Source organism: Schistocerca americana, chromosome 3 (assembly GCF_021461395.2).
Source record: "Schistocerca americana isolate TAMUIC-IGC-003095 chromosome 3, iqSchAmer2.1, whole genome shotgun sequence".
In the NCBI taxonomy this organism is placed as follows: Eukaryota; Metazoa; Arthropoda; class Insecta; order Orthoptera; family Acrididae; genus Schistocerca; species Schistocerca americana.
Window position 1 is genome coordinate 904,955,759 of NC_060121.1, and position 68,282 is coordinate 905,024,040.

At 38.7% G+C, this 68,282-nt stretch overlaps 1 protein-coding gene across 1 annotated transcript; it reads right to left on the reverse strand.

Moving 5' to 3' along the window:
• Positions 1–4,429: 4,429 nt before the first annotated feature.
• On the reverse strand, positions 4,430–52,692 carry LOC124606493. Its single transcript, XM_047138475.1, has 3 exons — positions 52,321–52,692; positions 10,309–10,383; positions 4,430–4,498 (listed from the first exon to the last, which is right to left on the reverse strand). Exons 1-3 carry the CDS (start codon positions 52,690–52,692, stop codon positions 4,430–4,432), a joined length of 516 nt encoding a protein of 171 aa, XP_046994431.1.
• Positions 52,693–68,282: the final 15,590 nt, after the last annotated feature.

A 68,282-nucleotide genomic window follows, 5' to 3' on the forward strand; every position in this document is an offset into this window, starting at 1 on the left:
GTGAGCATATTTTCTGATTAATTCCACAGTCCATGGTATGTACTAAACCAGTTGTGTTGTCTACAGTCGAAAACGGTGTCTTTACGGAGTGCACATAGCTTACAATTCTGCAAATCAAAGTTTTATGGTTAATGTGTCAAAACACTGTTTTGGCAAATGAGCAATGCGACTCATAAAGTTATTAGGTCTGTAACTGCGGTACACGACGAGGACATAAATGTAGCACTATGCAAACACCCACAGTTTTCACCGGTCACAAACCCAATGTATAGCAATACAAACGCGTGGCACAACAACACCTCCACTCTCTTCTTCTCATTCCTGACTCTTTTTTAATACTTTTCTTTCGACCTCTCGATTTGATTCTACATCGCTCAAATACCTTGCTTCTGATTACACCGTTTAACAGTTTTATACGAAATCACAGATTCCTACATCTAAACTCCATACACCCCAACATCAAATTCACTATGGAGACTGAAACGGAGGGTAAATTACCTTTCCTTGACGTCTTGGTCAAGAGAAGGGCTGACGGCACCCTAGGTCATGGGGTGTATCGGAAGACAACGCACGCTGATCTGTATTTGCACGCAGACAGCTGCCACCACCCTTCACAGAGGAATGGGGTACTTAAAACTCTAGTACATAGGGCGCGCATTATCTCTGACGCAGAGAGTCTACCCCAGGAATTGGAACATCTGAGAACTGTATTTCGAAAAAAAATGGGTACTCAGAGTGGCAGATTCAACGTACTCTCCGCCCAACCACTGCAGCACAACCTGTTGAGATGGATGAAGTCACGAGGGAGGAGGTAGGCACTGCATTTATTCCATACACAGTCGCACTCTCGGGGAAAATTGCCCGCATTCTGAAGAAACACCGCGTCGGAACTGTGTTTTGTCCTCCAAATAAAACTCGTGCACTGGTGGGGAGCGCCAAAGATGACCTCGGTTTGAGGAAGGCCGGCGTGTACCAGATTCCGTGTCAATGTGGCAAGTCGTATATTGGTCAGACGATGCGTACCGTCGAGGATCGATGCCGTGAACACCAGAGACACACTCGACTGATGTATCCGAGCAAGTCGGCGGTCGCTGAACATTGTTTGTCGGAAAATCACGCCATGGAGTATGATCGCACGAGGATTCTGGTACAGACGTCGAGATACTGGGACAGCGTTGTTAGAGAGGCCATCGAAATTCGCACCAATGACGACTTCATAAACCGTGACTGTGGCTGTAATCTTAGCAAGGCTTGGGAACCAGCGATTGGGTTAATCAAGAGTAAATCGAGCAAACGTATAGTTGTGACGACCACGGCGGACAGAGCCATCACACCGACGTCATCTCAGACGCCGTCGCAGTCTGTTCCATCGCGCGACCGTGGCGCGGGGCGCGGACGGCGGAGGGAGCGCGCCGCGGGCGGAGGGTATTTAAATCGGCCGCCGCCGCGACCGAACCCAGTTCCCTCTGAGCAGCCATAGCGTACGGATCTCCGTGCCGGCACGTTCACAGGAGCTCAGTCCGTCAGTTCACCTGATGATGGCGACATGTATGATGGCCGAAATATTGTGCCCGTTGGACACTATAGACCGGCAGCACACCCGTGGATATTTTGATTATCAAATACGCCGGGAGAAACTCAAGAATCACGATTTATTGACACTTTGTCAGCACGGATTCAGAAAATATCGTTCTTGTCAAACACAACTAGCTCTTTATACTCATGAAGTAATAAATGGTATCGACAGGAGATGTCAAATTGATTCCATATTTTTAGATTTCCAGTAGGCTTTGGACACCGTTCCTCATAAGCGTCTTCTAACCAAACTGCGTGCCTACGGAGTATCGCCTCAGTTGTGCAACTGGATTCGTGATTTCCTGTCAGAAAGGTCAGAGTTCGTAGTAATAGACGGAAAGTCATCGAGTAAAACAGAAGTAATATCCGGCGTTCCCCAAGAAAGTGTTATAAGCCCTCTATTGTTCCTGATCTATATTAACAACATAGGAAACAATTTGAGTAGCCGTCTTAGATTGTTTGCAGATGATGCTGCCATTTACTGTCTCGTAAAGTCATCAGATGATCAAAACGACTTGCAAAATGATTTAGATAAGATATCTGTATAGTGCGAAAAGTGGCAATTGACCCCGAATAAAGAAAAGTGCGAAGTTATTCACATGAGTACTAAAAGAAATCAGCTAAATTTCGATTACGCGATAAGTCACACAAATCTGAGGGCTGTAAATTCAACTAAATACTTAGGGATTACAATTACAAATAACCTAAATTGGAACGATCACATAGATAATATTGTGGATAGAACAAACCAAAGACTGCTATTCATTGGAAGAACACTTCGAAGGTGCAACAGGTCTACCAAAGAGACTGCTTACACTACGCTTGTCCGCCCTATTGTGGAGCACTGCTGTGCAGTATGGGATCCGCAGGACGGATGACATCGAAAAAGTACAAAGAAGAGCAGCTCGTTTTGTATGACATCGAAATAGGGGAGATAGTGTCACAGACATGATACGTGAATTGGAGTAGCAATCATTAAAACAAAGGCGTTTTTCGTTGCGACGGGATCACCAGTTTTCTCGTCCTATTGCGAAAACATTCTGTTGGCACCCACCTACATAGGGAGAAATGATCATCACGATAAAATAAGAGAAGTCAGGGCTCGCACGTAAAAGTTTAAGTGCTCGTTTTTCCCGCGTGCCGTTCGAGAGTGGAACGGTAGAGAGACAGCATGAAGGTGGTTCATTGAACCCTCTGCCAGGCACTTTATTGTGTATAGCAGAGTAATCACGTAGATGTAGATGTTTAGAAATGTCTAGCTCAACATCATTAGGTCAGTAAACATTGTGCTTACAGGTTTTAGAATCTAAATCATTCAGTATATCATTACACTATATTTCTTTTTTTGTAGTCATGTCGGACGAAGCATTCGAATTTTGTGTTTTTTGCGTACATGTGACATTTTTAAATTTCACATATCTTTAGAAATAGAATTACTGGTACGGGTAGAAGTTCTCGCTTATGTTGTATGGATTGTCTGTTCAGTCTTAAGTCGTCTGACAGTGGCCTAGAGTGCTGAAACCGGCGAAAATACGCTCGTGAGTACAACGGTGGGCTCTTTTCTTTGCTCTGGGAGGAGACCGACATAACACATAAAATAGTAGTTTATTTTATTACAACATAGATAAGAAGAATTACTTAACTTTGTAAAATCCATTTCCACAGGAATGTGATGAATATTCAGTACTGTCTCTGAACATTAACGTACCACTTGATACAGACACATTACGAGTCTCTTACTCAGAGTACATGTAACAATAATTTTCACGTAGTGGTCTGACTGATAACACGGATCACACAGCTGGCCTACTAGAAGACGTCGCTGCCGTCTTAATTGGTGATCGTGGGCTGTGCTCGGCTGTGAGCAGAACATCCGTTGTGGCGTCGTAGCAAAACGTTTCTGGGTGTGTCTACGCTGTGTAGCTCTTTCGTTCATGCGGCTTGCAGCGACTATCTTTTCTTGTGGTTGCATTGCGAGGTACGAACCTTGATTTGGCACTCCGCTCTTTGGATGACACCACAGAGAAAGCCAAAAATCGGTTGACAACAAAATATAAAATAAATTTCATTGTGGAACGTTAGTACTGTGCACATTCCGTTTTTAAATATGTTTGTTGCGGCTAGCACCGATGTAATAGTGCATAAATGATTTAGAGCTATTGGCAGATGATGTTGAGCTAGCTGAAAGTGAATGTCTTTAGGTGGCTACATAAACAGGCGGTACGTAAAAAAGTGTAATTGTATTTTTGTTGAACATGCAGTTCTTAGTGTCTTCAGAGTGCAAAAAAAGAAGTACGTATTGACAAATGGTAATCAACGTTTGTCTACGTATGACCTGATCATGAGCTTGTTGACATATGAGAATCATAAGAAAACCCCAACACTGATTTGGCGATGGATATTTTCACCAAAAACTCATAATTTTTTTTAACAATGAAAAAACCCTATTTGGACATGGAAATGTGAGTGAAGTGAAATTGTTATTTTTTATAGTTTAGGCCCTGTATTAAAAAGAATATTTCCATCATTCTGCGTGTCTAGGTGGTGCATTAGCAGTTAACAAATGTATTCATTGTCAATAAACTGGGTGAAAGTGTAAAGAAATTCCGGTTGTGAGAAAAGTATTTTATTGACGCTGTATTACAATTTTAAAAAAAATTAATTTGCTATTGATCAGTAGCAACATTTGAGAAATGTACAAAACAGCTGACAATCTCAATCTATAATACTATCATTTTGTATTTTTTTCTGACTTGCAAGGATGAGCTAACTCCTTTGCACTTTTTATTTAGTCTTTTTTGTTTGCTAGATTAGTGCATGGTATGACAAAATATTATATCAATTTTATCTGAAGTCACAACGTTCCATTTACACAGTCAGATGAACCTTTTATTTGGTTAACACCTATCTTCTCCTGGAGCACCTGTTACAAAAAAACAAAGACATAAAGTCTGTTACTAAACAATGATACGGTATTATAATATGTTTTAATTTATATCGTTTACAAATTTGAACTCTGTTGGTAGACGAGAATGTACCGCCATAAGTTTTATGTACTGCGCCCCCGCCCCAATATATTGTGCTGTTATTTAGTGTTTTAGTAGGTCCAATGTGATAAGTAAGAACTTCATATTTATTTATGTACTACTCGTAAATCTTCACTGTACATTCTCTCATGTGTAAGTGTTGGTGATTGTTATATGAATGTCTCTTGCATTGTTATTTGGCGTAAGACAACCTCTATATATTTATTGGGGAGGATCAGTATTATAAGGTATTCAATTTATGGATAAAATATGAACAAGAAAAGTATGTAGTTAAATTGCAAGCCCTTTAGACCTCAAAAAAAAAAAAAAAAAAAGAAAAAAAAAGGATTACAGAGATAGCTTAAAGTAAAGCTACTATCAAGTGGAAGGTTGTTTTGAACACGATATTGTTTTTCTAGGCAAGGTCTTACTGGATGTGGTATGTCATTGCCTTCCTCCTACCTTTGAACTGACTAATACAGTCAGTAAGTCAGAGAGAGACCTACGATTTAATGCAGGATCACGGTGTAGTTCTGTATTTTTCAAATTAACGAACGTAGTCGGAGGTGTAAGGAGTAATATGTGATAGATTAAAATTCTTGGGGTGATCTGTATCGACTCATGACGTTTGGTTTGTATACTGACACTTTATCACTACTCTGTTATCAAAAACCTCCAAAAATTGGCAATGTTTTCAATATCTAATCATTACATATGCCACTGAGTCATCGATGTACACTTACTGATGGTAAAGTTTAATCGATGATAATTTATGTGAAGGATCCTGTGTAGCAGATTTCTTTTTTTGAAAAGTACCAAATCAAGGCCTGTGAAACTGTTAAAGCTGTAGAAAAAACTAATTCTTTAGCTTATATTGTATTCCTTATTTGACTACCTGAGTGTATCTGTTGTATCTTAATGCTTTTGTACAGTTTTCTATAAGGTTGTAATTGTTAGTTATAGTTATAGTAATAGTAAATATAATCGTTTTGCCTTGTTTTCGACTTCCTCTTACTACAATATAGTGTATTTCATTCTTTGTTTATCTTTAGAACACTTTTAAACTAGTCTAAAATCTGGTTCATGTGGACACTATAAACCATCCCACGAATAATAAGTAATGAACATACATCCCAGAGAGAAATGGCACAGTGTCCATATCACATGACTATATTTCAGTGATACTTATTTATATTTCCCGAAACTATTTCACATAAGACATAAATTCTTGAGTAGTTGTTGCGTTTTATTTCTCTGTAGATAGGTTTATTACGGCACTCCATGTTACTCTATACTGTGCAAGTAATTTCATCTGTGCATAATTACTACAGCCTATACCCATGTGAAGCAGGTTACTGTAGCTTAACTATTTCTTCTATTCTCAGGACACTTTTTAGTATGCTAACTCTTCTTTTAGTCGATTTGTGCAATAACAATTTGCTTCAACTATAGAACTATAATTAGTCTTAGCGTTGAATACATGATAAAATAAAGTTCTCAAATACTTTCTCTAACAGTTAATCATGCAATTATTAGCCTCCGATTCGATTCAACAGCTGTTTACTGTGTATTCGATCTACCTACCTAATCTTCGGCATTCTGGTGTTGCATAACGTTTCGAAAGGTATACTGTTCTTGTCTGTACCATATATTCACATTCACATTCATTTTAGACTGAACACCAGACAACTACATTCAGAAAAGACTTACCAATAATTAAATTTATAATAAAAGTTAGCATACCTTTCTTTTTTTGCTATTGCAGTTCTCCATTTTATATATTGTTTATTTATGCTAAAATCAGTTTTTTACTTGAGGAGAAACAATTTATCATCAAAGAACATACCTGTAAAACCTTTACAATGACTGGTTTTGGTCAGATCTTTAAAATATTTCATAATATAATGCAATTGCAATTTCTTTGGTTTTAGCTCTTTTCGTTAGGATTCGCAGATAATATTTTTTAAAAAATATAATTCAATGCTGTGGCCTTTTATGCTGTAGCCTTCTTAGCGGCTCTTTCGATTTTCAAGTGATAGCACACAGACGAAGAGCCCTGGATTGCATTGTATACTGGGCGTTTGACATTATCTAAGGGCTGAACCTCACCTTGTTTTACCTGCCTTAATCTGGGCTATGCATGGAGTAATCGTTTTGGTGTGACTTTTATACACCTACATCGTATACTTTGTCCATTTTTATAGCCACAGGCAATAAATCGAGTTATTACACCTCATACTTATGATTATATTCCAATTTTATCAAAATCCTTTAATGTATGGGTGAATTTTCTTTCTTACTGCTGCCGTATTATCATCTTTGTTTTGAGATTTTAATGTTTTCCCTTTGTAACGATTGTTAATGGTCCAAAACCGTATGTAGACTTCCGGCTACATACCATGTTTTTCGCACAGATAACCTCCTACAATGCGTTCACCACTACATATATATAGCGAAGATAGTGATGCCGAATTTACTGAATGAAAGATTGCCTCTTTGTCATCTACATAAAGAGCTCTCTTCCTCTATTAGGTTTCTGCTGTGATAGCAAATTGTCAATAAATATTACTGTGCGATCATTTTGTCTTCTATCTGACTGTGAACATTGATAGCATTTTCAAAAGGGTCTTAGGTCGCAGTCCTAACGACATTCTGTCTTTTTCGACTTATTATTTACATCTACATGATTACGTATGTTTTCCTGTGTGTAGAAAATATTTTAACTTAGATCAGCTAAAAAAATTATATTTGTGTACCAGATACTACTTTTTATTATCATTACATATTTATATTTACAGTTGATAATGACATGAATACGCAAGCGACCTTCAGCGCAATAAATGTCAACATGTTCTTTAGTAACTTCCGCTGTGAGTTAGTTCAGGAGTGCTCTTGTATTTAGGATTTACTCTGTGACTTGTAAAATGGGGCAGTTGCACTTGGCGAAACATATTGTGAATACTGGTTTTAACTTCAACATGTCAAAGCAACTTATGTCAACTATCCAGCTAATTAAGATGTGGAGTGCCTTACAGCTTGAATTGGGCACTGCATTATCGAGATATGTGTAATAATAATTCATTCTGTGTATTATATTTATGACACTGTATGCTATTTTGCACAATTTAATACGATTTACACTTTATGTACATTATTCACAGGTCACATGATGGTAATTATGTTTGACCAAAACCTGTCATCATAAATTAAGGTTTTACAAATGCGATCTTGGCTGGAAGTTGAGTATTTAAAGATCGACCCTTGTTTCTCAGCATTAGCCAGTTAACTAAGTCGTTTTACCACAGGCTTAGCAAAACGTTTCTACAGCTTTTACGGTCTCATTCCCAATACAATTTACTCGGTATCCCCTGATTGTCTTTATTTTAATTTTGTTCGAGTTTGCTTTATAACAAACATGCGAAATTTGTTTCACAGGTGCAGAAACATGTTTAAGCGTAAAGACGGCCTTCAGGATACATTTTGGTACTTCACTTAGTACAATGTCTGATACAATACTGTTCAGTCCTATTCTGTAATTCCTGTCGTAATTGTACTTCACACAGCTTATGACGTTTCCCATTACACTATAATTCTTTTTCCTTGCTTGTACTTCCGAACGATAAATGTTTCCGCAAAGGTGCTATCGCCAGTCCTGAAGCACAGGACTGAATGGCACCAGCAGTGCTCAGATAATTACGTTAAGGAGACGACTCTGAACGACAGAGCCGCAGCTACACCACACGTTGCCAGATTGAGTAAAACACACTAAAACTGTAACTACGATTAACATCATCTCTTTCAAGTAAACTGGTGTAGTGAGGGATTATTGGGCAGATCTAGGTGCAAAGTGATCAAATTTTCAACTAAGATCGGTGTCGGTTAACGTTCTATGTGAGCTGTAGGGGCATGGATGCATTAGCCAAAAAGACCATACGGTATATGAAAAAAATTAAACCACTCACAGAAATGAGGAACTGTTTTTCGTAGCGTATTAATGCATTACAGTTTTTCGAGTATGAACTGTGTCTTTTAGGCTGTGACAAGTTTCATCAAAATTGAACAATTTAATGATTGCCGATGAGCCTTCTTATACTCTATCACAAAATGTTAAACATGAGGTGTCACACTTACGTGAACTTAGTAATGTATTTGATTGCTGGTGAAGAGTTTCACAGAAAGATCCTTTTGTTCACACGTGACTCCATTCCTTCCTTCCACTGCTCAAAGCAATTGGGTAGTTTCCATTGAAGCAGCGTGGCCTCTGCCGCTGTATTGACCGTTTCTGATGAAACTTGTCACGTCGAAGAGACACAGTTGAAGGTAAAAGAAATTACGCACTTTTGTGCCACGCAAACGGTCTCTCAACGATGTGAGGAGTCATATCTTCTACATCGAAGTATGTATGCTCAACGTTACTGGAAAAAATGGACAACGTTGAGGCATCTTCAATTAATAGTTGTTTTAAAATGGTATTCGAAGCGTTAGTGGAAATCATCAGCCACTATGATTTCAACTAATGAAGAGCCCATGAATGGATGCGTTACATAGTACAGGGACACCACTAACACCAGTGGGAAAGTGGTAGACACATGAACTGCCTGCAGCTACCTGAGTACCGACTAATGTTGGTGAGTTATACAGTGGCTGCGCACCCAGTGACCAGTACCCCATCCTTCTCAACGGTTCTTAGCTTCCGTCGTCAAAGCGTGAGTTGCTGCTGTGAGTGAACTTGGATATGTACGTAAACAAAAAACTACTTCAAAGTAGAACTGCAACATTCGTTTCCACGCTCAGTTCTCAAAATACACGAAGACATAATGAAACGTAACAACTCCGAACTTTTTATGTGAAAACTTAGCTTTTTAAGTAAAACAAACTGTATTAACATTTTAAGTCTTTATTCTTCATGTTGACTATTTATTTCTCAAGACATCACTCTGGAGATGAACACACGTCTCCCAACTAGAGACCAGTTTGTTGATACCGACGCTGTAGAATTTTGACTTTGTTGAGGAAGCCACAAGCTGACCTCGGCTTGCACCGCTTCATCACTCTCAGAGTAAATTCCTCGAAGGTGTTCTTTAAGTTCTGGGAACAGATGAAAATCGGATGGACCAAATCGGCAGTATATGGAAAATGGTCGATAAACAGTGAACCTAAGGCGTCAGAATATTGCACATGTCGCATCGCTCGTATCTGGTGCAGCTTTGTCCTGCTAAAGTGGGGCTGTGTGCGTCATGTGTGGACGACCTCTACGAATTCGAAACTCGATTACAGCACGCTGTTTCCCACGTACCGACATGGTTAAGTTACATACCGCAATGTTACACGCTACAATTCGGAGCCCTCTAGTGGCAGATGGCTGCAACTATGTAGATTTGGAAAATAAAGATGTAGAACGTTAATAACATTTGTTTTATTTAAAAAGCTTTACGGCTTTTCACATAGGAAATTCTGAGGCATTATTCTTCAGCACGCCCTCGACCCACGTCTCAGTATTGGAGTGAATAAAATGTAAATATTGGCTTTACGCACAGTCCTGTTACTTAAATTCATAAAATGTTTAGGTACCAATCTTACCAACAACTAGAAATTGTAAAATGTTTTTCCCCGTAACAGTTTATTGAGAAAGCTACAATAGTAGTTTAAAGAATTTAAGAAGCTATAAATTGTGTTCCATTGCACAGAGACCAAACAGTGCACTCACCTTCATCAGTTCTCTTGCAGTTTGGTTGCGTAAAGCTTCAGCGTTTGCAACCGTTATTACTTTTGTCTTCACCATCTGCAATAAGAAACGACTTTTTACCAGTGTTAGAAGTGTATTGCAGATGTACACATATCAGAGTGAGAACGCAGACAATTTATTAGAATAAAGGTCACTGTCAGGTAAAGGAGTTTAAAATTCTTAAATACATATTTATGCGATATTTATAGAGCATTTGTTTTGAAAAGCACTGTGAAGTGAGACCAAATTATTTTGCGTTATTTTGAGAAGTAATCAGAAATGTAGGATAAATTGCTATGAACAGCATAGTAATTACATCGTCATAGCCAGGCTAGATACAAAACCAAGACCCTCCACAAGAGCACAAATGCATACGCCTAGTGGCTTGGAACATAATCAAAGACTGAAAAAATATACTATGAAACAAAAGGAATTATCAGAGTGTTGAGGGAAATGAAAAATTAGTTGTGCTGGTGGACTTGGATTGGATAGTAAGAAAACAAGAGGAAGTGAAATTAGCAGGAGAACATGCATTGAGAAACACCTAGGCAAACGTACATGAAAATAAAGAAACTTGTGGAGAAAGGAAAAGCAGGCGTATGAACGTCAACATCCCGTATAAGAAGCAAAGAATGGAAGGTTCAAAAGTGAAAGGTATATATGGTAGGATTGCATAAAGGGAAGAAACGCGAGGAAATCATTAAGGAAAGCGAACAGGAAGACGATGAAGATGACCCTGGGGATACGATACTGCGAGAAGAGTCTTACACAGAACTGAAAGACCTTAATCTTATAAAAGCACCTGGAGTAGATGAAACTACCTAAGAATCATAAAAATCCTTGAGAGGACCACCCATCACAAAACTGTCCCACCCAGTATACATGGTGGTCCATTGATAGTGACCGGGCCAAATATCTCACGAAATAAGCATCAAACGGATATCAACTGCGTTTTTTAAAAGTCGGACCCCCATTTTTATTAGATATTCGTGTAGAACGTAAAGAAATATGAATGTTTTAGTTGGACCACTGTTTTTCGCTTTGTGACAGATGGTGCTGTAATAGTCACAAACGTATAAGTACGTCGTATCACGTAACATTCCGCCAGTGCAGACGGTATTTGGTTCGTGATACATTACCCGTGTTAAAATGTACCGTTTACCAACGGGGGTGTGCCATGTATGCTGCTCGGTATCCTGGACGACATCATCCAAGTGTCTGGACCGTTCGCCGGATAGTTACGTTATTTAAGGAAACAGGAAGTGTTCAGCTACATGTGAAACGTCAGCCACGACCTGCAACAAATGATGATGCCCAAATAGGTGTTTTAGCTGCTGTCGCGGCTAAACGGCGCGAGAACCGGGAATCTCAAAAACATCGGTGTTGAGAATGCTACATCAACATCGATTGCGCCCGTACCATATCTCTATGCACCAGGAATTGCATGGCGACGACTTTGAACGTCGTGTACAGTTCTGGCACTGGGCACAAGAGAATTTTCGGGACGATGACAGATTTTTTGCACGCGTTCTATTTAGCGACGAAGCGTCATTCACCAGCAGCGGTAACCTAAACCGGCATAATATGCACTATTGGGCAACGGAAAATGCACGATGGCTGCGACAAGTGGAATATCAGAGACCTTGGCGGGTTAATGTATGGTGCGGCATTGTGGGAGGAAGGATAACTGGCCCTCATTTTATCTATGGCAGTCTAAATGGTGCAATGTATGCTGATTCCCTACGTAATGTTCTACCGATGTTACTACAAGATGTTTCACTGCATGACAGAATGGCGATGTACTTCCAACATGGTGGATGTCCGGCACATAGCTCGCGTGCAGTTGAAGCGCTATTGAATAGCATATTTCATGACAGGTGGATTGATCGTCGAAGCACCATACCATGGCCCGCACGTTCACCGAATCTGACGTCCCAGGATTTCTTTCTGTGTGGAAAGTTGAAGGATATTTGCTATCGTGATCCACCGACAACGCCTGACAACATGCGTCAGCGCATTGTCAATGCATGTGCGAACATTACGGAAGGAGAACTACTCGCTGTTGAGACGAATGTCGTTACACGTACTGCCAAATGCATTGAGGTTGACGGACATCATTTTGAGCATTTATTGCATTAATGTGGTATTTACAGGCAATCACGCTGTAACAGCATGCGTTCTCAGAAATGATAAGTTCACAAAGGTACATGTATCACATTGAAACAACCGAAATAAAATGTTCAAACGTACCTACGTTCTGTATTTTAATTTAAAAAACCTACCTGTTACCAACTGTTCGTCTAAAATTGTGAGCCGTTTGTTTGTGTCTATTACAGCGCTATCTGTCACAAAGCGAAAAAAGTGGTACATTCGTATTTCTTTACGTACTACACGAATATGTAATAAAAAATGGGGGCTCCTATTTTAAAAAAACGCAGTTGATATCCGTTTGACCTACGGCAGCGCCATCTAGCGGGCCAACCATAGCGTCATCTGGTTTCCCCCTTCAAGCTAGACAAGTTTCGTCTTTGTACTTTTTTCGTTTGACGCTTATTTCGTGAGATATTTGGCCCGGTCACGATCAATGGACCACCCTGTATGCAGGATGTATGAGACAGGACAAATAACCTCAGCTTTCAAAAAAACAGTAATTATCTCAGAGCCAAAGAAGACAATTGTTGAAACGAGTTAATTCACTGAAGAATCAGATTAGTAAGTCATGGTCACAAAATGCTAACACTTATTAACTGCAGAAGACAGAAGCCGAACTGGGGAAATGCAGGAGCCAACAAAGCGCTACTGACTCTACGACCTCTGAGTGTCGAGAGGCATGTAAGAGAGGCAGTCACTGAGAAGTGAGTAGGTCGGTGTTGTAGTTGTCCCACATGCTTTCAGTCTGTACACTCTGCAGGAAGTAAAGGATACATTTGGAATGGATATTATAACTGAGGTATCAGAAGTAAAAACTTCAAATATGGCAAAGACTTTTTAATTGTGGCAGGGATGGCAAAGAACTTCATTAAATGAATGGAACGGATAGTATTTGGAAAGAGGTTTAAGGTGAGTCTTAATAAAATTGAAAAATGGTGATGGGTGTAGTCCAATTAAATCAGGTGATGCTGAAGGAAAAAATATAGGAAATGAGACACTAAAGATAGGAACAAAATTTTGCTACTGCACAGTAAAATAACTAAAATGACAAGAGTAGATAGTACATGACATACAGACCAGGAAAGGAGGTTATTTAATAAAGAAAAATATGTTACCATTGAATATAAACTCATGTCTTCACCAGTCTTTTCTGAAAGTACTTGTCGGAGATGTAGCGTTAAGTGGTAAATACAGACAACAAGTTTGTCAATTGCTGTATTACAGAAGGATGATGAAGCTAAGGTGGTTGGATAGGATAAGCAGTGAAGAGGTACTGAGTCCAGCCATACAGAAGCTATGGAATGCAATGTTCGACTACAGTAAGCAGGTTCCAATGCATGCATGCTGTAGTAGTTATGCAGGGATGAAGTAGTCGTACAACTATGGACAGCTGCATCACATGAGTCTTCAGACTGTGGATCACAACATCAGCAGGATCTTTTCTCGAAAATATTGGATCTACAAAAAAACTATTATTAACAAATACGAAAATGTAAACTTACGTACGTCTGTGTTATGCTGTTGGAAACTGCGGTAATGTTGTGGACACAGTTTTAGTGGGCATTAGATTGTAGTATAATCTGTCCTGTACTCACGTTCGTTGTTCGTCTTGTAGTTGTTCTAGAAACACATAACGGAACGTCTTGGAACTAACTGAAAACATTACGCTACCTGACTGTTCACATATGTCACGAGATGTATCGCGTATCGCGAGAATGTTTGAAAGCTCGAATTACTTTTTAGCCTTCCACTATAGCCTTTCTTACGTAACAGTTGTCTTCTAATGTTAGTTTTCGGCGTTATTGAGCTTGCTTATGGTGTCTGTTTTGTATTTATTTTCAGCAAAGCTTGTTTGATTATATTTAGTTTGTGAGTGTAGTTTACAGGTTTAAGAGGTGTTCTGTCTATTCTGTGGAGCATGTGTGTGAATCTGGCATACGTACGAACTGCCAAGTGGTTGGATGAGCTATGGATAATAGCGTTTTTTTTCTGTAGATGGAAAATTAATGATGGTTGTTGATTCTTACTATTGTAAGGTTCAGGAAATTTAGTTTCTTGTTTCCTACAATTCCCATTGCAAAGTGTATTTCGCTGTGCTGATGTTACTGTGTACCTCTTCTACTTTGTTTCATCTGTGAGACTGATTATGTTATCCGTATATCACTATTAGTATATTATTTTATACCCTTCCTGTTTCACAGTGTTATTAGATACTGTTTTCTATGTAACCAGTAAAAAGTTGGCTAATATGCCACTGATGGAGGACCGCATCAGTAGCCCCTTTTGTTGCAAATAGAAATGGTTGTTGAAAGTGAAATAATTTTGTTCTGTGATTAGGTTTATGATGGATAATCTTTCATTTACTTGTATATCTGGGAGTTTCTTGACTTTCAGCTGTTGTTCTATGGTGTTCATAGTTTCTTCTGAGGGTACATGTGAGTAAATGAATGTAACGTCTAAAGATACCAGTGTTAATGTTAGGGGGATGTGGATGTTCTTGTGTTCCACTATTATGTCTCCTGTGTTTTTGAGGCTTCTGTTGTTTATGTGCATGTTTTCTGTGCGTCTCTCTCCATAGTCAATAAGGTAGGGCTTTTCTAAAGTCAACAACTGATCTGACTGAAATATTATGTATGTAGATCTTTGTAGGGCTTTTTAAAATTGGAGCCTTAGGATTATTTTGTACCATTCTTTTTTGTCTGTTTTTTCGTGTGAGAGTATGTGTGATGGTTTTTAAGAGTCTCCTCAGGTTCCTTTGACATTTTTGTGTCGGGTCATTGGTTAGATTGGTTATTTTATTTTCTTCCAAGAATTTTTCTGTTATCTCAGTATTATTAAGACCAACAAGTAACTTTTATTTGCCTCAGTGATGAGATCATTATATTGGTTCAGTTTTTTTGTATACTATTTATGGTTTAATCATCAGATGTCTGTGTATTTGTATATATGAATTATTTGTTCTTTCTGATTATTTGTTCCATTTCCTCTGCCACTATTTCTCTCCTTAGATCTAAGTTGAAGTCTGATGTGTTAAAAATCTTGAATGCTTGGTGCTCCACAGTTTTCAGACATTTAACAAAAGACATCTTCTATACACCAAGAGCTGCACTAGAAATGTTTTATTTGTCAAACATAGTTTTCGGATTTATAACCGATCATCAATGCTACCTGATACAGAGGAACAGACAATAAAATGATAATTGTACATATATTGCAATAATTTAATTCTACTTACATTATGCACTTCCATAGCAATGACATGCTTGTCAGTTAGTATAACAGGATCTGAAGTATGTCCTTTAACATAGTACACTGTTTATCAAGTATATTACTGTTGTAAAATTTTAGACAGTGACAATTTTTGATAATGTTTGACATAACTGTCATGTAGAGTAAGTATGGAACTGCTGTATATCGAAAAAAAGCAACAAAAGTAGAAAATATGTCGTAAAAATGGCTACAGACATGTAAACCATGCAGTGGCTCAGAAGTAAAAATGTGCTATAAAACTATTCATATAAAAATATGCACATAATACAGTATCTGGAACCAGACATACACACATAATAACATTTTTGTAATGTTTTGTACGCTGCCAATTTTTTATGTATTAGAGTAAAGAAATCCAATGATCATGGCCATATTTTCGCTGAAATATTTGGGCAAGAAATTAAACAAATGTGTTTTGCATATTGTTTTATGCAAACATGGACCAACAGTTGAGTTTTAGAGTTACAATGACTGTTCATATCTACGTATTCCACACTACTAGAGTCCTTGGTTCATTTGATTGTATTGCTCTCTCTCCTAGTGATTCCGAGGACACTTCTTTACGTCGCTTTCAAGACAAGAAAGCCACCAACAAGAACTGCAACAGAGAAAATGTTCCCGAAAAATAACAACAACAAAGCGAGATCTCGAGACCGAATAAAACGAAATATGAAAAGTTATTTGGCTATCGTAAGCGAGCTCCATCTCCGGAAAATTCATATTAGTCATAGTAGTAATAGTCATCGTAGCCATAGTAATAGCAGTGTAGATTTATGCATCGGAAGATCACTTTTACAAGGATACTGGACATGACGTGGTGTTACAATTTCAGAATAAATAAAACGTAAATCATATATATGTACAGCATTTACATCATAAGGTCTAGGTTTACAGATATGGGATATGTAGTCGTTTGAGTTCTTATAGCGGGAACCATCCAGACATTTAGAGAAACAATGGAAAATGTAAATCGTGATGGGTGGATGGAGACTGGAGCATTGAATACAAGGTCACTCTCATTAAGCGGCGCAGTTTCATTCGGTTTACTCGTATTGTCAAAACATATTATTACACATTTATGCAGATAAGTTATTTAATGATGTTCTTTCATTGCTTAATGCCCATCACCGCACGCACTACACGGACAGTAGTTCATCATGCAACACTACGCACTGTCAGCTAACATAAGGATCATGGCAACAACGTTTCTGTTTTGTGTATCGCAACTTCCCGTTTGTCTACCTGAAAAACTGAGTCAACTTCCGTAAGACTTACATGACGAGTTCAGAAAGTGGATAAGATATTAATATTGTGCGTTGCAGAGCTTTGGAATAAAGATAGAAATCCCGATGAACAGCAGTCAGTGTGGATGCAGGGACCAGACTGCAGAGACCCATACACAGCAACGTTCGCCGAATGGTCGTCGAGGAGACGTAGTTGGTAACCCTTTCGTTCATGTGGGCGGTCCGTTGCTCAGCACTTGCACCTCTGTTCACTCGTACACATCTCCGCAGCTGTTGTTCACCCTTCTCATTGTGGTCGTGGTGTACCAGACTTGCTTCGGCAGCTGTTGGATAGCCCCATTTTGCGGCACGCAAACAGTTTACAAACTTAGCCATCTCGGAAATGCTTCCCCTTTGACCCAAAATCCAGTGCTCATGTCCTTTTGGACGTCAGATAAATCGCTCTGTTTCCGCGTTACGACAACGACTGCACTGCTTTCCGCGCCACGCCAAACGCGCTTAATGTACCCTCCACTGCTAGTGCTGCAGCTCGCCGTCTATCGGTGGTTACTGCACGTTGGCGTCGAACATAGGCTGTGGTCACATTAATGTGACAGGGCCGTATCCGAGATGACGTCGAACATAGGCTGTGACGACATTAATGTGACTGGGCCGTATCAGAGATGAATTCCAATCTCTGACTTCCCCTGCAGTTTTTACCCATTACAGCTTGACAGCCCTACAGAAGGTATTGCCTGTGATGTACTGTCATCCTGTCCGTTCTTGTATCCTGCGTTTTCCACACAACGCTTTCGACGGCGATTCTACAGACCACCACCTCATTTTCATCTTACCACTTCACTTAATTTTCAATATCCTTCTTTAACACCTCATTCCAATGCTTACAAGGGAACCTCCCCATCGCCCCCCCCCCCCCTCAGATTTAGTTATAAGTTGGCACAGTGGATAGGCCTTGAAAAACTGAACACAGATCAATTGAGAAAACAGGAAGAAGTTGTGTGGAACAGAAAAAATAAGGAAAATATACAAACTGAGTAGTTCATGGAAAGATAGGTAACATCAAGGACGCTCGGACAGCAGGTGCTCTGTGGTCTCGTGGTAACGTGAGCAGCTGCGGAACGAAAGGTCCTTGGTTCAAGTCTTCAATCGAGTGAGGATTTTAATTTTTTATTTCCAGTTTATGTGACAAACTCTTATGTTTTCATCACTTTTTTGGGAGTAATTATCACATCCACAAGAAAACCTAAATCGGGCAAGGTAGAAAAGTCTTTTTACCCATTCGCCAAGTGTACAAGTTAGGTCGGTCGACAACATATTCCTGTCATGTGACGCACATGCCGTCACCAGTGTCGTATAGAATATATCAGATGTGTTTTCCTGTGGAGGAATCGGTTGACCTATGACCTTGCGATCAAATGTTTTCCGTTCCCATTGGAGAAGCACGTCCTTTCGTCTACTAATCGCACGGATTTGCGATGCGGTCGCAAAACACAGACACTAAACTTATTACAGTGAACAGAGACGTCAATGAACGAACGGACAGATAATAACTACGCAAAAATAAAGAAACTAAAATTTTCACTTGTGGGAAGACTTGAACCAGGGATCTCTGACCTCTTCATCTGCAGCTGCTCACGCTACCACGAGACCACGGCGCTCCTGAACCTACGATCTCCGTAATGTTGCATATGTGGCCCATGGACTACTCAGTTTGTATATTTTGCTTATTTTTTCACAGTTCCACACAACTTCTTCCTGTTTTCTCAATTGATCTGTGTTCGGTTTATCAAGGCCTATCCACTGTGCCAAGTTATAACTAAATCTGAGGGGGGTGCGATGGGGAGGTTCCCTTGCTAGATAATATTTCTTTTCCGGTTTATCCGTAGCCCAAGTGTCACGTCCGTACACTGGTGTGGTCTAAACATGTATTTTTAGGAATTTATTCCTCAAATTAAAGCCGATCTTTGATACTAGTAGACTTGTTTTGGCCAGGAGTGATCCCTTTACCCGTGCTTTTCGTGTCCACCTTGCTTCATCCATCATGTCTTATTTTGCTCAGAAGTTAGTAGGACTCCTTCACTTCGTGGTTTATAATTTTAATCTTAAATTCATCCCTAATCTCACTTCAGCTACTTTTTATCATTTTCGTCTTTCTTTGTTTTACTTTCCATCCACATTCCGCGCTCATCAGACAATATATTCAATTCAACAGGTTCTGTAAACCTTCCGTACTTTTATTGAGAATAGCAACGTCGCCAGTGAATCTGTCATTGATATTCTTTCATCCTGATTTTTGATACCGGTGCTGAAACTTTCTTTAGTTTCCGTCATCGCTTCTTGGATGTATTAATTGAAGAATAGGAATGAAAGATTTCATTCCTGTCTTACACCCTATTTAATCCGAGAACTTTGTTCTTGCTCTTCCATTCTTATTGTTCTCTCGTGGTCCTTGTACATACTGCATATTACTCTATAGCTTACACACGTATTTCTGAGAATTTTAAAAAATTTTCACAGTTTTGCATTATCAAACTCTCTTTGTTGGCTGACAAATCCTGTGAACGTGCCTTAATTTTGTTCGGTCTTGCTTCCATTATCAAACGCAACGTCGGATCTGGTTCTCTCATACCTTTGTCTTTCCTATAGCCCAACCGATCAATGTTTAATAAATCCTCAACTTTCTTCTGCTGCGTGGTCCTAAATTTTCGTGCTATGTTTATTCCTAATCTCGTTTCTTGTACTTGGAGAAATGCATAATACACACTGTGCTGTCTTACAATATATTTATTCACACCCGGTTTCGATAACTGATCATCTTCACAGTGGATCTATTGTGACAATTCACATGTCATACATACTCTTTAACCAGAAAAGTATACGCCATAGCTGACTTGCAAATGTCAGAAAAAGATACTTACTGCCATAATATGGAAACATGTAACAGTAGTAAGTGCACAGCACCGTAGCTCAGGCATAAACAGGAGGCTGTTACATGTTTCCACGTTTTCAATGTTTTCTTCTTGCTTAAGTCGGTATTGCGGCGTTAAGTATCTTTTCCGACGTTTGTACGTCAGCTGTGGCGTGCACTTTTGTAGTTAAAGAGCGTGTATGACATGTGAAGTTCTTACAATAGATATTTTTCCACTGTGGAGATGATCAATGCTCGAAGCCGGTTGTGAATAACTATATTGTAAGAAGCAGTGTATATCACGCATTTCTTCAAGTGTATCGATGGTGTTGACAGTCACATGAAAAAAAAGTTATTTGTCTTTTCCGCTAGTCCATGTTACTCCATCTATATTCTATACTGATTCGATTGCTGATTCCATTCAACAGGTCCTGCGATTCTTACCCACTTTCACTGAGGTTAGCAATGCCATAAGTGAATCTAATCATTGAGATTCTTATACAGGGCGCTCAGGAACAGTCTGAGTAGCTTGTAAGGCCATTGCGCCGTTTGCGAGATACTTAGCATTGATGATAGTCAATAAGTCCGTTGCGAGCCAAATACAAGTAGTGTCCGTTGTTCTCTTAGCGTAGATGGCAGCAAACAAGACTACTCAGTCTCTGGCTCGGATTTAATGCTTACTACCGCCCCATGTCCAAATTTCGTATCGCTGCCTTGCCCGATTTTAGAAGAACGAAATGATGATCTTACTTTGCGACAACGTCTCTGGTGGGACACTTGAAATTGCGTTCGCAACGGCCTGATTAGCTAACTCCAGTGCTAATTAACTCGGAAATGCCGCAACGCATCAAATTTTTGGTTCGTCAGCTATTTCTCAGCACAACCTACCCTTCAACAGCCATACAAGCTTTTCAGACTGTTTCTGATTACCCTGTATAAGAACACTTATTATATCATCTGAATTGATTGATTGGACACATTGATGTTGGACGAATAGTCCAAGTGTCCTGTTAGAAGTAAGAACTGAAAGTGGAGCAACTTTTGCTTTGAAATGTTATCTGCAATAATATTAATGTTAGTCCATAGATATAGGACTGCTACTACTGGTTTCAGTTTGCGAAAAGAAAAAAACAAGAAATAATTCAACCCCGCCTCCCTCCCTATATGATTCGAACACTGCCAAAAGCCAAATATCTGAGCATTCCACAACTGGCAGAAGTTTCCATTTGAACTTTACTAAAGCGTAGGTGTACCAGTTGCAGAGCTCTCTTCTGAAGGCAGAAGAATGTAGAAAATCTGTGCTGTTACGGCGTAAGCTTCACAAAATCTATTGCAAATGATCTGACACAATGATTCAAGGTTCAACAAGGTAGCATTGCAGTGCACTGGCGTACAAAGATCTGTGAATATCTGTAATGGTACATGCCAGAGCACTAGATTCGATGAAAACTCAGCGAGACACCTTGTATAAATCCCCTCTTTGTACACCTAACACAACGATCCTCCACGAAGACCGTATGAATGCACGTGCGTAAAACTTCTAACGAAGAGAGAGAGAGAGACAAATACCATCAATAATAAACAATCCGTCAATCTAATTACAGATTTTGCACCCTTACATAATGAGCAACCCATGTGTAATCATTTTAAAGCAGTTAATTTTATTTCGGGCTTACTTGTCCTTAAATTGCAAATTAAACCCTCAATATAATTCCAACAGAGTGGAGATTAGAATAAATATTTGGGTACTATTTAAGTTGGTAGCGTTTTTGTTTTGCATGTAGGTATTCCGGTTGTCAATGGTTTATTTATAGATTGTCATTTTATATTCGCAGTTCACTGTCGCTGGTTGAGTTTATATATTGTCATTTTGCCATTTGGAGATGGTGGGTGGAGCTATGGACGCTAGAAAATGCAGTGCCAAATGGAGAAATTGGAACATTTCCGACGTTTTCTTCTTTTTGAGTTCAGTGGAGGGGTGACAGCAGCGCAGGTTGCCAGAAATACGTATTTGTGCTGTGTATGGGGATAATGCCATTGCGCAGTGCACAGTAAGAAAATGGTTTTCTCGTTTAAGGAGGATCGGTTTGACATTAAAGACTCTCCAGGTTGAGGGAGACTTTCGGAATTTGATGAAGATCGTTTAAACGCATTAATCCACAGTGATCCACGTCAGTGTACTCGAGAATTGGCATATGTGATGAACTGTGATCATTCCATCATCGTACGACATTGACATGCAATAGGGTTGGGTACCGCATGTTCTAAGCCAAAATCACAAACATCAGCGGGTGGTGATATTTACATCTCTGCTTGCTCGTTATCAATTGGTTCGTGAACAACACCGACAATTCCTATCCTGTATCAGTACCGGCGACGAGAAACGACGTTTTTATGCTAATGTAAGGAAAATAAACTCCCTGTACAAAGATGTGCGCGCATCCACAAAATATAATGTTACGCATCTGGTGGAACAGCGACGGTACGGTGTACTACGAATTGCTTCCCCGAGGTTTGACCATCACTGTTGACATTTTTATCAACAACTGAGACATCATGCAGACGCAGTGCAAGAACAAAGACCAGGAAAAGTGCGTGAAGTGATGTTACTCCACAACAACGCATTCTGCTAGACTGACAAAAAAAAAAAAAAAAAAAAAAACCTATACAGGAGTTTGGTTGGGAAGTCATTCCTCACCACCTCATTCACTCGATATTGCCCCCTCACATTTTTCACATTTTTTGCTGTCTATCGAACAAACTTCATGGAACTTACTTTCCGGATGAAAATGCTCTCCGAACATGGCTCGACGAATTCTCACTTCAAAACCGTGTGATTTCTACAGCCACGGAACCGAGACGTTACCCAGCGTTTGCAGACTGCTATAAATAGTGATAAAGTCTCTGTTATGTGTGGAAAAACGCTAAGAACTTATGCACCAAACCATTAGATCCCTGAAGTATTGAGCAAATGAAATTAAGAAACGAATTTTAACTGCAGTCATTCGCAGAGAAATTGATAAATTTCTCAGAAATCCTGCAACCGTAAAATTTCAAAAGGCTTCTTCTTGTCCCCATGGGGGTCCAAAGGTACCACTGCTGACCGTCTTTCGACGATAGGTACTGAGGCAGAATGCAACATCTCTGTTACTGGAAAACGTGGTCAGTATTCTGTGCCACAGCAGGTAGCCCATGGACTCTACCTCCTCCCATGGTTGTCAACGACCTTGCCTTTTAGGGTCAGAATCTGATTGAAGTGGAGAGACCCTGAGGCCGCGAAAACCCTGAGCACAGCCGCCGTCAGTCTTATGGACTTATTCCTCCCAGCTGGGCTGATGAGTGAAGCCGTGAATGCGCTTTGCTCTAGCCACGTGGCACCTTGCAGCTACTTATGGTTTGTCTGTTTATTACTTTGAGCATAACGTCATAATGTCGTTCGAGTACAGACGTCACCGTTTTTATTGGGGGTTATGTTTCAACGGCACGCCACGACTTCCTTTTTCACTTCGATCGCAATCTCATGAGTTCACTACTCTCTCTCTCTCTCTCTCACACACCCACCCACCCACACACACACACACACGTAAGACAGAATCTATTAATGCATACTTCCCGAGTTCACCACCAGTGTAAGATTGGTTTAAACAACTCTGTATGTTTTCGTGTAGATACTATTAATCTCGTTTTTAGGTATCTATCGATGTAACCTGGGTTTCTTTGTTTGATATAACGCAGTGAGGCTCATTTTTGTTGCACTCTGTTATAAGAATTTAGGGTGTCTATAGTTAAAGTTCCAGTTGCAAAACACTACAAAAAGAAAACCACTGCACAGAATGACGTCAAGTCTGAACAGCACATTATCGCCGTAGGGGGAAACGTCATGTGGAAAAAACAAAAATTTGACCAATAGATGGCGCTGTGAATGTCAGCTGTAACCGTCAGAATATACGCACCGGCCGACGCGCGACACACGGATGTTCCTCAATTTGCATCTGAGACATGATTGTCTCCATGAACAATAGTGCGCTGCTGGTAAAGCTCTTTCACAGGAACGGTGACTGAGAGCCAGTAGCTTTGTAGAATTTCCGGACAATCAGGGAATGAAAAAAGGCACTAGCCCTGTGTCTGCTAAATATGTAGAGAAAATCATTACACAGTCCAAAAATACAGGTTCTTTTGAAGAGCAATGTGGGAGAGGGAGGAAATTAGTTGATCCGACGTCTGTCGAAAATGTGGCCACAGTACTGCAGGAGGGGTCAGGCGGTGGTGTGGAAACATACAGCGCATGGGGCATTGCCCTAACGTTGGACATGCCTGCGAGTACCATGCATACAATCCTACGAAACAGCTTAAATTGCAACCCGTACAAAATCAACCATGTTCAGGAGATGCTTCCTGCTGACCTGCCAGCAACACAAACGAATTTCTCGCTCCCATGGAAGTGGACAATGAATGGTCATGGAATATTCTATGGACAGCCGAAGCCCATTTCCATCTCCAAAGATATGTCAAGGACATTGCAGAATGTCGACAACATAAAATCCGCTCGCGCATCAACCGGTACTTCATTCTGCAAAGATGACTGCCAGGAGCGGGTTGACGGCATCGTTTATCATACGACCGTATTTTTTTTCGAGGAGATGATTCCTGTGGTCCCTGTTACCTGTACCGCCAGTTTACCATACAGTGGTAAATGCTGTGAAACTCTTCTGCGCCCCAACGTCATTCCAATTGTTAAACAGCGTGGATGTGTGGATAGGATCATTTCTACCCAAGCAGGCGCTCCTCCGCATTTTGCTCAGCCAGTGAAGCGACTGCTGCAGAGGCATTTCATAAATGATGGAATTATCAACCGTTATTTACTTACAGCCTGGCCACCAAGATGATCTTAATCCATGTTACTGTAAACGTTTTAAAAATTAAAAATTTAATTTTTTGTACAAATAAAAAGAGAAAAATGTATTATAAAACTGATTTATTGCAAGACTTAAGAAACAATTGTAAGGAAAAATGTGGATTTAATCACAGTTAGTTAGAAAATTATTCTAAAAAACAGGTTATTTAAATGTAGTTAGGCCAGATCTCTTAGAATTTATTGTATATTTTAATAACTACAAAATGAATTAGAGTGAACTAAAAAAGAATTTCGAACAATCTGTTAATTAGAGATAATATTAACTTTTTAAATATCTTCAGAGAAGATGAGACAAGAATAAAGTTGTGATTTTGTTGTGTGCTGACGTGAAACTTCCTGGAACATGAAAACTTTGTGCCAGTCTGAGACTCTAATGTAGTTAGGCCAGATCTCTTAGAATGTATTGTATATTTTGATAACTACAAAATGAATAAGAGTGAACCAAAAAAGAATTTCGAACAATCTGTTAATTAGAGATAATATTAATTTTTTAAATATCTTCAAAGAAGATGAGACAAGAATAAAATTGTGATTTTGTTGTGTGCTGACATGAAACTTCCTGGAACATGAGAACTTTGTGCCAGTCTGAGACTCAAACTCAGGAGTTGTGGGCAAGTACTCTACCAACTGAGCCACCTAAATACAACTCAAAACCCATCCTCACAGCTTTACTTCCACCAGTACTTTGTTTCCTGCCTCCCAAACTGTGCAGAAGCTCTCCTGCAAAACTTGTGGAACTAGCACATCTGGAAGATAGGGTATTGCAGAGACATGGCTTCTCCAAAGTGTAGGAGAACTTTCCAGAATGAAATTTTCACTCTGCAGTGGAGTGTGCATTGATATGAAAGTAAAGCTGTGAGGACAGGTTGCGAGTAGCACTTGGATAGCTCGGTTGGTAGAGCACTTGCCCATGAAAGACAAAGGTCCTGAGTTCAAGTCTTTGTCCAGCACACAGTTTTAATCTGAGAGGAAGTTTCATATTTATCACGATTCTATTGGAGGCGATTTTGAATTTTATGACTTTCAAAAACTTGTAGTAATTTTGTAATAATGATGAATTTGGTTTTATTATGAGAGATATGATCAAAAAAATTAACAATGGTAAATACAGAGAAGAGATTAAGAGTGTTTTTGAACATTTAGCATAAATGTTGACTCTAAATGTTGAACATAAATGTTCAGTGTGAATGTTGAAAAGAAACTTTGAATGTAAACATTGAATATAAAAGTTGAATGTAAAGATTGAACACAAATGTTGCACATAAATTTTGATCATCAACATTGAAAATAAACAATTGACATAAATGATGAACTAAACAATGAATGTAAAACATAACTGATTATGGTTTTTGTCAGTAGCAAATGTTCACAAAATATGATCCAGGAGTTTTTCAAAAAGCTACACAAAATAGAAAACTAAAAGGACAAAATAAGTGCTTAAAAACGGAAAAAGCAACCAAGAACAGTATATGAAAAATTTAAAAAAGCTCAACCAGTTATCTATGCAATTGAATGAGTTAAACAATGAATTAGAGAATTAGGTGATAAAATGGTGAAAATGATTGAAGAAATCAGAGAAGTTTGAAAACAAATGTTCCCTTATCATCAATATTATTTAGAACAATTTAACGCTAATGCATCAATTAAAGAATATGAAAGTTCACTGAGGGGTTTTACGTTAAGTGAATTGATAAAGACAAGATTTACTGAAAAAATATCAGGAAGAAATTAAAGATAAGGAAGTTAAAAAATGAAGGAGAATCATCGAATACTGAAAAAATAAATGCTAGAAGTGAAAAAATGTTAGAATTTATCAACCATAGTGAAGATAGTTTTTGGATTAAGAGCAGTTGGAGCATTGAAATGTACTGGCAGATTACCAGAAAATCTGATGGTTATAACTTAAATATTGGATAAAGAACATACAAAGGAACTAATGAACTGATAAATATTTTAACAAAAAAAACTGTTAAAGATGTGAGTGAAAAATTTGATTCTAATGCTTTAACAAATTATTCTGACATGTTATTCAATTCAGCAGCATTATATCCCCATAATAATCCGAATAAAACAAAATCAAGTAAGGTAATGAATACAAATATGTAAGTGATAAAAGAAACTGTCCATGTTTATTTTTCCAAAAAATACCAGTAGATTTAGATTCTAGTTTACATGCACGTTTAGATGAAAAAATGGGTTAAGGATTAATTTTAAAATATACAGAAAAACCAACTAGATGAATGATGTATGTCAGTTAAGTCATAGATTATTAGTAATTCATACTGAAGAATTATCTGGAAATAAAAATTTTCATAATGAAAAAGTTGGAATATCTCGAATGTTAACTAATAAAATTTAGTGATTTCATCACCAACAATGCAAAAGGAAATCCGTTTTTGGTTAGATTTTGAATAATCTTCCTCTCATTTTGGAAGTCACACAAACATGGCAAAGGTTTAATTTATACATTAACTAATAAATTATCTTTAGAATTACACATTCCTGGTTGTAATTGCTATGGTTCTCAAACAAAACTGGAAGGAAGAGTATCTAGAGGTGAGCAAGGAAAAGTTAAATTTCTTGGTAGAAGAATACTAAAGGTAAAAGATCCAATCGATAAAATATGTGTTGTTAATAAACAGTGCTTAGGAAAAGAATAAAAAATCTAGTATACAATGAAAATACAGGATTATTTAAAACAATTCAATAATTAAGTCAATAAGATGTATATTAATGAAAAAATTAATCAACTTAGTAAAGTAGTGTAACTTATTACTTTACAGAAAAGGAAGCGGAAAAAGCTTTTTCAGATTACTTTGTAAAGGCTGATTAAACACCATGTGTAAATAAAATAACTAATCTCCAAATAAAATCTGTGATAAACAAATAATAGAAAATTCGTTTATAAATGAAAATGAACAAAAAATGCATTATTTCAACGACTGATGGTATTATTCTTAAAAGTTTACATTGGTGAAAATATAAATAAAAAATAATCTTTTATCATTTTTGATATTTTTAGTGTTTTTTATAAACTTAAGCAAATAACTACAACTACTGATCAGTCAATAGAAATCGTTCATCAATTAAAGTTTCTAGTTGTAAGATTAAAAAATTGTGTTTAACTATAGCAGTAGATTTATAGTTAATTTTATTTGGTGAATTGTTGAATGAAGACAATAGATGAGATAATGTTATCTTCAAATTTTTTCCTGTATAAATGGACAACCATCGATTCTCCAGAATTACCGCATATCCTGTTCGAAATATACAAAATTTACTGAAACAAATAATCCTCAAAGAATAACAACTGAAAGTGGTGGCCCAGAAACAAGAGCTTTGTTCAATTTGTAAAACTAAAAATAGTCATTATAAAAATTTTAGGTTTTGGACTAAATGGTGGTTAAAATGTTAGTAATGCATTACAAAACTGAATAGAAAATATTTCAATAAGGAAACGTATTTTTCTTCGAAACTAATGCTTTATGTCATGCTATTTAGTTGGCATGGATTCTGGTAAGATGAAAGGAATATTAAACGTAAATAAACACAATAAATATTTACTAACTGTAATGGGTATTTTTTTACATTTGCTTGAGCTATTCCAGTTAAAGATAAAACATGTAAGAATATAAATGATGCTGTTAATCAAATATTTAAAAATAGATCACCAAAAATGTACAAACTCATAAAGGTGAGGAAGTTTATAAAAAGTTTTTCTAGAACTTGTGAAAATATAATATTAATCATTAAATGTTTTCTGAATTAAAAAGCATCTGTTGTTGAAATATTTTACAGAACATTGAAAGAAAAGATGTGGAAAAATTTTACAAGGGTATTACAGTTTTATTATAATTTTGTTACAAATGTAGTTGATGGATTTATTAACACAAAATGTTCAACAATAAAACTAAACCGAAAGATGTAAATAAAGAAAGTGAAAAACAATACTGAAAACTGTTTACTTAATTTATTTGTTAGATCTTGAAAAAGAAGAATAACAAAGTATATTTTAAATGGTTGAGATTTATTAATTTATAGATCAGTTGGATTAATAATGATAAAATTATGTTTAAAATATTTTATACAATGAAGTTAGTGATTGAAAATTTAAAAATGTTTGGTACTGAGTATAATATTCACCATGCATATTGTTTTATTAAAAATGATAAACAATATTTTGATATTAAAATAAAAGATAATAATAATGACCTTATGCCAGTATTATTTCAGAGTTTTAAATTTGAATTAATTAGCTCAAATGGTATTCATAGTTTTAGTTTATTAGATATATATAAAAATCGTTATGAATGTTGTATTGGTTTTAAAGAATAGCAACTGGAAATTCAGTTTTATTTCCTAAGAAACATTAATAATATTGATTACATCATTGCACAATTGTTCTTGTGTACAAGTATCCCAGATATGGAAATAATCTCGAGTAGAAACAATACCCAACCTTTCTTTCATTTTATGGAATAAATTTATTGAATTAGGTGCCTAATAGATTCTCAAAAATTGGTTGTCTATTTCTGATAATATGTATTTGGTTTTCGACCTTATTAAATTAAGTTCATGTAACATAAAAATCATAATAAAAATTAGCATTACTTAATGTTAAAATAACAAAAGTAGATCTTCAATTTTTATCAGTAATTGAGCAAAAGCATGATGACTAATGTATTTATTTGTTCGATGCATTCACATAAAATTTCTGCAGATGTATCGCATTTTTCATCTGATTTTTTATGTAATCATCCTTAATATTATTTAGATCTTTTAAATGATTTATTTGAATTTCATATTTTTTGTTTTACATTATCCTTTATTTTATAATCTCCATGTTTCCGAATTGAAGTTAAAACTACTTCATAAATCCAGACCTCAAAATTTTCATCTTGTTTGACCTTTGTTTTCATAATTAAAGAATGTATACCTGGTTCATTAATAAAATTGGCATCTGAATGTAAGTGTAAATGTTGGTAACCATTTAATTTATCATATATGTTTAAATCTTTACTTTTAACATCATCATTAAAGCTTTTCTAGAATTTGTATATACTAAAATATTTTTAGCTATGAACCATGGATTATTACTTTCATCAATAATTATTAAAAAATTTAGCATTATATATAACTTGTAATTTTTTAATATCATGAATTTTTTTCTTTATAAATGGAAAGTAAAAATAATGTGAAATGCCCATTGTGTAAAAAAGGAAAAGCAATTAGCAAGGAAATAAAAATAACAAAATACAATACGTTTCCCAATATGGGTTTTACTGATTGTATGGAAAAGGAACGAAAAAATTAAAGAGAAACTAATTTCGAACATATAACTAACTTGTTGATGAGTGGAAAGAGAACGCATTTACTTGAGAAATTTGTTAAAAAGCTGTGCAAAACATTTGAAAATATATTTATACATGTAATTGTAATCCGCTAAACAAAAAAGAGAAAGCAGGGTTCAATTATCAAAAACATATATATTATCAAGAGGTTGAATGATTTTATGGAAAATTTGTTTGTAACATATATCTGAAATACGAACATGAAAATATATTAAAAACTGATACTTATATTTTATTTTGTAGTGTTCTAGAATGCTCTATTTTTTAAAAAATAAACTGTGTATATATTCATTTAAAAGTGTCAAAATTTTTAATTTTTGAAAATCGTGTACTTATTCATTATAAAGTTTTAAAATTTTAATTATAAAAATCATATGTATATACATTATTAAGTTTTGTAATGTTTAAATTTAGAAAACCTATATACATATATACATTACAAAATTTTAAAACATAAATTTGAGGCAGAGAGTGAAAAGGGACCTCTTGTCGGAAGAGTAAAATTTTCAGTACAAGCAAAAACATTCAATAATGTGTAAAATATCGATTTTCGTTTTTTTGTATATTATAATAGTTTACAACTCCGCCATAGCTGGTCCCAAGCCCGGTTGAAAAAGGAGGAGGGGGAGGAGTAACACCTCATAAAAAAACCTCGGTTCACCTGGCCCGGGTGATAGTACCTCGTGAGGGCCCCTTGCCAGGGATGCGATGAAGATCTCAATGGCAGTGAAGGCGGAGATGAAGATAATCGGTATGGCGGAACTGGCAAAAGAGGCAACCTTGCTTTTTGGGATACTATAAAAGCTATCGTCCAAGGTTATTTGGACAAAGGGCACGACGGTTCCACAGGTTAGTGGCGGTAACCCTACAGCGTCTGTTCCACATGTTAGTGGCGGCTGATCTATAAAACTCAGAAATGGAACTCTGAGCTTAACCAGAGTGAAATCTCAATTTGTCACAAACCCAGTCCAATTAAATCAACATGGATACAGCACCTTCAAAGACAAATTACCACAGTGGGTCAAATCCCACCGTTGAAAAACTGCAAGTGATCTATTCGGATTCTGGGGAGACCACAGAAGTGTGCATGGAGGTAAATCAGAGTACCTCAAAACCGCATAATAACAAAAACAAACCAAAATCTAGAATTTGGCTAATGACATTTAATGTAAATTCTCTCTTAAAAATGGGAAAACTAAAAAACATCCTGGACAAATCCAGAGAACGGAAAATCAAAATTATTGCATTTCAGGAATCACGATATACAGATGAAAATCCTTTTGATTCGGAAGGATACAGGATATACAAAGGAAAACCTGGAAAACGAGCCATGGCAAATTGTTCACAATTTGGAACTGGATTTATAGTAGATACATCAACACTTGATTCGGTCGCAACTTTCAAATCTTACTCAGGTCGGCTCTCCACAAATACAATAAAATCAGCTAATAAGATATACACCCCAATCAACGGACATGCACCAACTAACATCACTAACAGAAACAAAATAGAAGATGTAGAAGAATTCTGGAACCAACTAGATAATATTCTCCAAAAAATCCCAAATAACCATGTCAAAATCCTTATGGGCGATTTCAATGCACAAATCGGTAAAGAAAAGAAATATCGATATTGGGTAGATAAGTGGTCAGGGCATACACAGACCAACCGGAATGGCGTGTGACTCATTGAAATCTGCAAAAACCATGACCTATTTTTCAAATCAACATTTTTCAAGAAAAGAGCCTCGAAACGAAAACTTGGATCTCACCTAATCCATTACTTGGTGAATATCAGTTGGATCATGTAATGATCTCCCATATAAATACAGTAGAAATCATGAAACTTAAAGTCCTTCATGGACTAGATCTAGATTCCGACCATTACCCAACAAAATTCTCCCTAGATATCATTCCAGAAAAAAGAAAATTCACTAAGAAATCTCCACACCGTAAATATGATGTACAAAAGATAAATGGCAATGCATAATTTACAAAAGAAACGCAAAATTTAAAACCACAAAATAGGCAACAACTGCAAGCAGGACTTTTAAATGCAGCTGAAACTGTAGCACCGCAAACAAGAACATGTAAACACCCATGGTGGACAGATGAGTGTGACCAACTGATAAATCTCAGACAACAGGCGTGGCTAAATTGGTTGTGCAACAAAAATCAAAAGACCCTGGAAGATCTCAAAGATACCAGGAAAACAGTCACAAAAGCAATACGAACAGACCGTAAACGACACAAAGACAAAAAATTGCAAGACATAGAAATGATTTCAAGAAAAACAATTCCCAAAATTTCTACAGAGTATTCAAACAAAAATTAACAAAGTACTCTCCTCCATCACTCCAGTTCAAAAATGACCATGGGGAAATTGCTCATACCAATACCGAAAACTGTGAAATTCTTGCAAAATACTTTTCTAAATTACTGAATTGTGAAAAGATTGCAGAAAAATTTGAATTCCATCGTACACAACGAAACCCAGACTCAAAGCCACCAAGTTTACAAGAGATTAAAGAGATAATTCAGTCACTGAAAAATAACAAAGCATCAGGAGAAGACCAAATCATCGCAGAACGATGGAAAAATGCAGGAGAAAATCTTATTGCAAAACTCAAAGAAATTATACATGAAATCTGGAAAACTGAAAAAATCCCCACAGATTGGAAGACTGCAATCATACATCCTCTGTACAAAAAAGGAAGTAAAACAGACCCCAACAACTATTGTGGAATCTCTTTATTGTCAATAACATACAAAATTCTGTCTAAAGCCCTACTAAACCACGCAGAACCTCAGCTGGATTCAAAACTAGGCGAACACCAAGGTGGGTTGAGAAAAGGTCGATCTTGCGTAGAACAAATCCTTAACTTCAAAAACTCAGTGAAATATTTACATAGTACTTCAAACAAAAGTTATGTCATCACGTTTGTCGACTTTAAAAAAGCTTATGAAGTATTAGCAGAATTTGGACTAGATCAAAAGACAACAAACATCATAAAAGAAACACTCACGGGGACCAAATCCGAAGTAAAATTTATGGGAGAATCGAGCACAGAATTTGAAATAGACACAGGAGTACGACAAGGATATGTACTGTCCCCAGTGCTCTTCAGTTGTGCTCTTGAAAAAGTTGTTAGAGAATGGAAAAAAGCGGGTGCACCAGCACACAGACTGGGACCAAGACATAAGGGCATAGAATTACACTGTTTAGCATTTGCTGATGACATGGCACTGATCGCACAAGACATTACCGATGCACAGAAACAGCTAGAATTATTACAAGAACAGGCAGCTAAAATAGGATTACAAATTTCATTTGAAAAAACAAAATTTATGACTGACGTCAAAGATGCACCTTCTGATCTCAAAATTGGTAATAACTACATCTCTCGAGTAAAAGAATTTAAATATTTAGGTGAATGGATTGCAGAAAATTGTAATGAAAAGAAATCTATCAGATCAAGAGTCCAGAAAATGGAGGCGGCGTTTCAGTTAAAAAAAAACATTTACAACAAAAAGAGTCTCTCGTGGAACTGCAAAATACGACACTACACAACAGTAATTAGACCCGAAGCTCTCTACGCATCTGAGACACTAAACCTTCAACACAGAACACTAAAAGAGGAATTATAAGTGAAAGAACGTAAGATAATGAGGAAAATGCTAGGACCAAGAACAAAAGATGGGGTACATTATCCAAAACCCAATGCAGAACTATATAAAAATATCTCCAAAATAACAGACACAATGCGCATGAGAAGAATCCAATTCATGGGGCACTTAGAAAGAATGGACTCAAACAGGTTAACGTACAAAATCCATACATTTTTAAAGAACAAAACTACAAGACCGAACTGGTACAAACAGACGGAAAAAGACGTGAGAGAATAAGGGTCTCCAAATCTACATGATAGAAATGAAATCAGAAAAATCACCAACACACGGGGTTTTGAGGAAGAAGAGAGAAAAACTAACCGACATACATGGTCTACGCAACGAAAGCTAGCCCATTCGTTGTTTATGAAGGAATACTGGGCGAAAAGGAAGGCCAACAACTGTTGATTACGCGTGGTCCTAAGTGATCCATCTGCGAAGAAGAAGAAGAAGAAATAGTAGTTTACTTCATTCATTGTATTGATTTGAAACTTCTTTGAATGCAACATGAGTGATTTATGTCATTAAAAGCAATCAACGTCAGTTTTCGTAAAAGGAACCTCTTGTCAGTATGGGTAAATAACATTGGTTTGACAAGAGGTCCCTTTTCTAAATACTGCAGCTATACGTGCAGTACTCCGCAAAATAGCAGCTCTTAAATTTTAGAAGCATTTTAAGGAGCTCAGAGTAATTTTGTATAAAAGAAAACTGTTTTGTGATTTCAATAATGCCAAACAACACACGTGGTCATATTTTTGCGAATGCCTACAGATGTTGCCAATGTATAGTTGGTAGCCCTTAAAGAAGAGCTGACAGCTGACATTACAAATTCGTGTTTACAGCTTGCTCAGTTTAACGTACGCAATGTATGAAGATAGAATTCTGAAAGCACTAAACGATATTGGTGTTGGTGGTGATTTATGTGATGAAGATTATGAAGCATTTCAAGATTATTTTTCTGAAAGAATGCCAATTAGTGATGAATCAAGTGATGAGGAAATGGAACCTCAAGGTGATGAGTCAGTTAACCTCTCTGATATTCCAAAGTTTAATGAAGCCTTAGGTAACAATGATAATGTTATTGGTAATGTTATTATTGAAATAGAACGAGTTGTTAATAGTGATCAAGTTGTAGATGAGGGTGGTGGTGCTGAAGACTTTGACCTGGTCGTAACTGATGACTGCATAAATTTAATTGACTCTTTTGATGCTGGCAGAGATCATGCTCTCATTTCAGAGCTTTTAAAAGCGGGTTGCAGGCACAAAGACGAATGTTGCAATTACTATTCAGTTTATGAATATTTGGAAATGTGTCGTGAATGTGCTGAGATTGATCATTATGACAACAATGTCAACACATTAGATCCAGTAATTTTAGGCCGATTGCAGTGTGTAACTTCAGATTCTTCTTTGATAGCTCGTAAACATAAAGTACAAACTGAGAGGAAACAGCCACGAACTAAATACTTAGGAAAAGGTTGGCATGTTTGTAAAACACTTACATGTTTTCCAACAATATTAAAATTAAAAGACTAAAGTGCCTAACAAAAATGTACAATGATATGGGATTGATTGTCAAAGCTCAAGGTAATGCATGAAAACTTCCTAAGAATGTGACTTCTTTTTCTGATTCAGAATTTGTTGTAAGGTTTTTACACAATTATGGAGAACAACATGCCAAGCAGAAGTAGCACTCGGTATAATGCAAATTTCAAACTTCTACCTTCAGGTGATAATAAAGCCAAAATTTTTCAAACTTACATGGCTTCGTTTACAAATGATATGCCCGTAAAACCAGTATCAAGTAGAGTGTTTTATAATATTTGGATGGAGATATGCCCAGAAATAGTTGTCATGAAGCCCAAATCAGATCTTTGTTCATTTTGCTAAAGACATTTAACTTCAAGAACTGCAATGGCTTCAGTGCCTGAAGAAACTAAAAGGAAACTATTGGAAAAACGAGGTCCCATCGACAACTTGTTGCAAAAGAAAGAGAGTTTTATAAGGGAACTATCAAAAAGACTAAGGAAAACTTTGAAGATGGTGATAGAAGTTGTCTACACTACAGTTTTGATATGGCCCAGCAGGTTCACATACCCAGTAACCTGTTGCAGCCTGGACCTAATTATTTCTTGGTACCATCAAGAACAGGAATATTTGGGGTTATGTGTGAGACTGTGAACAAACAAGTAAACTATCTACTCCCAGAAAGTGTAGGAACAACAAAGGGATCCAACGTTGTTGTCAGTCTTTTCCACAACTACTTGGAAAACTACAGTCATTGAGAAGACACAATGTTCATTCATGCTGACAGTTGTGTAGGTCAGAACAAGAACAATATCTTATTAGGATATCTTGCTTGGAGAATCAGTAATAACAAAAATAAGAGAATTGTTTTGTCATAAATGCCAGAAGGTCACACGAAATTTGCATGTGACTGGGCATTTGGACTTTTAAAGAAAAGATTTAGGGTCACCTATATTCTGCCATTCAAGAATTCGCCCACTGCATTGAGAAATCTACGCTTACAACATTTTAGCTCAGCTGTTGCTGTTGGAAATGAAATAGGTGAATACATATGACTGGCTAAATTTCATGAAGGATAGTAATGCTAACAAAGTACCTCATATAACTAAATTCAACCACTTTGAGTTCAATGTTAGCTACAAAGGTAGAGCACTTTGCAAATTGGACATCGATGGAAATGAATTTGTGTACCACATCTTACCCAATGACAATCGACCCACTGGGTTTCCTGCTGCAGTAATTCCTCCTGGGATAACAAAACAACGAAAAAAGTACCTTTTTAAAAACACCAGGAATGACTGCAAAGAGAACTACAAAGACATTCTGTGTCCCATAGTAGGGTCAGAACGTGAACCAGAAACTCAAGTTAGCGACAGTGAAGATCCTGGAGAAGAACCTGACCAAACAAATATTCCACAACCAAAGGAGAGGCGAAACCGCTCTTGTTAAAGTGCCTTTAATCCCATTCAGACATTTTTTGCAAACAGAAAATCAAGTCCTTTGTCAGCTACAAAATATGGGATCTCAGTAACGTATTTTCGAGGATTTTATAATTCCAATTTCTTGTGGTTCTAGTCCCAATAATTGCTCCAGAATCAAAATTTGATCCAAAAGATGCCATAACATAGTGTAAAAATATAAATATTATGCCAAAAATAAGCACAGGGCTTGCTATATTTTTCTCAACAAGGGGCTAATTTCTTTGGTTTCACATGTATTTACACTCTGATGTGAAATAGGTCTGAAGGAGTAATCCACTTATTGTGAAGTGTTAATTTTTAAAACTCTAAACCACTTGACAAAGGACATTTTAAATGTAGTATATATGCAGAATTTGTTTCTTAAATATGTAAAGTTAAGCAATGATAATAAAGTGAAACTTTAAAAGCCCATGTCTCAAAACACCTCTTTTATGTCATAAATATTCAACCTGCCATAACTTCCTCAAATTTATAGATAGAAATAAATTTTTTTGCAGGGTGTTCATAATTTAATGCTGAATGTAAAAACTACAAAAACTCAAATTACTAAATTTTCGACAAGAGGTTCCTTTTCACTTTCCGCCTCACATATATATGTATGTACATACCGTACAAAGCATTAAAATCTTAAACTATTAAAAAATCATATACATTATATAATCATATACATTATAAAATTTTAAAATTTTCAGTTTTAATAATCATGTAGATACATCTTGCATTCCTAAAAAAATTTAATTTTTTAAAAATACATAGATACATTACAGAGTTTTAACCTTTTAATTTAAAAAATTATATACGTACATCATAAAGTATACATTTTTGATTATAAACTAATCTGTTCTAATATAATTTTTCAACCATTTTCGTCTTTCATTTTTCCTATATGTTTATTGAGCAATAAACATATAGAAAAAGTGAAAGAAATTCATAATTATTGTCTTGTGAGTAATCACCTGTATCAAATTCGTTTGTCATAGATCTCATGTTTAAAAGTAATCAGTTTTTATATCCTATATAAAAGAATCTATTTTCATACAACATACACTCCTGGAAATTGAAATAAGAACACCGTGAATTCATTGTCCCAGGAAGGGGAAACTTTATTGACACATTCCTGGGGTCAGATACATCACATGATCACACTGACAGAACCACAGGCACATGGACACAGGCAACAGAGCATGCACAATGTCGGCACTAGTACAGTGAATATCCACCTTTCGCAGCAATGCAGGCTGCTATTCTCCCATGGAGACGATTGTAGAGATGCTGGATGTAGTCCTGTGGAACGGCTTGCCATGCCATTTCCACCTGGCGCCTCAGTTGGACCAGCATTCGTGCTGGACGTGCAGACCGCGTGAGACGACGCTTCATCCAGTCCCAAACATGCTCAATGGGAGACAGATCCGGAGATCTTGCTGGCCAGGGTAGTTGACTTACACCTTCTAGAGCACGTTGGGTGGCACGGGATACATGCGGACGTGCATTGTCCTGTTGGAACAGCAAGTTCCCTTCCCGGTCTAGGAATGGTAGAACGATGGGTTCGATGACGGTTTGGATGTACAGCGCACTATTCAGTGTCCTCTCGACGATCACCAGTGGTGTACGGCCAGTGTAGGAGATCGCTCCCCACACCATGATGCCGGGTGTTGGCCCTGTGTGCCTCGGTCGTATGCAGTCCTGATTGTGGCGCTCACCTGCACGGCGCCAAACACGCATACGACCATCATTGGCACCAAGGCAGAAGCGACTCTCATCGCTGAAGACGACACGTCTCCATTCGTCCCTCCATTCACGCCTGTCGCGACACCACTGGAGGCGGGCTGCACGATGTTGGGGCGTGAGCGGAAGACGGCCTAACGGTGTGCGGGACCGTAGCCCAGCTTCATGGAGACGGTTGCGAATGGTCCTCGCCGATACCCCAGGAGCAACAGTGTCCCTAATTTGCTGGGAAGTGGCGGTGCGGTCCCCTACGGCACTGCGTAGGATCCTACGGTCTTGGCGTGCATCCGTGCGTCGCTGCGGTCCGGTCCCAGGTCGACGGGCACGTGCACCTTCCGCCGACCACTGGCGACAACATCGATGTACTGTGGAGACCTCACGCCCCACGTGTTGAGCAATTTGGCGGTACGTCCACCCGGCCTCCCGCATGCCCACTATACGCCCTCGCTCAAAGTCCGTCAACTGCACATACGGTTCACGTCCACGCTGTCGTGGCATGCTACCAGTGTTAAAGACTGCGATGGAGCTCCGTATGCCACGGCAAACTGGCTGACACTGACGGCGGCGGTGCACAAATGCTGCGCAGCTAGCGCCATTCGACGCCCAACACCGCGGTTCCTGGTGTGTCTGCTGTGCCGTGCGTGTGATCATTGCTTGTACAGCCCTCTCACAGTGTCCGGAGCAAGTATGGTGGGTCTGACACACCGGTGTCAATGTGTTCTTTTTTCCATTTCCAGGAGTGTATATCAATATTTTTGTCAAATTTTCGTTTTGTTTCATTATAATGAAAATCGTACATTTTTACTTTTGAAATATCTAAAATACTCATTCCAGTGTAAATTGGTTTATTGAATTTTACTATTTTTTCATATGAACTACTTTAGATTTTCTGAAATTGCATTAGTATGATAATAATTTGGTTTTGATATATACTATGGGTACTGTTTTGGTTTTGTTACTATTTTAATACTCTGGCTGTTTCTAATATTTTCCATTGTTTTATCAAAAACAGAGTTATTCATTAGTTTTTAAAAATCCTTTTCATATTCGTTAGCTGCATTTTTTCTGATTTTTGTATCAAAATCAATATATTTTTCAACCAACCTGATTCTTCAGATCACAAGATTCTGTGATTTTTATTAATTTTAATCCAAGTTTTAAATATTGTTTAAGATGTTTATAACTGAGACATAGTTTTCTTTACTATTTAATGTTCTTAACAATTTATTTCCTCCTTAAGGAGCTGGTAAATCCGTGTACAAATTGTTTAGTATAATTGGATATTCTAAATCGACTTCTAAAATATAACCATATTTATTGTTATCAAGGTGTTACAAGTATTTTTCGAAATTTTACAATTTTCTGGATCTAAACATTTGAAATTTTTTAACAGTATAAATTACTTACATTCAAATCACTCAATTTTCTTCTGGTTCAAAATTTTCTTATATTTATTAATTGATTTAGCATATATTTTAATACTTCGTAAAATTCCTCCTTCTATTCGTTTTTCAATAAATAAATCATATCATATCGTTTAAATCTAATATAGTTTTTTGTCATTTTTAACATAGAATCCCAAGATGATCCAGATGCAGTAGAATACAAATCTGGATCAAGTTATAAGATTTAATACATGTATCTCTAAAAGTTTCAAAAATATCTGCCAATATTGAAACATCAGAAATATTGATAGTTTTGTACACTCATCTCAATTTTTAACATAGAATTTTTTTCTGATCTAGTTTTGCACAGTTATAATCTTCATCAGAAATATACATTTCTTTAAGTCTTAAATAAAAACATCTGTTTTTGGGTAGTTTTGTTACTTTTAATTTTTCTTCAGAGTTCATATATTCTTTTTAAATCTAATTGTCCAGTTTTGAAAAATTTTGACATTTCTTTAAATTGTATTTTTGCAAAATCAGATTACAATTTGTCAATACTTGAAGCTATAAATTTAAAAGTATCTAAAAATCTGAAAAATCCATTTTCAACTATTTTACTAACTAAATATACATTTGTTCAGTAATTTGAATAGTGCAAGTATTGTGATTACTGTTACTAATTCTTCAATAAACAGATGAATATCGAAATTTGTTAAATTAAAAATATAAACTGGAAAAGAACTAAGATTTATATAATTAAGATTACAGTCTTCATACACAGCTGATACACTGGCGTATTCAGAAAATGACATAAATATTCTTATTACAGGTTAGAGTGGTAGTCTCTCAAATACAATTTCTATGGTCCCCAGACAAGGAAACATAGGACTCTGATATTCAAAAGATACAGGTTGCTGGTGTGAAAGGACACATATTATGATATGAGGCCACTAATAAAATGATAGTTAATGGCCATTATGCTTCATCAATTACCTTTACACTCACTGCTGTGAAATATTATTACACAAATAAAAATTGTTTGACAGAAGCAACTATGTTCAGTATAATGTCATTTTAAATAAATCAGTGATACCTTTGATGATTTACGTTATCAGCTAAGTAATTGTAATTGTCTGGTAGACTACACTAAGTTGTTCCTCTCCAAACTCTAACAGACTGAACACAAGAATAATAATTGTATGTTATTGTCTTTTATTTAAGAAATAAAGTTGTCTGACATATTAACTCTTACACCTATCACAGGTATATATGTTAATTCTTTGCTGCTATTTGGCATATTTATTCCATACAGAATTATGGCTTTTCCTTAAAAGATCTATTATCCTAAACCCCTAATTAGTTAGACTGAGTGTCAAACTGCAGTCGAACTATTTACTTCTTAAGCTTCTTTATGAGATTCTTCAAAAACATGCATATACCAGGCCTATTTCAAATTTATATACAATAATCAAATTTAAGTTCTCACATTCTGCTTCTTGTCACATTATTGTAATCTCAGGATCATCAATACATCAAACACAGCATCACACAAGATTCATATCCCAACAGCCTCTGATATGCACAGTAGCTCGCTGTAAGCCAGTCTTTCCAGAGTACAGTGTGCAACAGTTTAATACTTGTCACACATGGTTAAATATTTGGCTTCTCACATCAAAATCATCAAAAGAAGAGGAAATGATATATTTTAACATAGAAAAAACAAGGAAAATATATAACAGATACTGCAATAAATACAATTCGTTTTTCATGCACAAAATAAATGTTGCTTATATTTATAGTATGTATACTGATGTATTCTAAAGGCGGCGGGGGTAAAATACAGGGAGCGAAAGGCTATTTACAATTTGTACAGAAACCAGATGGCAGTTATAAGAGTCAAGGGGCATGAAAGGGTAGCAGTGGTTGGGAAGGGAGTGAGACAGGGTTGTAGCCTCTCCCCGATGTTATTCAATCTGTATATTGAGCAAGCACTAAAGGAAACAAAAGAAAAATTCGGAGTATGAATTAAAATGCATGGAGAAGAAATAAAAACTTTGAGGTTTGCCAATGACATTGTATTTCTGTCAGAGACAGCAAAGGACTTGGAAGAGCAGTTGAACGGAATGGACAGTGTCTTGAAAGGAGGATGGAAGATGAACATCAACAAAAGCAAAACGAGGATAATGGAATGTAGTCGAATTAAGTCGGAGGATGCTGAGGGAATTAGATTAGGAAATGAGACACTTAAAGTAGCAAAGGAGTTTTGCTATTTGGGGAGCAAAATAACTGATGATGGTTGAAGTAGAGAGGATATAAAAAGTATACTGGCAATGGCAAGGAAAGCGTTTCTGAAGAAGAGAAATTTGTTAACATCAAGTATCAGGACATCAAGTGTCAGGAAGTCGTTTCTGAAAGTATTGGTATGGAATGTAGCCATGTATGGAAGTGAAACGTGGACGATAAATAGTTTGGACAAGAAGAGAATAGAAGCTTTCGAAATACGGTACTACAGAAGGATACTGAAGATTAGATGGGTAGATCACATAACTAATGAGGAGGTACTGAATAGAACTGGAGAGAAGAGAAATTTGTGGTACAACTTGACTAGAAGAAGGGATCAGTTGGTAGTACATATTCTGAGGCATCAAGGGATCACCAATTTAGTAGCGCAGGGCAGCGTGGAGGGTAAAAATCGTAGAGGGAGACCAAGAGATGAATACACTAAACAGATTCAGAAGAATGTAGGTTGCAGTAGGTACTGGGATGAAGAAGCTTGCACAGGAAAGAGTAGCATGGCGAGCTGCATCAAGCTAGTCTCTGGACTGAAGATCAGTACAACGTACTGATGTCATCAATTTCGCGATTTTTAATGTCATTGCAGATTGTCCATCATAGCAAAGTGCTGAGAAAGTGCTGAGAAAACTTAAAATCGTTCTACAGTTAGTGCTGCTGAAGTTAACTATTTATTCGACATCACTGTTAAAAGAATCTTTTCTCTTAATCCATGTCCATTCCATGCTGTACATACAATGTTTGTTTTCTTACGATGCTACTTTTTTTCAGAATAACACATGCACACAACAATATCCATCTTGTGGTGTTCGTGGTGGCGCTTCATTTTGGAACATGTGTCATAACACACTCGTTCCTTGCAGTACCGTGAGGAAGAGGATTGAATTTCTGCTTTGACCCCTGTTTACAAGTCTATTTGGCAGTTGGGTTGTCGTCGAGTTTCTGAGAATATTTCGCCCTCCAAATTCCACATTACTTCTCATACCTGTGGTGTTCACTCATTTATGTTTGTTTTTGCTACTTGCTGTAGCCTTACATATGTTTTGCTGTACACTACGCTGAACTTCAGTGTTTGAATTTACCACATTTTATGGTGCCTTAGAATATTCCTGTCAGCATTTATACGATTTTGTTTACACTTTTAAAAGATTTCTGTCTGTGTACTTCTGTCATTCTAAACATTCTACTATACATTTCTTTATGCAGCAATTCAATGAGTGTTTCTTTTATGTCATCATACTTTTTCTTTAATTACTACTGCAACATGAAAGAAAAGATTAGGCCCAGCACAAGTCGCACAGCAACACATGAGGTAAAGCGCTTATTATTGACTAAAAACTCCAGTTACAGCAATAATTAAAACTACTCTGAATCGAGCTACAAGATACAGCACTTGGTGTGTTTATGGACTCTAACCTCTTTTCCAGTGTTGTGCAATGATTTCGTTCATTTACAACATTTGCCTGCTTCCTTTGTCATTTTGAAATCTATGTTATATGATGTATTGTCCGAAAGGATGGCGACATGTTTGCCTACGCTAGTTATATAATCTCTACTTACCCATTTAATCCTTATCTCAAGATTTTGCCTGAAATCTAAAATGTGTGAAAGGGTATTCAAGGAACTTAACCGTTTTATCTAAATGCACAGGTCAGGGAATCATTTCAGGTGGGTGAACTATTATACAACTATGGAAATTATATTAGATGATTGTGCTGACAGTTGCGCAATTTATGGCATATACACTCCTGGAAATTGAAATAAGAACACCGTGAATTCATTGTCCCAGGAAGGGGAAACTTTATTGACACATTCCTGGGGTCAGATCCATCACATGATCACACTGACAGAACCACAGGCACATAGACACAGGCAACAGAGCATGCACAATGTCGGCACTAGTACAGTGTATATCCACCTTTCGCAGCAATGCAGGCTGCTATTCTCCCATGGAGACGATCGTAGAGATGCTGAATGTAGTCCTGTGGAACGGCTTGCCATGCCATTCCCACCTGGCGCCTCAGTTGGACCAGCGTTCGTGCTGGACGTGCAGACCGCGTGAGACGACGCTTCATCCAGTCCCAAACATGCTCAATGGGGGACAGATCCGGAGATCTTGCTGGCCAGGGTAGTTTACTTACCCCTTCTAGAGCACGTTGGGTGGCATGGGATACATGCGGACGTGCATTGTCCTGTTCGAACAGCAAGTTCCCTTGCCGGTCTAGGAATGGTAGAACGATGGGTTCGATGACGGTTTGGATGTACCGTGCACTATTCAGTGTCCCCTCGACGATCACCAGTGGTGTACGGCCAGTGTAGGAGATCGCTTCCCACACCATGATGCCGGGTGTTGGCCCTGTGTGCCTCGGTCGTATGCAGTCCTGATTGTGGCGCTCACCTGCACGGCGCCAAACACGCATACGACCATCATTGGCACCAAGGCAGAAGCGACTCTCATCGCTGAAGACGACACGTCTCCATTCGTCCCTCCATTCACGCCTGTCGCGACACCACTGGAGGCAGGCTGCACGATGTTGGGGCGTGAGCGGAAGACGGCCTAACGGTGTGCGGGACCGTAGCCCAGCTTCATGGAGACGGTTGCGAATGGTCCTCGCCGATACCCCAGGAGCAACAGTGTCCCTAATTTGCTGGGAAGTGGCGGTGCGGTCCCCTACGGCACTGCGTAGGATCCTACGGTCTTGGCGTGCATCCGTGCGTCGCTGCGGTCCGGTCCCAGGTCGACGGGCACGTGCACCTTCCGCCGACCACTGGCGACAACATCGATGTACTGTGGAGACCTCACGCCCCACGTGTTGAGCAATTCGGCGGTACGTCCACCCGGCCTCCCGCATGCCCACTATACGCCCTCGCTCAAAGTCCGTCAACTGCACATACGGTTCACGTCCACGCTGTCGCGGCATGCTACCAGTGTTAAAGACTGCGATGGAGCTCCGTATGCCACGGCAAACTGGCTGACACTGACGGCGGCGGTGCACAAATGCTGCGCAGCTAGCGCCATTCGACGGCCAACACCGCGGTTCCTGGTGTGTCCGCTGTGCCGTGCGTGTGATCATTGCTTGTACAGCCCTCTCGCAGTGTCCGGAGCAAGTATGGTGGGTCTGACACACCGGTGTCAATGTGTTCTTTTTTCCATTTCCAGGAGTGTAGTTTCACATATTTTGACAAAGAGTCATACAGAATGAGTATATATTTGACACCCTCTCTACTTCTAGGATATGGTCCACTTATGTCTGTAGCTATGATTTCTTTAGGTTTACTGGGAATAATGAGATGCAGTTCTACTCTACAATCTAGATGCTCATGCTTTGCCTTTTGACAAATAGTACATGTTTTGATAACTCTGTAATTTTCCTTTGCATCTTTGTGAAATGACAGTAACTGTTTAATTGCTTCATACACATCTTTGTGCCATAGTGTATAGAAGTAAAATGTGTATGCCATGTTAGATTTGCTTGTGATTCTTGTGGAATATGGTTGCACATTGGTTACTGTCTGATCCTGGTATAGTTTACAGTGCTTTCCAATAGGATGGTCAGCATTGTTTGTTATTGTCGATCTTACTTTGCTCCACCTACTGTCAGCCTTCTGTAGTGTTGACATATTCCTACACAGGTCTATATAATGCTGACACCAGTGTTTGTCTTGCCTCAACAGGATGCAATAATCGCTCATAGCTGTGAGGGGTAGCCATGAAGTTTAAGGTGTCTTGCCACGGTTCACGTGGCTGCCCCCATAGGAGGTTCGACTCCTTTGGGAATGAGTGTGGGTGGTGTCCTTAGTATAAGTTAGTTTAAGTTACATTAAGTAGAGTGAAAGCCTAGGGGCCGATGACCTCAGCAGTTTGGTCTCAGAGAACTTAGCACAGATTTCCATAATCGTTCATATTTTCCAGATCTTCTACATCACGAGATAGTCCCTGAGGTAGACGTGACAAAGCGTCAGCAACTATGTTGTCTTTACCTTTTATGTATGTTATTTCGAACGAGTATTTCTGCAAGGTCATTGCCGCGTTAATCGTGGATGTACGAGATTAACGCCTTATGGTCAGTGTATACCTTTACATGTCATCGAAAAATATAATATTTACATTTGTTAAAAGCCCATATAATTCCCAGAGTACCAACTCTGTCGCTGAATAAGTACATTCACACTCATTTAGACTTCGACTGACAAAACCAATAATTTTTACATCTTGGTTGTCCCCAGTTCCTCTTACCTGAAAAGTAAATGCTCCAAGCCCTGTGCATGATGCATCGCTTACGATACAGAAATCTTCGTTAAGATCAGGATGACTCAAAACATTTGAGTTAAGTTCATTGCTAGTAGTATCATATTGTTCACACACTAACTGGATCTTGGGTCCTGAACAATGTTTATTGTACAGGGTGTACATACAGTCTGGGCACACTTTCAGTTATTTATTGCACAAGAACCAAAGATTGTACAGATATCAAAAAAAGCTTACACACTACTTAGCCTAAATTATCCTAAGGACAAACACACACATCCATGCCCAAGGGAGGACTCGAACCTCTGCCGGAACCAGCCGCACAGTCCATGACTGCAGCACCTAAGACCACTCGGCTAATCCCGCACAGCTACAGATACTATACATATGTCATTCTGAAGAGAAATCCTGAAAGCTTTTTTTCATGTATACTGCCACAGCGTAGTTTGGGAATTTGCTGATAGTCAGTGCTATTCGCAAACGTGGCGAGTTCGGCTGTCGAGCGAGATTTGTGTGTGTTGGAGTTTGACAGAAACAAGTGTGCTACAGCTGTGCAACGGTTGTTTAGAACCAAGTACAGTTAGAAATCCACCAATAAGGAAGGCCATTTACCATTGGCACAACAAATTCGTTAAGACAGGTTGCTTGTGCCCGGCAAAGAGAAGCGGACATCCCAGTGTGAGTGAAGTGAATGTGGAGCGTGTATGAGATACATTCATAAGGAGTCCAAAAAAATCAGTGCATCGTGCATCATGTGAACTCTAAATGGCTGCAATGACTGTGTGGAAAGTCTTGTGGCAGAAGCTGCCTATGAAACCATTCAAATTGGAGCTAGTGCAGAAGCTCAATGATGACGACAAAGACAAGCGTTTTGAGTTTTGTTCACAGTTGCAACAACTGAATGAGGATGGGGATGGCATTGTTGATCACTTAATTTTTAGTGACGAAGCCACTTCTCACACTAATGGGAAAGTGAACAGGCATAACTGTCAAATCTGGGGTACAAAGCATCCACACGAATGCATTTAATTTGAGCCTGATTCCCCAAAGGTAAATGTTTTTTATGCCTTTTCATGTCAAAAACTGTACGGGTAATTCTTCTTTGCAGAGAGCACTGTCACTGGATATTCCTGTTTGAACATGTTGCAGCAATGGCTGATGCCTCAGATGCAATTGGACTCTCTGTTCATCTTTAAGCAGGATGGGGCTCCACCCCAGTTTCATCATGAAGTTTCTGGGTACCTGAATACGGAACTGCTGCATCGATGGATCGGCCGTTCTACAGAAGATGTAGCTGAACGAAGCAATCTTGTTAGAACAATGTTCAATGTTTTGTTGTTATACTCTATAGTAGTTCGAGTGTATGTTATATGAATTTTGAAATGAAAAGTGCTGCATCAACTTCAAACTAAACAACTTTTCACATAATAAAATCTATAACACATAAGCGCTCTTGCTAATGTGCTGCCACTATCCACTGCTGCACCTTACCTTTTCTGTTTTCCTCTCTTAAATTCTCCTTTTCATTTTCTCATCAGATAAATTTTACTTTTCCGTTGCAGTGGCTCTCCGAACATCAACAGTTTTGCAGCATGTTATAACAAATAAAATAAACATTAGTACACAATTACAATACTCCTGTCATGCTCGCCAATTATTAGACATATTCATAAAATGAAATAAATATTCTTATTACAGGTTTTTGTTGTGGCCTCTCAAATACATTTTCTACAGTCGCCGGACAAGGAAACACGAGACTTTAGTATCTAAAAGATACAGCTCCTGGTCTGAAAGGTCACATATTAGTTTAGAATAATTTCTTAATTTTCTCATTTTACAGATTTATAAACATCTTTTGATGATTTATTCTTCTATTCATTATCATTATTATTTATATCGTCCTCAGATTACTTGATGAGATTGATTAATTGTTCTTTATTAAGTTCAGAATAACTTTTAAAATTTTTCTCTTTACAAATTTCATAAAATTCTTTTAAAGAATTTTCATTCAGATCGTTATCATTATTATTAATATCGTCAACAGGATTTACAATATGTTGAACTAATTTTTCTTTATTAAGTTTAGAATAATTTTAAATTTTTTCGTTTTACAATTTGTTCGAAGTTTTTTATAGTTTTATATTTTGCACTCCGTCTTCAGGCCACTGGTGGCCCATCGGGACCATCCGACCGCCGTATCATCCTCAGCTGAGGATGCGGATAGGAGGGGCGTGTGGTCAGCACACCACTCTCCCAGTCGTTATGATGGTTTTCTTCGACCGGAGCCGCTACTATTTGGTCGAATAGCTCCTCAATTGGCGTCACGGGGCTGAGTGCACCCCGAAAAATGGCAATAGCGCATGGCGGCTGGATGGTCACCCATCCAAGTGCCGGCCTCGCCCGACAGCGTTTAACTTCGGTGATCTCATGGGAACCGGTGTATCCACTGTGGCAAGACTGTTGCCAGTTTTATATCTTAGCTCACTCTTATTCATTTCCTTCTTATTAAAATATTCAATACAACACTAAGAGATCTTATCTAGCTACATTTAAATAATCTTTTCTTTAGAATGATTTTCTAAATCGCTATTACTCAATCTACAATTTTCTTTACAGTAGCTTTCTAGCTACAGGTTTTTGAGCTACAGGTAACATCAGACTGAGGCAAATACAAACAAGCTACTTAACATTCAAAATATAGACAGAGGAATATTATGATGAAAATTGTTTAGTACATGAAGTAAAAGGCAATATTTTATCTGGCAGCAGCAGACATGGTAACATTTTGTCTACATAAGAGCTTAGAAGTACAGTTTAAAGACTGGAAACGCCATAATAGAATTAAAAAGGGAGCTGAATAACTCAGTGAATGGACAAACGGCATAAAGTGGAAAGTAGCCAATATAAACCATTTAACAAAATTATGAGTTGACTTACAAAAAATATTTTGGTAACTGCACAAGGAAACACGATATAAAATATCAAGTAATGGTTTTATACCGCTGAAGAACCTTTTATTATGTAATTGTTGCTGCTCATTAAGAATTAGGCCATCATTTCGAGAAAGATGTTTAAAAATTTCTCATTCTTCGAGAATATCTAATCCACATCCTTTCTTCTCAGTTTGCAAAATGTTGATATCATGAACAGCTTTAGGTGCATGACCTGTAATCAGAAGGTGGTCGGCAAAAGATGAATTTTGGGTGCCAATGCCATTTTTTCTTAAAAGATGCTCTTTGTGTCTGACTGTAAAGGCACAACCTGTTTGTCCTACGAAGTAAGAAGAGCAGGTGTCACAAAGAATCTTATAGACACCAGAGTTTTCCAAAGGGGAAATAGTCGATTTTAACCCTCGAGCAGGCTGCCGATTTTCGTAACACAAGCAGGCGCAAGGTGCACTTTATACACATGTAGTTAAAAGCTGTCTATAAATAGTAGAGTGAAAGAAAGCGTTTTTATGAAATTTTGGGTGCATGAAAGACGTAGGTACGATCTGATCGATATATGTTTCTTTATGAAAAACATTAAATGAGATTTTTTTAAAATCCATAGCTTTTTATTTTTTGATTAAATGAAATTTTCAATCGTCAGTACAGATAAACATGATTTGTCAGAACTTATTTATAAAGAAAAACTTTAATAGATTTTTATTTTATTAATTTAATGAAAATTTCGCTTGTTGGTGTAGATAAATTTTTAAATGTGGGATGCAGTAATTTTAAAAATATGCTCTTTGGTCCAGTCTGGTAGTACAAGTTATGGAAAATGCTTGTTACTGCTAAGGGTGCTAAAAGATATTTTCAGGTCCATAATATAAATAAGCAACAATTGAGGAATTTTGTTTTCTTGTTAATCTTTTTATGGTAGGCATAAAGTGTCCCTCCCCCCGCCAATCCCCCTCCTTGGTAATGCACATTATGGAAAATGTGTTGGTATTGCTAGGGTTAAGGATAAGGGCTGGTGTGCCACCCAGTCTGAAGTTTGTTTTAGGCGGTTTTCCAAATTCCACTACGTGTATTCCTGGCTGGGCCCCAAGTCCCAGCTCAGTTGCATGATTCACAAACATTGGTGTGCCGCCCAGTCTGAAGTTTGTTTTAGGTGGTTTCCCACATCCCACTAGGTGTACAAGGTGTGACAATAAAGTAATGAGACTGATTTTCCTTGCAAGATATGGCAACCCTGCAAGCTTGCGTAGGCACAATATCTTTGACCTTGGTCTATAAGCTGCTTCTAGTCCAAGTGGCACATCGATGCAACTGCTCAGTCGTGAGTTCTGCTGCAATAAGTTAACACTTGTTTGTGTCTCTCATCACAGAAATGGGACCGCATAATATTGCACAACGGTATGCCATTTCTTTTTGTGTTAAATTGGGTGAAAACGCAACGACAACTTACGGTAAGCTTCAGAAGGCTTTTGGGAGTAGGTTATGTCAAGAGCTGAAGTTTTTCGTTGGCATAAAATGTTTATTGAAGGCAAAACGAGTGGTGAAGATGAAGACTGCAGTGGACGACCATCAACGTCACGGACGGATGTCAACTTGGCCAGGGTGGGTGAACTCATACGATCTGATCCAAGATTATCTGTGAAAATGATTGCAGAAGAATTGAACATCAGTCAAGAAACGGTTCGTCTAATAATAACTGAAGATTTTGGTATGAGAAAGATTTGTGCAAAAATGGTCCACAAAAATCTCACACCACAACAGCGAGAAACACGGAAAAATGTGGCAGCCGATCTGTTAGAGCAAACGGAAATCAATACAGAATGGTTCAGCCGTGTTATCACTGGTGATGAAAGTTGGGTTTCTCAGTACGATCCAGAGAAAAAACGCCAAAGATCGCAATGGTGCTCAAAGGGATCACCCAGACCAAAAAAAGCTCACATGACAAAGTCAAAAGTGAAATGCATGCTTGTGTGCTTCTTTGATTCCAAGGGGATTGTTTGTCCTGGACACACAGTTAACCAATATTACTACAAAGAAGTTTTAGAAATACTTCATGAAAGAGTTCTTTGTGTCCGTGCCAACATTGCTGATAGTCGGACTCTGCATCACGATAATGCACCAACCCATACTGCTCTGTCAGTACAGCAATTTTTAACCTCAAAACAAATTTCAGTACTACCACAGCCACCTTATTCGCCAGATAACGCTCCGTGTGACTTTTTTCTATTCCCAAGAGTCAAAATGTCGGGCGAGGGACACTATTTTCAAACAACACAAGATGTCCAAAAAGCTGTGACGAGGGTCTTGGAGGATATTACACAAGATGAGTTCCAGAAATGTTACCATCAATGGCAGAAGCGCTGGAAAAAGTCTGTGCATTCAGGAGGGAACTACTTTGAAGGAGACAACACTAAACTTGACTAAAATGGTAAGCAACATTTTTTTGACATCAGTATCAAAATGGTTAAAATGGCTCTGAGCACTATGGGACTCAACATCTTAGGTCATCAGTCCCCTAGAACTTAGAACTACTTAAACCTAACTAACCTAAGGACATCACACACACCCATGCCCGAGGCAGGATTCGAACCTTCGATCGTAGCAGTCCCGCGGTTCCGGACTGCAGCGCCAGAACCGCTAGACCACCGCGGCCGGCCCGACATCAGTATCATTACTTTATTGTCGCACCTCGTATGTTCACTATTGGTGAAAGTATTTTTTTTCTTGCGAAATAGTGTGGTATTTCATATTTTAATAACAGTTATTTGGTATTGGGTAACGCAAAAACTATGAAAGTCCACTGATAACTGTGATTCTCGCAATTAAGGCAAATACTGTATAGAGCGCTGCGCAAAACAGGTAGCCAGTTGGTACGCTTACCTGGTTGAGTGATGAACAAAATTCATCGAACGCCTTGTTCACATTATCTGTTGCCACCGGCCCTGATCTTGAGACGAGCACATTCAGGCCGGCGGTGCCGGGCAAAACGCTGCTGAGAACGCGGAAGAACTCCCTGCCGCCCGTTTTGAGCAGCCTGCCCATGGCGCCCCTCAAACCCCTGAAGCGCTGCACACCTTTCCTGACGATCGCTACCAGGCGTGGGGGTGGGCCGACTTGGGTGCTCACATTCAGCGCGCCGCTGCGCCCGAACGCTTTCAGTTCCGCGCTGCCGTTGACACCGAGTGTCGCAAGCACTGCGGGCGCGACCACGAGCCCAACCAGGCCGAGAACCGACACGTGCTGCGACGCCATACCCGCACCAACTCGCCGCTCGTCGCTGGTACTGTCTTATAGCGGGAATGCCGTCACGGTCGATCGCCACTGGCGTGAACGGCTTTTACTACCTACTCTTACCAAGTTTACGTTCCGTACCAACAGCAATAAACGGCTCCTCAACTTGGCCATTCTGCAACTGAGGTTGTGCGAATTTTATGGTAGCACACGGCTTTATGTTGTTTTGAAAGTGATACGTTTCGTGAAATCTGTCTAGCTCACATTTAAAACCTTTTTTAAAAATTTTCTTCTCTTCTAGTCATTCACTCATAATCGGTCAAAATATTTACACACTTTGTAAAAACGCTGTTTACCTCCGTATTCAAATTAACCAAAGCACACAGTAGAAGTACAAATATTAGCCTATGCTTGTGACCGTACGTGGCCGAGCGGCTGCTACGGTCGCAGGTTCGAATCCTGTCTCGGGCATGGATGTGTGTGATATCCTTAGGTTAGTTAGGTTTCAGTAGTTTTAAGTCTAGGGGACTGATGCCCTCAGATAGTCCCATAGTGCTTAGAGCCATTTGAACCATTTTGTGGCCGTACATGTACTATTGATGCAATATTATGCATTGGAGGGGACTTCAAAAGGTGAGTTAAACATTGTTATAGCAAGCTAAGTATCTTTTATGGTAAACAAGTGGGGGAAGGAGGAAGGAAAGAAAAGGGCACTTTATATGGAATCAGCGGCGACAAATGAAAATGTGAGCCGGGCTGGGATTAGAACTCGGCATTTCCTGTTTACTTCGCAGCTGCGTTAACTACTGCACTATCCATACACATCGTTCAGAGTAATTGCGCCGACTACCTCAGCACGCCTCCCGGCCGATCGACATTCCCATCTAGCGCCACCTTTCCCCAGTTCTCGTTCGTGTCCTCAATCCTCGCTGCTTTGAGATTCCCACACGAGATCTAATGTAATTCTCCATACGCAATGTAGGTGGTGGATTCATTGCCCATCCAGGCGAACCAGTTGTATGGATGCATGTAGAGAAAGAACAGACACCATTCATTCATATAAAAAAAACACGTCTGACACAGATACATGGCGCCGTTTTTCAACAGTCACATCTGTGAGCAACGTTCGGAACGTACTATCAAATGTTAAACTCTTCGACGATAGAAATCTATTCCTTGGTCACGCACCTATTCGAGAACCCCTGCTTGAATGACGTCGTTCGAAAATCTCTCCCCCCCCCCCCCCCCCGGCCTCCCTGATGTTCTTCGTTGATTTGATTACCCCGAGCCGCGCGGGATTAGCCGAGCGGTCTCAGGCGCTGCAGTCAAGGTTACTAAATAATAAGGTTCGGCAGTAAGCGCTCTGCTCTGCCATTGGCTGGCCTAGTGACGTCAGCGTGGAAGCAAGCGCTCACAAGCAGACGACACAGCATGCGCGTTTACGTCAAGTTTTTGGCAGAAGATTTTGTTTATACCAGAAATGAGATGTCTAAACTGCTTTTCTGCTGCTGAAATATTACAGTTAAAACTGATGAGTTATATTCTTTCACAGCTTATGCCTCACACATCGGTAAAATGTCAGATCACAACCACACTGACACACATTTGAAATTCGAAACCTCGGCTCAAATAAATCAGAAACTATTCATTCAATCGCATTGAAATGAAATTACTTAAGAGCTCGAAGTTGCACACACTTGTTTGTAAGAACAGCATTCCTTCTTTATAAAGCCGCTATAGTATTCATTAAAGTAACTTTATCTGTGTCTCAAAAAAAAAAAAAAAAAACTGTCATCTGTACATGTGCTCTTATTATGATGTTTCTTATTTGGTGACAGCTTTTCCAGAGTTCCCAGAGATTTCTTATGTAGTTCTCGTTTCTTATACCGTTTGGTTCTGTCTTCTGTTGCGGGTGACACATTGACAGTCGCACTACTGCACGGCAAATTGCGCGAAGGAACTGCATCTGGCTTGAGCATTCTTTTTCGGGGCAAATTAAGCAATTCAGACCGTAAATCCCTTAAGTAAACTGTTTCTGCGAAATGACGAGAACATATTCTTGCATGCGCAACATTTACACTGCCTTTCCCTCAACATTTCGACGACCATAGTTTTTGTAATGTTTCGTTACGCGGGAAACTGTGATACATTACGTAAGTTCACTTTGTGCTCCAATTGTAGGAAAAACAGCCTGTTACAGCACAGCCTGGCATTGTAAAAATTAATTTTCTCACTCACTTGTAGATTCTCCAATAAGAATTTCACAGGACGAACCATAAACTACAGAGCTGGCGAACACAATGTTGATTCCGCTGTCCACTATCGCTAACTATTTCAGTTCCGAATCAAATATCAATTACAGCAAAAACCGTTAACACTCCAGAATTCCGAATGTTTCCGCTGTTGACTGAGTACCTCAGAAGAAAGAACTCAATCAAAATACTCCTTCAAACACAAAACAACTCAAGAAAAACAATCACACGCTATTCGAACTGTGTACTGTTTGGCACAGCTGCTTCCACCGTGACGTCATGCGCACAACTGAGAAAACACGTTGCTTTCTGCGCATAGGTTTCTGCGCCCCCCTGGCTGCAGTCATGGATTGTGCGGCTGATCCCGGCGGAGGTTCGAGTCCTCCCTTGCGCATGGGTGTGTGTGTTTGTCCTTAGGATGATTTAGGTTAAGTAGTGTGTAAGCTTAGGGACTGATGACCTTAGCAGTTAAGTCCCGTAAGATTTCACACACATTTGAACATTTGATTTGATTGCCCCGACATTGTCCTCTGTGGTCGATCATCACCCACGTCTATGCTTCCTTGATCAAATTGTTGGCATGATTTCAGTGTGTCTGGGCGTGACACTGTATTTTATCCATATACCGACACAATTTCACGGCGAATCTGTCTGCAAGTTAGACGTTTAGCTCACAAGGATCGCACTACCCCGCGTACTTCTAAGTACGTTTCTAGTTGCCATGCCGTTTCACTCTCAAAATATAATGCATCTGTTATCAGTATCGCAGCAGAACTACGCAAGAAACCCGGCAAATTTATTCTCTTCTGGCAATGTGGCACTCCCGTTGCACTATGGTATTTCTGTGGTATTTCTGCGCAGTTTTAAAACAATCAATGGAATTCCTGAGGTAGGTAATACAGCAATAGTATAGCGCACGTCTGGCGGCGTACATGTTGCATCACTAACGATTTCTCAAAATGTCCATTTCTTGGAGATGGAAGTGAGAGTCAGGCTATTAAGAACATATTCAGCCAAGAAAAATAAATTATGTCAGTTTTAAAGGCACATTTGCATGTTGAGCTTTTATTAGCAAAAAAAGACGTAATTATAAGTAATGAAATAAACAAAAATTTGAGCCATAGATATAGTCCACGGCTGTGTAAATATTGTATGCAGCCGCTGGAAACATTTGAAGATTTTTGATCGTCATATTATTGGCCAAAGAGGAAGAGTCACCTTTTGTTTTCTACGTCTTGTCCAGATCGCACATATTGGCATACCGCCATTAGTACTACATTATTTTATTAACATATTGAAGAGTTACAACCAAACGGCGCTCGTAATTACGTAATGTAAGTGTCATTCCAATTGTGTTTATTTCAGAATATACTGTTATTACTAACCCATGTATGTTTTATTTTATGTCTTTAGTCATTGTAAGATTGTTGGGTGACTCAGTATGGGAAAATGTTCCGTACTTCCATGCAAAAAGTCGTCCAGCTCGATCCACCGTCATCTTCGGTTGGTGTTTCTTCACGAAGTCCGATTCGCCACAGAGAGAAGAAACACGGGTAAAAATATATAAACGGACTTTTAACGAAAATGCCATGCTCAAGTGGCGAGATTTTGCCTGAAACGTATTTTACCAATCCATAAACTTAATTAATATCTATTTAATATTCATTACTATAATGCGTTGTATTGTCTCGATCCAGTTACGAATGAACCAAAAAAAATTATTAAATTGGCGATTTTGTGTCTGGACACATTGTTATACATACTATGTTGTCTTCCTTTTGTTACATGTTTATTGGAAACTACAAACGGCGTACGAGACTGGAATACATTGAAGTAAGACAAATCACTGGATTGTATGTCGACACCTGAAATTACGCTGCAATCGCTGATACAATGTAAGGCACCACATCTGTACAGCAGCAATCTTGCCCAAGCGCTTTGTATTTTCGTAGCTTGCTTAGTAGATCTATCACAATTTTCCGTTACCGTAGTAATGATTTTAAGCTACATCGCGGTTTCCAAAATTATTTTCATTATTCATACAGTGCAACAATACAGTTTTATCAGTTCACAATATGGCCGAACTTAGTTCTGTTCGACGTAATGTGGCGTGCAGCCATTAGTATTCAAAATTCCACCATTACTTTCGACACTTAATTTTCTTGTTCAGGCATTGTCGCAAAGTGAGATTAATTTTTTCATTTATTCTGATTATTCATACAAGTTTAAATTTTTATTGTGTCATACATTACGTGTGGCGTGGTCAGTACCAGAAAACAATTAGCGAAGATGGAGAACCAGAGACTCCAACACAGACGCAATCCGACTCTGACATACCATTAAATAATACAAGTGAAGTTACGGTTGACTCGAACACTAACGAGCGACATATTATTGACTATTCTGGTGACGCAAATTTAGAAAATAGACCGTCTACCAGTAATATGCCTAAATCTAGTTCCGAACCCATTTTGGTGTCTGACGTCATATCTAACGACGTGGTGGGGCGGAACAGTTGCACATCGCTAGCATTGCCAGTATGTTCGATGCTATTATGAAACAAATGACACAAAATAAACAGGACATTGACGCACGTGTCGATCAACAGATGACGTCTATTAAGCGCCACACTGAAAACAGCTCATGACGAGATAAAAACACAACATGATGAAATTAAATCAGATTTAGCTGCACTTAAAACGTCAAACGACATTTCGTGTAGCCGTGTTGAGGAGATAAACAATTGACTGACTGGACAAGTGTCCGTCCTCAACGCGAAATTTTCAGAGTTTTCATTACTACAAGAAAACACAAAGATGTGACAGGTATCCAAGCACAAGTGAACAATCTCAGTAAAACATGCGAGTCTGTAATTACTCAGATAAATCTTATCCGGCAGTGCATGATGCTATAAAAACACGTACTGCCGATGTCGAAAACAAGGTTGACACAATTGACAAACAGCTTTCTGATAAAGTAAGACTACACACTGACAACCATTTCTCATGCAGCAATAGAGAATTTCGCAGTTCGATATAGCAAAAATATAAATATTTTGACGAGTGTTTTCAAGAAAAATTGCCGGCTGTTGTCCACGACAATGTCGCGGAATTTATACATAACAGCAAACACATAATCATTCAAACAGCACAATCTGCCGCTGTGCAATCGAGACAGTTTGACAGTTACGTAAAACCAGTCTGCAATGACGGTAATAGCAACCAAAACGCACAGTTTGGCAATGAACACAAGTACATTTATGACGCATACTCACCGCACACTACGTACTCACAACAATACGCACCTCGAAATGACACTGCATTGCAGTCGTGATAATTATCAACAACATTTCCCTTGACATTCGCCAGTTGAACCTTACAGTAATTATTCTGAAACTAAACATTACTATAATGGCAAGGAATATCAGAGCCTCATAAAACACAGACAATTTCAGCCATTTATACCTGAAAAAAGAACCGTACATCCTGTCACCTTTCTTAAAGCCTTCAGAAATACATTTCCTCGTACGTGGAGTGACCGTAGGAGGATATCTTATGTTGTTTATATCCAAGGCGACACAGTTGTATGGGCGTATAATGAAGCCGCCAGATGCGTCACGTACGAACAATTATTGTGGATCCTGAGCCATTCAATCATAAGAACGGCAATTCGCGCCGCTATTTTGAGAAATATTCAAATATGGGACATTTCCTTGACAAGCCGGTTGCATTGCCCGACATCCTCCGCGCAATGAAGGCAAGACTGCCATCTAACATCAAAGAAAAACTTCTGCACATCCCAGACAAAGACGCAGAGAATTTTCTCACGGTGCTCGATTCTGTTGATATACTTTACGAGGACCAGCGTTCCGCACGGCAAAACAATTGCTACAATGTTTACACCAGCGCTATGCAAAATATGCAGGGTAGCCAACCCAATTCCGGCGCGCCGGCTGCTGTAGGACACGCAAGCCAACAGAATCAACCGCTTCAAATGGTTCAGACAGAACCTACATGGTCAACACAGCACAAACAAAAATTATCATACTTCTTACCCTACGGGCGGCAACCCAAATAAGAGACAGCGCAACAGCAGCAACAACAACTACTACTACTACTACTACAACGGTAATAATAATTACTGTATCAGAATGGTAACAAAAATTTTAAGAGAAACGAGAATAACTATCAATACTCACAAAACCAGCAACAGAGCTGGAGTAACAACAAATACGCTGAACAGTGTCAGAACACTACGACACTACCGCAGCAAAACAATAATACAGTCCAGTGGCAATTGCCGCCGCCGTAAATGCAAACTTTGAACTGGAATGCATCTGCGAACCCGCAGATGAGTCAAAACATGAGAACGCAACGACCGCCACAGTTCGGAGGTAGGAATAAACAATACCCAAATGTAAATATTGTCTAAGTAACTAGTGATACTGGCCGGCCGGGGTGGCCGAGCGGTTCTAGGCGCTACAGTTTGGAACCGCGCGACCGCTACGGTCGCAGGTTCGAATCCTGCCTTGGGCATGGATGTGTGTGATGTCCTTATGTTAGTTAGGTTTAAGTAGTTCTAAGTTCTATGGGACTGATTACCTCAGAAGTTAAGTCCTATAGTGCTCAGAGCCACTTGAACCATTTGAACTAGTGATACTACACTTCCGTCTGTGCCTGCACCGCCTACAAATGTGACGACGTCAAACTAAAAACAGTCACTACTGTGCCCCAGGTCATGGCTGTGGAAGAAGTGGGGAGCGAGTTCAATTTAAATTTATTATTTGATACACCCACTTTGCAACGGCACAATGATCATGTACCTGACAGTTGGATATAGCAACCATTATTACTCAGAGGGTATAATCATGACAAAAACTTGTCTGATGAACTGTTACAGGAGAACATATAATGTTGTTTATCAGCCAATGAAACTGTTTTGGCCTTAACTACTAGTGTTGTGTGTGGTATTCCCACTACCATTATTCTGGACGCAGGAGCGGCTGTTAGAGTATTGTAATATGATTTTTATAATAATTTGTTTTACAAGAATGAGTTTGAATCAGTACCAGAGTGTCCTGTTCAGAACTGTAAAATTTTAACTGCCGTAGGCACTAAGTCTTCTACGGTTAAGAAATAGGTGTTTGTGACAGTCAAGGTAGGTAATGGAATCGTATAACGACCATTCCTCGTCGTCCAAAACCTGGTCACTAATTGTATTTTAGATTTAGATATATTGTGCGAGAAGGACAGCACTGTTGACTTCTCCCAAAGTAAATGTGTACTTAGAGATAGCCGGTCGCGGTGGTCTAGCGGTTCTAGGCGCTCAGTCCGGAACCGCGCGACTGCTACGGTCGCAGGTTCGAATCCTGCCTCGGGCATGGATGTGTGTGATGTCCTTAGGTTAGTTAGGTTTAAGTAGTTCTAAGTTCTAGGGGACTTATGACCACAGCGGTTGAGTCCCATAGTGCTCAGAGCTATTTGAACCATTTGAACCTAATGAACTCAAATTCGATCGTAAAGAAGAAACGATTGGACAACGCCGTTACCAAAACTTCCTTTTCAGTAAACAACACACGGTGAAAAAGTAAGGGAAGCCTGTGCGACGCTGTCTGCGGAAGCCAAAATTAGGAACAAAACTTATGCACGTACTGTCAAGAGGAAGCAGGAATTTAAAGCTGGTATGTTAGTGCTTTTGCGTACTCACCATAAGTCGTCTGCTCTTCAGCGGCGCAACGCGAAGTGGCGTCTGCTGTACGACGGTCCTTATGTTATTGTCAGCATTCCGCATCCTGATGCATATCTGCTGCAGCAACCTAAAACAAACAGAATTACTGGACTATATGCTCACCGTGAACTTATATACCATGCTCAACAGTTAACACATCTACGGATCATGCTTACGTTATACACAACTATCAAATACACGTACCTCACAATACTTCTACAGAGAAGCTACGTAGTATAAGAGTTTTATTTCAGCTGTTCTTGCCAGCAGCAGAAGGAGAAAGAAGAGATTCGTCTTCGCCGAACACTTACAGTAGCCACTTAAAATTTTAAAGCAAATTTAATATTAACTTTTATACAGGAGTGAAAGGGTTAGTAGAAATCCTTGGGTAACAGAAGAAATATTGAATTTAATTGATGAAAGGAGAAAATATAAAAATGGAGTAAATGAAGCAGGCAAAAAGGAATACAAACGTCACAAAAATGAGATCGACAGGAAGGGCAAAATGGCTAAGCAGGCATGGCTAGAGGACTAATGTAAGGATGTAGAGGCTTATCTCACTAGGGGTAAGATAGATACAGCCTACAGGAAAATTAAAGAGACATTTGGAGAAAAGAGAGCCACTTGTATGAATATCAAGAGCTCAGATAGAAACCCAGTTCTAAGCAAAGAGGGGAAAGCAGAAAGGTGGAAGGAGTATATAGAGGGTCTATACAAGGTGGATGCACTTGAGGACAATATTATGGAAATGGAAGAGGATGTAGATGAAGATGAAATGGGAGATACGATACTGCGTGAAGAGTTTGACAGAGCACTGAAAGACCTGAGTCGAAACAAGGCCCCGGGAGTAGACAACATTCCATTAGAACTACTGACGGCCATGGGAGAGCCAGTCCTGACAAAACTCTACCACACGGTGAGCAAGATGTATGAGACAGGCGAAATACCCTCAGACTTCAAGAAGACTATAATAATCCGAATCCTAAAGAAAGCAGGTGTTGACAGATGTGAAAATTACCGAACTATCAGTCTAATAAGTCACAGCTGCAAAATACTAACGCGAATTATTTACAGACGAATGGAAAAACTGGTAGAAGCCGACCTCGGGAAAGATCAGTTTGGATTCCGTAGAAATGTTGGAACACGTGAGGCAATACTGACCTTACGACTTATCTTAGAAGAAAGATTAAGGAAAGGCAAACCTACGTTTCTAGCATTTGTAGACTTAGAGAAAGCATTTGACAATGTTGACTCGAATACTCTCTTTCAAATTCTAACGGTGGCAGGGGTAAAATACAGGGAGCGAAAGGCTATTTACAATTTGTACAGAAAGCAGATGGCAGTTATAAGAGTCGAGGGAACTGAAAGGGAAGCAGTGATTGGGAAGGGAGTGAGACAGGGTTGTAGCCTCTCCCCAATGTTATTCAATCTGTATATTGAGCAAGCAGTAAAGGAAACAAAAGAAAAATTCGGAGTAGGAATTAAAATCCAGGGAGAAGAAATAAAAACTTTGAGGTTCGCTGATGACATCGTAATTCTGTCAGAGACAGCAAAGGACTTGGAAGAGCAGTTGAACGGAATGGACAGTGTCTTGAAATGAGGATATAAGATGAACATCAACAAAAGCAAAACTAGGATAATGGAATGTAGTCGAATTAAGTCAGGTGATGCTGAGGGAATTAGATTAGGAAATGAGATACTTAAAGTAGTAAAGGAGTTTTTCTATTTGGGGAGCAAAATAACTGATTGTGGTCGAAGTAGAGAGGATATAAAAAGTAAACTGGCAATGGTAAGGAAAGAGTTTATTAAGAAGAGAAACTTGTTAACATCGAGTATAGATTTAAATGTCAGGAAGTCGTTTCTGAAAGTATTTGTATGGAGTGTAGCCATGTATGGAAGTGAAACATGGACAATAAATAGTTTGGACAAGAAGAGAATAGACGTTTTCGAAATGTGGTGCTACAGAAGAATGTTGAAGATTAGGTGGGTAGATCACGTAACTAATGAGGAGGTATTGAACAGGATTGGGGAGAAGTTTGTGGCACAACTTGACTAGAAGGAAGGATCGGTTGGTGGGACATGTCCTGAGGCATCAAGGGATCACAAATTTAGCATTAGAGGGCAGCGTGGAGGGTAAAAATCGTAAAGGGAGACCAAGAGATGAATACACTAAGCAGATTCAGAAGGATGTAGGTTGCAGTAGGTACTCGGAGATGAAGGAGCTTGCACAGGATAGATTAGCATGGGGAGCTGCATCAAACCAGTCTCAGGACTGAAGACCACAACAACAAACAACAGGAATGAAGAATATCTATTTTCAGCTTACGAGACTGACTATCTGCACCATCAGTCCTCGACGACTAACGACTGATTGACATGAATACGTAATCATTCTACACCCTTACACTTTCACCTTGAAACTGATTGGATGCGCCTCTCATCATTGAACACACACACTTACGAGCAGCTAAGGCCACGCTTACACTGCACACTTACATTTGTTTCGCGATAATTTTTTGTGTTTGATGTTAGTTCATTGCTTTTGTTATTTGCTTATTTGTAGTTGTGCGCTTGGTCTTATTGCTGGTGTGGGATGTCGTGTCTAATCCTCCTCTATTTCAGATGACACCGTTTGCAAAAGCAAAACACAGATCTAAACTTGTAATGATTGTAAATACCGTAAATGTTGTAAACTAACATAATGCTATAGTGAAAATATATCTATGTGACCAATCATACATGTGTGAAGGAAAGAGAAATATATTTATATGTTTACGTAAAGCCAATATATAATATGTTTGTATGTATTTGTACCTATGTAAAAAACCGATATGTAACATGTTTCTATGTATTTATCTGTATTTAGGGAAAGCTAAATGATATATGCGCGCTTGTATATGATATCTGTACTTGTTACATGTGCCCATATGGGAAAAGTTATGAGACTTGCATAACCTGAAACTATTTGTGGACGTTTACTATACGTCGCTGAACTTGTGACTACGAGGAAACTGGTGTGCGAAACCGCGTCACTGAAAAAGACTATTCATGGTATATTGCTATGTTTATAAAAGTTATGAACTGTTTATATTTGAAATTTGTTTACAAACTGTTAATGTAGAATCTTGTTAAGAATTGTTTGCGTAAAGACTTGACGACGGACATTTGTTCTAAGTCACAACTACTTGTGAACGAATATTTGTATATCGCTTGACAAACTGAGTACATTAAAAAACTGTCATAGTGAAGTGCTCCGACACTTTTGAGTGCGTCGCAAATTGACATTTACTGCGCTGCATCTCTGTACCTCTGCAAGTCTGAAGAGCAAGAACTGGTTCACTACTGCACCCACGGTCGCTTTGCTCCAAAACGATGAAGACCACTCGACGGGTGGAGGAATTTTGGACGGGTCCTCAGGGAGCACAATGTCCTCGGATATGACAGACACTCTTGCCTGGTCTAAACGAGGATCGACGCCAGCATCGTGCTGTCCGAGGTCCTGTTTCCATGCCTTCACGAACTTATTCTGTTGAATGGGAATCCACCAGTCTTCTATCAAGCGATGTACGACCTAGGGCAAAAATAGTGACATCAGTCTAAATAAACAGTGTAACTAGTGCAAAAATATAAACTGTGCTACAAGTGATCGTGCACACACAGCTGTATCAAAACTGCGAACTGTGACATTTAACTGCCATAAACATTGCTTACCTTTGTAATGTTATCGTATGTTTTCAGTTCATGGAACTGTGAACGACGACACATCGTGGAAAGGCATTATGTCTGAAACAAAATGACATTTCAAGCGCAATAGTGTGCAAAAGAGACTATCAGCAATAAGAATTTGTCATTTCGTGTTAACGAATGTTGTACGAGGATTATTCAGAAAGTAAGGAACGATCAGTCGCGAAATGGAAAATACATTGAAAATCTAATGAAGTTTTGTACAGATGCATTGGGCACCATGTCTAGTACACCCGACGATCTCATAATGTCGCTCTTTTCAGTTCTGAGCTCACGGTGAGAACGTAAAACTGACTAGAAATTAGCGTCTCCCTCCAAGTACGAGGGCCTGCCGAAAGATTTCGCCTGAAGCTATGCAATCCACATAACATAACTGTGATGCGGTTAGTTCTACACGACAATTCTCGGCTACGCTCTTCAGGGGCAATGAAAATGCTCCTGCAGCATTTTCGATGGGATGTGTTTGATCACCCACAATACAGCCCGTAATAGGCTACCCCTGAGGTTCATCTCTGCTCAAATGAACCGCTGGCTATGAAGACAATATTTTGACACAGACAACGAGCTTCAGTCCAGAGTAGAAAATTGTCGAAAAGCACTGACGGCTGTCTTCTGTATCGGGGGAATTGAAAAGTTGGTACAGCGCTACGACAGATATCTTAAGTCTGAGCGGCGCCTGTGTAGAGAAGTAGCTGGAAGGTGTAGCTAACCGTTGAAAATAAAACAGTTTTGATTTTCACTGTGGTTTCCATTTCGCGACCTATCTTTCCTTACTTTCCGAATAGCCCTCGTAACTTTAGGATTTTGTACCTGTTTTAAACGTTAATCCACATTTGTGAAATCCATGATGATAAATCTTTTAAGATTGTTGGGTGACTTGATATGGCAAAACGTTCCGTACTTGTAACCAAAAAGTCGTCCAGCTCGATCCACCGTCGTCTTCGGGTGCTGTTTTTTTTCATGAAGTCCGATTAACCACAGAGAGAAGAAACACGGTTAAAAATACATGAAAGGACCTTTAACGAAAATGCCTTGCTCAGGCACTGAGAGTCTGTATGAAACATGTTTTACCAATTCGTAAGCTTAATTAATATCTATTTAATATTCATTACTGTAATTCATTTAATTGTCTCGATCCAGTTACGAATGAGCCACAAAAAAAAAAAAAAATTAAACATTCACAGGCTACACGCTAAAATTGACCTTAACCGGAAGCCAAACAGAGGCAAATCTTTTATTGTTTTTTGGTAAGGGCTGAGCCTATAGTCAACTCTCTAAAGACCACCGCCGATAAAAGGCCAATGGTTTTCGTGCTCGAACAAGAGTCCCTTATAAATCGGTAATGTTAGGGAATAGACGTGTCACAAGACTATTTCTGATAATGAGAAGCCTCTGCTTTCAAGGGTATTCAAGCTAGCGTTGTTTGACATTATCATCTAGAGCAGGGCTCTCAGGATGTTCTGCATCAGCTCATTGCGCCGTACATAGTGAAGAAGAAAGTTTGGCTGCGTAGACGATTGTGCAAAACCCCCACTCTTCGGCTTTGCGCAATAGCGATGTCTCCCTCTTTCCTTAGGCTTGTCTCGCTTTCTCCGCCTGGTCCCGACATTTTCCAGTACTCCACCTGTGTTTTCTTCGTCATTACCAAATGTATATGTTAAGGGGGTGGAGAACTTAGTTTGGTAGGACAAGATTAGCGCAGAAGACATTTAAATAATAATAATAATAATAATAGTAACATTAAATTTGGTTTCTACAGAAAATTGTCTATTCTATTTTCATTTTCCGTTATTCTATTAAGGTCCGGTACGAGGGACTGGCTGACAGCGATTGTTAGAGAGTTTTTTAAACTACGTACTATCAGAAATACTTGCACGCAATCTAGTTATCATACAAGACAAAACAGAAGTAAACTTTTGACTTACACATGTAGAATGAAACGTGGAAATTGCCTTCGCTGCTTCTCTGCGCAGCTTAGGAAATTCTTCCTGAGTCAAATTCTTGTGGAATTGGATCAAACCTTTGGTATTGTAAAATAAATCCTTTCGGTGATCATCGGTTTGCGAATCGATTAGTTTCGAAATGTAAATTTCTAACGAAAAGGGCTTTACAACCACATTAAGTATTACCTGCAAGTTAGTAATTTCCTGTAACAAAAACAAAAACAAATGTCAATAAATGAAAGTAATGTATAAAGCCGCTTTGAAGGACTAAAAGGCGATATGTTCTAATAAACTATTGTTTTTAATGTAATGTTACACTTGAACATTTAAGAAACTCTACTTTATTTTCTTGTTAATGATTTACCGGTACATTACCTGGAATCGGTCGCTAAATTCATTTTTAAAGATGCAGCAGCTCGACGTATTTTCAAAGTGCGGTCTTTTTCGCACAGACGCTGAAAATAAAACATAGTACCGTTTTAAATAACGCACTTTTAAAAATCAGAATGCTTTATTAAAGGTAAAGTTTATACATCGCTTACCTGACTCACGAAAATGTTGCGCAGTTTTCCTTTGAAAGCTTGTTTTTGAGGAGCTGAAGCTTACGTTGGGAAGCTTTTATTTTTGCTGCCCGTATCGTTGATGAGATTATTTTTCTTATTTTCGTTTTGGTGTTTCAAACATAAATCATTTGGGAGAACATAATGCCTGCAAAAAACGGTATAGCAGGTATCCGTTCAGTGCCATGCAAAAGTGACTGCGGACGTCGTTTGTCCTCCAAAAACCGAGCAACGATGAAGCGTTTTCGAAAACCTCTGGACATAACTTTTGCTTTAATCAGCCAGAATACCTCAGCGTGGTAGGGGACATGTGGATACTGATCTTCAAATGAAATAAAACATTCTTTGAATTGACGATGAATGAGCCTATGAGAACGAATATACTTCATAATAAGCACCACCACTACTTTCATCACGCCTCGAAGAGCCTCTTGGTGTGCAAAATAATGAATAGAAGGTAAATTCGGCATGTTTAGTTTTTTCCGCAGTAAGGCAATAAACTCTTTTACTTTAGCGCGCGTTGCTGTGGTTACGTAAAACAACTTTCCGCATGTGAGTCGTATTCCATCAGCTGCCATTTCGACCACTTCTAAAACATCTACCCCCTGTAGCAGTGTCCTTCCTCGAAAACACATCCAGGAGCTCTCCTGTTACATATAGGTCGTCGTCCACGCAGCGCAAAAAAATGGCTGCCTGACGCTTGTCGCTGATGTCCGTGTACTTATCGAGTACAACTGAGTACGCTATGAGGTTTTCTGTTTTGGCTGCCAGTTGTTCATGAAAATCCTTTGCAAAAGTCGTTGTTTCGCCGAGATGTCATACGAAACAGTGCTAGTCTGCTATATGGTGGAGCTAATGTGGGATTTATTGTCTCTTCGTCCATCAGAATATTCCTTATTAATGATCCTAACGGCTTCCCAGCTCTTGCTAAACTTGGAGCAACTTTATAGCTAGCTCTAAGAGTTCTTTCGCAGCACCCTCCGTCTTCTTCGCCCTAAATCAGATAAACGAAGACTTTGTTAGGAATAGTACGAGTGAAAATGAAGACAAATACGCATTTGAGGAAATGGAAACAAACCTTGTTCATTCCGCCGGATGTTTAATCAAAATAAAGATACCAAGAGCAGGTATTGCCTGCAGGGGGAGCGACTGTTAAAACTAAGTTTTTGAAAACATGCTAAAGTACTGGTTCAAAAATGGTTCAAATGGCTCTGAGTACTATGGGACTTAACATCTGAGGTCATCAGTCCCCTAGAACTTAGAACTACTTAAACCTAACTAACCTAAGGACATCACACACATTCATGCCCGACGCAGGATTCGAACCTGCGACCGTAGCAGTCGCGCGGTTCCAGATTGAAGCGCCTAGAACCGCTCGGCCACTG

What these genes read in the sequence shown, in the direction of transcription:
- LOC124606493 (XM_047138475.1), bottom strand. Translation starts at nt 52,692, where the DNA reads ATGGCGTCGCAGCACGTGTCGGTTCTCGGCCTGGTTGGGCTCGTGGTC. An exon ending in TTTGTTCATCACTCAACCAG is followed by an intron (nt 10,384 to 52,320) that starts GTAAGCGTACCA and finishes TTCTTATTGCAG; the next exon opens with ATGGTGAAGACAAAAGTAAT. An exon ending in CTGCAAGAGAACTGATGAAG is followed by an intron (nt 4,499 to 10,308) that starts GTGAGTGCACTG and finishes TTTTTGTAACAG; the next exon opens with GTGCTCCAGGAGAAGATAGG.